Genomic DNA, 72,089 nt, shown 5'->3' on the forward strand with positions numbered 1-72,089 from the left:
AGCATATTGTGGTATATTATAGTGTGGTATAATATATATAATAATACACAACCCTGATTCCCTAAAGGTGGGATGTTGTGAAAAACGTAATACAGTAGTATAGTATTGTATAGTATAGTATAGTACAGTATAGTATAGTATAGTATGGTATCGTTTTAAAGTACGGTAGTATTGTCTAGTCTAGTATAGTTTTACAGTAGTATACCGTAGTATAGTATAGTATAGTATAGTATAGTCTAGCTTTAAAGTAGTAAAGTATAGTCTAGTCTAGCTATGCAGTAGTACAGTATAGTTTTCAGTAGTGTAGTAGTTCTACAGTAGTATAGCATAGTGTAGTCTTGCTATACAGTAGTATAGTCTAGCTTTATAGTAGTATAGTATAGTATTATTTAAGTGGAATTTTATGGTTCAGTATTGTATATTATACTTGTACAACATAGTATAATATACACAGTTACCCATAAAGTTGTGGTTTCATTTTCATAGAGATATGTTTGGAAGAGATTGATAAATAGAGAAGATATACACTTTATCTGTCAAGGATAAATCACACTGTAACAATCATTTGTGTAGTGGGCTGCAGTATAGTGCAGTACAGTAATCACAGTATTTTATGACTACAGGGCATGAACATGAAATCATGAGCTGCTGAGAACGCAAAGAGTCACCCCTGTTCAATCCTGAGGAAGCAGAGAAAATCATCACTATAACCACTCTGTCTCTGTGTCCTGCACACATAGAGTTTATTTATCACTCTTTGATTGCTTGCGATCACTACTCCAGACTCATAGCAGTTGCTAGGAGAAGAGAAACAACACTTCAGTAAACACTAATCTCCAAATAATTGCCAGTAAAACATCAATACTGTGCTGTAAGCTATTGATTTCACTATATATAATCTATAAAACGCTGTAGTAAGGGAATGAGACACGCACAACGATAACATTAAAGCAGATTGTTTGCTTTCACTGGTGTATCATTTCTTATATTTATAAATTGCTTCCTTCTATTTACTTGCTCAGGCATTGTTTAACCAATCTATTAGCAGTCTTCATGCTCTCAAATATGTTTCCCTTTTATAATAACATCTTATTTACAAAGCAGCTTTTCAATGCTTTCCTGCAGTCGTTTGGTAGCTTCTACCAGAATAACCACAGGTAACAGTCCAAGCTAATGAGCTGACTTGAGCTGTTTTTTTAAATCGGGAGAGACCATATTTTGACTGTGGAGGTGCGAGGACAGGTGTATCTTAAAATTAACTGTTACAATAAAACAAAATGTGTTACTTACTGGAAAAATTGAACAGTCGACTCCTTGGAGTGTCTTTTAGTACAACCAACGCTGAACAAGATATTTTCAAAGGTATCAAAGGTAGCCATGGCCCAAATCATAAGATTCCTTATCATCTTTTTTTTACTTCTTCTTTTTTTACACAGTTAACATCATATGTCTTGAAGAAGAATTTAAACTAGCGATTGAGATCATAATGTTGCCATGAGAATTTTTTTCTGAGGTAATAAATCAAGTGAGAAGTAGACTCATTTTGTATTGAGATAGATAGGACCGGAGCTCTTTTGCAACCGCCGTTAGCAACCCCTGTTTGATTTTTTTTTTTTTTTTTGAAAGATTGCAGGCTTAAGGCACTTTTGGGTTTTCCTCACAGCTCAGACTGAAGGATGCCATCTGGGATTGACTCACTTTTTGAGCCAGTCTCAAGTGGCAATTCTGCATAAACTTGACTTTTTAGGTGCTTGGTAATGTATTATCAAACTTAATACAGTTGAGTACAATTTTATGTGGTGAGATTATAAACTACTATATTACCAATGCATAAATATATAATTGTTTTATATAAAAGTACTGATTTACTACACGTTCATAATAACTAATTACTAATCCCAAGTAGCAGTAGACAAAATTAAAATCAAAACTACATATATTTCCTTAATTGTAGTTATATTTATCATTCTAGGTTGTTTAGGTATGAGTTGCAGAGTGTTGGAGAAAACAGCCATTTTACGAAATGTAATAACACAACAACAAAAGTTGACATTGTATAAAACGTAAATTAAACAGAATGAAAAAGATACGTATTTTTTTTATTTTAGGGGTGACTGCAAAGAGAATATTGCAGTGATATTATATGGGCTTACCTAGTTGTAGTAGTAAACACAAAATGCTAATAATTGGTGTAATTACATGCAGTACGCTAAAGACCACTTAAAGTATGACCTAAAAAGCTCTGTAATGGCCTTAGACGTGTCATCGCGTTGTTAAATTCCCAGTTTTACAGAAATAGCTCTTTTGTTGTCCCTGTGATCCTGAATAATTTATCTCGACTCATCGTTCGGTTGTGACATTTGCTCACACCGTCCCCGGGTAAGCACGGACAGGAGCATGAATCCCTCATCAGAGCCTGAAAAAGGTCAAGTCATATTGATCTCACTATGCAAACGCGCTCTATATTGTCAGAACAAAACGTCCAAAGTTGGAATCAGGTCGAACATTTTCACATCAGGGCTCATTATCTGATCCGGCTCTTATGGTGCCTTTTATGAGCCGAAATGAGGAAATTAACACTGGCATTTAGCCGATGTGACAATGCAGAATTCCATATAGTGATGAATGGACAGAGGGTGTAAGTTTATCCGTGTATTAGTGGTCAATCCGCGGTGCGTAAAACGCGCGCTCAGGGGAGGGGACTACTTTGGAGAGGCAGGACTAGAGAGCACATCAGGACCACTCTGTGTATCCACAGGTTGCTGCGCGGCTCTCTCCTCCTCTCTGAGCATCTTGGCAACCCAGACTTCAGAGTGCAACCGGTGGAGATGAAGTGGAGGGTTGCGTTTTGGCTCAAGGGTTTGGAGCAAAATGTCAAATCCACAGCCTTGGGACAACTCCGTTATAACCTGCCTGGATAAAAATGTAATTGCATTGCGCAGGACTTTTCTGTCGTAAGAAAAGATATCTTTTCCCGAGGACTGTGCGTTTTATCCGACACCACCATGCCACAGGTCCTTCACTGCACCATAGCAACATAATGGCATGTAGGAGCGGCTGCTGCTGCGGCTCCGGACCAATAAACGATGATAACGCGAGGTTCCTGCTGCTGGCTTTGTTCATCATTATATATCTCCTCTGTGGAGCTGCAGTGTTTTCCGCGCTGGAGCAACCAAAGGAGCGGGAGGCGAAAGAGCGCTGGGCGCAGAGGTTCGAGCTGTTCAGCCAGAAGTACAACCTGAGTAAGAAAGAGCTGAATAACTTCCTCAGGAACTACGAAGAGGCGAACGTAGCGGGTATCCGTGTGGACACGATCAGACCTCGATGGGACTTCACCGGCGCTTTTTACTTCGTGGGAACTGTGGTGTCAACCATTGGTGAGATGGAGAAACAGCTTAAAGTGTTATTTTCTCCGTCTGCTTTATCAAATTTTTTCTCAAAATAATACATTATTTAATATCCCTATAAGGTAGCTCACTGTCACGAATCCATATCCTTCTTTTCCAAACACCAACAGAATCTTTGGTACTTTCAATGTCTCCCATGTCTATAATGCATGATGAATATATTAGGCTACTATATATTTCTTTATAATCTACTTATTGCTGTAGTCATAAGCATTCATACATATTCATAGACATATTCAATAGTACACATTCTAAAACATTTTAAAACGACATATAAGATCAAGTATCATAATAATACATAATTACATGTTGGTCACTCTCATTTTGCATGTGTATTGTCATAGCTGTAATACATTTTTTTAATCATGCATTATAATCACTGTTATAATGCATTATAATGTGATTATAGGGTTAGGGTAAGGGTAACCCCTATAACACATTATAAGTATGATTATAATGCATTATAGACAGACTTGTAAAAACAATGTAAGCGAGTGACCAGCAGTTATGAAGTATTATGAGACAACCTTGTAAATCATTATATAATGCTTTATAATGTGTTATAAAGCATTATGAATGTTTGAGTGCTTATAACAATAATTACAATGTGCATTAAGCAAATTATAATGCATTATAAGCACGTTTATATAATGAATTATAGACATGGGTTTGCAAAAAAACAATGTCACTAAGTGACCAGCAGTTATAAAGTATTAAAAAAGCTTTACAATGTGTTATAATACTGTTATAAAGCGTTATGAACAAAAAGTGCAATAAGCAGATTATAAGCATGTTTATAATGCATTATAGATTTTGGCTTGTAAAAGCAATGCCTGCAAGTTACCAGCAATTTTGAAATATTATGATACCTCCGTGGATGTCATTTTGAAAAAAATTATAATGTGTTCTAATATTGTTATAAAGCAGTATGAATATTTGAGGGCTTATCGTGCTATAACCAGATATTAACACATTATAAGTGTTACCGACTCTCCCATATCAAGGCTATTAACTAGCCACTTTCCATGAGAAGAAATGAAAAACATTAAATAAAAAACATACACCCTCACTGTATTCTGTGTTGTGAGGATTTAGGAGCCAGCTTTCATGTGTTTGATGTTTGGCTTGTGAGAGCCGCATTAATGATGGCTCTGCTACTGGAAAGTCATGCAGTGTGCCAGCATTAACACTAGCCCTGGAACTAGCACACCTGAATGAAATGAAGCCATAATTAAAGCTGTTAGTTACGCCAAATTCTGTTTTTTATTCCTCTTTTCTCATATATGTTCATGTATGTTTATTAACCATGCAACATGTCTTAGTCGTGACTTGAGTCAGTTCATCCAAAGTACAGGGGGAAAAATACCAATTTAATTGTCTGCATCAGAGCTAGATCTGTCCTTGACGATTTTTCATTTCAGCGCTGAGAACACCAAAGGCAAAATTGGTGTCAGTATGTCAGACAGAGCAGAGAAACAGAGCCCTCCCTCTCACCAACAGCACTGTTATAAAATGACAATAAACCTGTTATTATCTTTTGGTACAGTTAGCTCTGAATCGTACCTCTCAGACCAGTCTCCACATTCCTATAAAACTAAACTGCATCGTCAATTACATTTCAAGGGAAATGTATTTTATCCTGGATTCTTTTTGTTTTTGAACGTATGACATTTACGTTTGCTATTACAGTCTGCATGTGCATGTAAGGAGAAGGTTGGGCTGGGGGATGGGCCGGACAAATATAGGCCTTTCACCCAGGAATCAGAGACTGCTCTCCCCTCAAAAACGACAATATAGGGCATTTAAACATGCAACAAAATACGACTCATATTTACGCGTTGGACCGTCCTTCGCCGCCATCTTGCTGACATAGTAGTAGTAGTGATTGACGTTGATGTTGTTGAAATGGCGGATGTCACTCAAGGAGGTGGATGGATCAAACAAACGGTGGACTTTCAACCAGGAGAACAGGGTTTGTGTCCTGTGTGAAAATAAAAGTAAACGTCGTTACAATGCATTTACATACATTTATTTAATTTAAGTTATTGAAGTTTTTTGCCCTAAACCTAGGTCAGTGGTTTTGTAGCAAAAATTCAGTCAAAAATGCAGCCATTTACAACTCTAAACCACATGTGCTTGCATAATAATGTGTGTGCTATATTCAGAACGATCTGCTGTACCACGAGCCGCGGGAACGCTCATATGGGTCGTTTTGACGAACGCTCATATGAGTCGTTATGGGTGGTATTGACAAGCGGCCTCTTCTGTCGTTTAGGTTGGAGATCTTGTTGAAAATTCAGCAATGACTTATTTAACCATGTGTACTTTAGACAACTAATAATCAGTTATAAAATACTGAAAGCAGTTTCATTGCATGGGAACAGAATTTTGTTGGAAACAGGTTTAACCATTTAACGTCTATGATATGATGACGGTTTGACAAGCTTCACATCTGCCTAGATGGACTTCGGCCATCATGATTTAAATGACAGTTTTGTTGATGAAGCAGCACGCTATCAAGTTCTTTACCGAACACATTGTGATTGATAGTTGCATAAAAAGAGACGTGATCGCAGTGTTGATCCAGGGATTTTCCCATGATTCCTAAAGCCACTGACAAGAAATCATTTCTTCTGCTCTACCTGCAGCCTTTCTGCACTTTTCTCAGACCTCTGACAGAGTAGTAAAGACCACATGCTGTTTGTTAACCACCAACTACATCACATTGCAACAAGAAATAAAGAACTACTATTGTTGACTGCACTGCTATAAGGTCCTTCTGCAGAGATGCAGGAACATCCTGTTTCTTTCTCTGAATCCAGATGCTTGAAGTCAGCATTCAGTGAGATTTTTAATTATTTAATTTGTCAACTCTCACCAAACTAAGCAAGCTGATCTTCTTTTTTAAGCTACACAGTAATCTCTCAGCTTTTGGAGTATGTATATAATTTAACACTGACAAGAAAGGATGTATACATGGAAGATTAGACAAGAGTATTTTTTATGTGTATGCATGGACGGTACATGTGCACATGTCAATCCTCGTGTATAGAGTTCCATAGACATAGATACTTGAATGGTAAGAAGACTGCATTTATGTAGCACCATTATATCTTCCAGGAAAAAACACTTCACAATTTGTTCATTCACTCCTTTAGCCTACACACTTACCAAGGAGTCCTCCAAACAGCACAACCACATATGTTGTTTGCTCCAACCCTTCAAAGGGACCCACAGGAGATCAACACATCCTCATACTTAAAGGTAATGGCAGAACACATGGTAGGTTTGGTGAAACGATCATAGTTTGGTAAGGTTTAGGGACCAAAAATACTTGGTTTAGTTTAGGAAACAAAACTACACAGATAGGCTTATGAGCTGGTCTCCCCTCGACAATTTAGCGCGTTTGTACGACAGATATTTCATATTTAAGTTTTAGACTGTTCTGCGTCGCCATCTTGCTGACACAGTAGTAGTGATTGATGGCAATGCAGAGTTTAAATGGCAGATATCAGGGAGGGGAGAACAGAGTTTGTGTCCCATGTGGAAAAAAAATTACGGTAACACTTTCTATGAAGACTACATCTATAGTGCATTATGAGCGCATTCATAGTGAATTATAATGCTCATTATAATCAATCATAATGCATTATGACTGCATTCATAAACACATATAAAGCTTCATGATGCACTATATCAACAGTTATAAATATAGCTTATAATGACTTATAAAGTAAAGACTTTAAGTAAAGTGAGGTTCATATAGACGCATCTATAGTGCAGTATAGCTAATCATGATGTTTCATTGTTGGCATTAAGTAAAGTGTAACACATTTTCATTAGCTATACTGCATTATAGATGCGTCTATATGAACCTCACTTTACTTAAAGCATACATTGATCATTTATTTATACTTATGGCATCCTATGAGTCCTTATAACAATTGATTGTTGAGGTGTGTGTATAGAGGGGTATGAGTAGTTGTAATGTATTATAAGCCTCATCAGTCAGCCTGTAGTTTATAACCAGTCAAGAGCACTCATAAGACACTTGGATTTATAAGTCATTATAAGCTATATTTATAACTGTTGATATAGTGCATCATGAAGCTTTATATGTGTTCATGAATGCAGTCATAATGCATTATGATTGATTATAATGAGCATTATAATTCACTATGAATGCGCTCATAATGCACTATAGATGTAGTCTTCATAGAAAGTGTTACCAAAATTACTTATTTACTTATATTTATGTACATTTATTTACTTTTTAAACGGTCTTATATAACGCCTAACCAGGAAGTTTTTCGCCCTAAGCCTAGGTCAGTGGTTTTGTAGCCTTAATTCACAGAAACTGCAGCCTTTTTTCAACCGCAAACTGTACCTGTATGTATAATGACATATGTGACGTAAAATAACTAATGCTGGAAGTAAGGTTGTTATGTACATGATATAAAACATTTAGTAAAACGTGATGTAGAATTTGACATAGCTACATTAATGTAATTATGGGTTGTACAAACGAAATATGGGGTTGTTTTTTAGGAAAGGACAGTCACACATTCTTACGCCGATGGTGGTAGAGCTGCCATGCCTCCTCTTGGGAAGTAATTTAGGGTTTAGTGTCTCTGCAGGGACACTTCAACATGTGGACAGAAGGAGCTGGTTTTTTTTTTGCTAAGCCAAGCTAACCAGCTACTAGCTATAGCCGTACATTTAACAGACAGGTAGCGTGGTATCAATCTTTTAATCTAACTCTCAGCAAGAAAGCTTCAAAGCATACTTCCCTAAAAGACAAACCATTGCCTTAAATGTTTTTCTTGAGTAATTGAGGTTTAATTTAGGGGTGAAGAGTTAGCACTGTGTCGCACAACCCAGCAACCCCATTTACACCAACCATGCTCAGAGCTTTTATATCAGACAGATATCTCACTGATATGGTGGTAAACTATTTTCTCTTTCTTTCATGTACTATGTATTTCATTAAACAGGTCAAATGACTCATCAACATCACATTTAAGCAAGCTCAAGAAACAAGGAGGAAAGAAAACACATCCATTAAATCCATCCCATTTGGCTTTATTGTTGAAAGAAAACTGCAGCCCAATTAACACCTTGAGAACAAATCTGAATGTGGAGGCAATCAAATCCTCAGAATAGATTTTTCATTACACAGTAACATTTATCTTTCTTTTTTAAGTGAAAAGAGCTCTCATGTTGTAAGAACTCACAGCTGTAGCCGCACCACAAAGGTGCATGTAACTGTGTAAATTGCGCAATTGCAAAATAAATTACGGCATGCGCTCATGTTATGAAATGAACAGGGAGAGCAGAATGACACAGGCAGTGCTTCATGAGCATTCATGTCAAATGAGGGATGAAAGGAGACATCAATGAGAAATTGGTGCAGGCTATGGAAAGACCTCTCAGTTTGACTACCATTTTTATCTGTCAGTTCACAAAAGAAAAAGGAGGAGTCACAAACAACAGCATCTCAATTTTTGTCAGAGCAAAACCAGTTTAATGGGCTCTTACCTCTAAGAATATGAGAAAACGAGAAAATTGGGATGCGAAGTGGCCCCAGTGGGTCTTTTACTTTACAAATGACTGTAGGGAATACACTAAAATGTTGGACTGATTGCCGGGATGTGCTTGGAATGAAAACACCTAAGCTCTTAAAGTGAGTGATTGACAAGCAATACACAGAGAGGAGAGTGTGTCACCAATGGCAACCCAGCAGATTGAGGTTTTGTGTATAATTTGCCCTTAGAAAAAGAGGAGTTCCGTTATTAGCCATCTTTGTTAATGACAGAGAGAACGAGAGTTTGGTTTAAAGGGTAAGTCAAAGCAGTTAGAGGCAATGGATACACTCCTCTGAAATACCAGTGATCCACTCATTTATTTATTTGGAAATTCTGTGTGTGTGTGTGTGTGTGTGTGTGTGTGTGTGTGTGTGTGTGAGTGAAATACAATACGGTATTGAGTAAGACTTTTTATTGAGTAAGAATTTTCCAGTGATGGTATTGCTTTTATGTAAATTGTTTTCTTCAATCCTTTTATTCAGACCCACTCTTGTGCACAATGCACAAGAGAAGCAATTGCATTGATTGCCTGGGAGCTTTTGGTCACTTATAACATATATTCAGGGGTTGTTTTTGTGTGTTTTTACTCCATTCTCTCTTTCCAACCTATAGACTATGACACGCCCACTTCATTTCGGCCTTCAGGTCAAGAAAAAAAAACCTGCTATGTTTTGGTTACAGTTGGTAACCAACTTTTCAGGTTTGGAAGCAATGAATCTTTGTTGGATCTTTCCGAACTGTTCAAAATGATGTCCATTAACTAAGGTTGCACAATTTACCATTTCATCATGCTAGATACAACAGTAGAGTTTGCTCAGCTGTCATTGTCAATGACTAATCAAGGGGTTTCCATTAATTATCTTTAGTCAAGATTAATATGCCACAGTTTAATAATGAACTGAAAATATTTTACACTCTGAACAGTTGAGGTCTGTGCAGTCTTCCAGGGGGATTTACCTCAGCATGTCAGAACCTCAGCATGTGCTGGAGTTCCCTTTATGGAACCTCTCCACCATTCATATATACAGTATATATAGATACATGAACAGCCAATGTGTTTAAAGTGTTGATGAGAGACAAAGGTCTTCATAGATCTATCCTCTTAATTTAGCTCTAGATTGATACATTTGTCTTTAAAAGCTGCCATCATGACCCTCCTAGAGGTCCCTTTTTTCATATCACAATAAATACCGTAGAAAGTCAGTCTTTTTATATCTTCTACAGTCCTACCACGAGCTAAAACAGAACCCATTCAGTGTTGGTGGGAAAGGGGTATCGTTCACGTATCTTGTCATATTACCATTTGAACTGTGGATTTCTACTTACTACATAATATTGTTTCATATATTCCAGGGTTTGGGATGACCACCCCTGCCACCATTGGAGGAAAAGTCTTCCTGATGTTCTATGGCCTGCTTGGCTGCGCAGCAACGATCCTCTTCTTCAACCTCTTTTTGGAGCGTGTCATCACCGTCATCGCCGTTGTCCTAAGGTCCTGTCACAAAAGACGCCACAACAAAGTTGTGCTCCCACCAAATGGCCGGCAGGTCTCTGAGGGAAACAGAGCAGGGGGAAGTGCAGGAAAAGGAGATGAGCTGGCTGGCTGGAAGCCTTCGGTCTACTGTGTCATGCTCATTCTAGGAGCAGCAGCTATCTTGGTGTCCTGCTGTGCCTCATTCATGTATTCGGCAGCTGAGGGCTGGGGCTACCTTGACTCGCTCTACTTCTGCTTTGTGGCCTTCAGCACCATTGGTTTTGGAGACATGGTGAGCAGCCAGAGGGTCGTTTACGAGGGTCACGCCACGGCCGCATATCGGCTGGGCAACTTCTTCTTTATCCTGACTGGCGTTTGTTGTATCTACTCCCTCTTTAACGTCATCTCCATCGTCATCAAACAAGTCCTCAACTGGCTGCTGAGGAGGCTTGAAGCCCCCTGCCGCTGCTGTTTCCCCAGGAGGGGTCACCATCCGCATCGGCATCCCCGACGGAACGTGGTGGCCCCGGGTCACATGCGTGCCCGCAGGGACCTCTCCATCGAGACGGACGCCATTAACGAAAGCGAGACTGACACCGGGCGCAGGATGTCTGGGGAGATGATTTCCATGAGGGACTTCCTGGCAGCCAACAAGGTGAGAGCTTCAGGGCGGGAGCAGGTTGTGACTGTCAGCCTGTGTGACATGTCACACATGTATAATATAATTACACGTGTTATTATGTGGAAGCTATTCAGTTATCTTCCAAAGTTATTTGATTAAACCACTCACATGAGCAGCAGCAAGAACATTAAGTCAATCATTTCTTCCCTGTAGTCATGCATACTGTAGTCATTAACTCCTGTTTCAACCTGCTTTCAGTCATCTTCCTCACTGTGAGCTGTATTGAATTTTGAATGCTCAATTGCAGCTTTACTGCATGATTATCAATGCAGACACTCACGAACCACAATACACATGTTCCCTGTCATGGACATGTAACACATTAAAGCCTTTGCATACTTCCTATCATTGGAATCAACAACAGATCATCTAAGGGCAGTTTCACAAATAATGTCCATTTGGTTAGTCCGAATTTATTTAGCGTCGGACTGGTTGGCTTTTGAGCGTTCACAAGCGGCCAAATGAACTGTAACAAGGATTTACCTGCACCAGCGTTTGATTGAAATTGACTAATCTCTGGGTTGTGAAAGCTTCTTTTCATATATCGTCATACGTGCACTCTCCAGATGAAGGGCAAGCAGCCGGAGGCAGGTTCTGAGACCACAACTGCCAACGCTGCACAGATACAGATAGGTTTGCGTCATCAACAGCTGTTTCAATTGGCCAAATCAAAACAAGGGCTACTTTTTGAATCCTTTGAAATAGAATTACAAAAAGGGGAGATATTTTTGTAAATTTATTTTTATTGTTTTCATAACAGAAAAATATATACAAATTATATATAGGAATTAGAGATAATTGGTGGAGCTACACAGAACAATACATGTTTTGGTTTTTTTGACAGAGTTTTTGACATTAGACAAACAAAACAAGGGTATAACATAAATGGCACAGCAACAGAATAGCACTAATTCAGTTTTTAGACATTAAATCAAGAAAAGGTTGCCATATTTTAGAAAAGATATCCTCTTTAGTAGATATGATGTACCTGATTTTCTCCAAATGTAATACATTTCCCAGCTCTCTCAACCACATTTCAAATGTAGGAGCCCTTTCAGGTTTCCAAGACTGTAGAATTAACTTTCTGGCGAACAATGTTGAAAGGGAGATAGCCTTAGCTTCATAACTACTTTTTACACTATCTGGATTAGCCACTCCAAACAACACGGTGAAGTGGAGATATTTTTAATTAAAATAAAAAAAGTAAGAAGAAAAAAAACCTAGAAAACAATCCCATCAGCCAACAACTGATGGCTGATGGGATCAAAACCTTTGTGTTAACGTCTATGAGTCAATTAATGTAAATCAAAAGCATTACATTAAACCATAGACTGTATAAAATACATGGGTATTGCCATTGGATGACAGTGTGAGAGAAAATAATAATACGTCAGTTACTGAAGTTAGTAGCCTGACACGAGTGGTGCATTTGTGTAAATATTTGAGTTAAACAGCAGTATTTAAAAAGACAAAATAAAAAAAAAAGACAAAGTCATTCTCAAGCATATTTAATCAATTGGCTATAAACAAGATGGCAGTTTTAATCAAATCAAAAAACTACTTTATTTATAATTACTACTTTGCTTCAAATGTCATGGACCCAACCCCACACAAGATAGTTAAAAACCTCTAGACAGCCAAGGACGTCTAGAGGAAGAGGTATTTTATCATGATGATCACATCCACAGTGGGAAAATCTGTCAGGTTGTGGGGACAACTCACTTTTCTTAATTTTACATGGATCACATCCATTTGTCATTATAATGACATAATAGTGGAAATATGCAAGTCAAGTCATAGTCAACAGTTGAACAAAGGTCATATAGTGTGATTAATATTTTTATAAGAACTTCTTGTTCACCAGCAATCAGCAGTTTATTTTTGCTGTTGTTTTCCAGGCCACATTCATATTATGTGAATAATGTATTTGAATATCAATGGCTTTACTCCATTGCTATCACCCTTTCAACAGCTCTTAAAGCCACTCAGAGATGTCAGTTGTCAATACATTTGCATAACTGCAACCTTACTTTTCAGTCAAGACATATAAGCAGTGTGAGCTGTTGAATGTCAAGGCTAAGCCCATGAAGACTTTCCACTGAAAAAAGACAGACATTTTCACACCTGATGATTATTGTCATAAAAGCGGTTTTGAATGGAAAATTAGAGGACTAAATGGTGTGATGCTAAAAGGCACAATTCCAGGTCTCTAAATCAAAACAACTCTTAAAGTCAATTTCCAGTCTGTTGTTGCTACGCTAAAATGGCATGGGGCCCATGCCGGCATGCCATTCATTTGAAGGAAACATTTTCTGGTAGCCTACCAGGGCAGGCAGTCTGTCACACAAGTATTATCTAACATTAGTTTATATTTGACTCGGACATCTCATCCCTATTGTATTGACTTTTGGCCATTTCGGTTGCTACATTTCCTACTGAAGTTAGCATGTTGCTGTTTACTAGTTAATAGACCCCTTTTCACAGAATGTCACTCTAGCATCACACCGTTTGCACATTCATGTTGGTTGCAGAAGTAGGTTTAAATACAAGAGAAAAATTTAATCACAGGAAGAGTTTTAATTACACAGTTATCCTGAATGATGCATGTATGGTTAATATAGATAGTAATAAACAGTTTGTTAGAGTTTGAGCAGTCCAGAAAAATTGCCTGAAAAGACCATTTACTTCATGACATTAACATGCTATGCTGTGTGATTGCTTGTACTAATAACAAGACCAAAAATCCAAGTCTGTACCATATCGAGTACCATGTTCAGGCATTATAATGTACCATATTACACCTGTATGGGCATGAAACATGTTGATAAGGGCAACTCTTCTCTCATATCTTGACCTAAAATCACCAGTAAGAGCTTCAAAGTAGTCAACATGTTAGCCTTGTTAAACAGCCACTTTTGTAGATGAAAATCTAACTGACACAACTCAGGCATAAATAATGTTAGCAGACAACATTATGTATTAAAGTATTCTTCATGTTACATTTAGTCACGTTTCGTGATTCATGTTATGTCATTTTGTTCTCATGAAATAGCCATAGTAACATTATGCTAACGTAATGTTAACTTACTAAATGACCCTAAGATGAATCGACTACCCAGGCAACAAGTGTAGGTAACACTGTGCCTAAGTAAACTGTTACTAAAACAGTCATACAAAAGTGTGTTAAACGTTGATGTAAAAATAAAAAGCTACAATATGCATTAGCCAGGTTAGCAACCTGTCATAGTAAGAGGCCTAGGCTCCTTGAATTAGAGTTGTTACAAAGTTACTTTGAAAACATTATAGACTTCTGTGTATTTGAACATTGTTGAAAATATTCTGTATAATGTAAGTTTGCAACACAACAAAATATATAACAACGGTCTAGACTGTTTTAGTCATTTCAACGTGGAAATGTTATATATCATACCCTCAAATAACTTCCCCCAGCTAATAGCTAATGCTAATTTGCTAAACAAAGATGACTTACACCTACGAAACATCAGCATATTAACCTTGGTACTTTGAGCATGTTAGCATGCTGACATTTGCATTTAGCCCAAAGCAAAGCTCAGTGCCTCGAAACAGCCTCAAACAGCCGTTAGAATGTTTGTTGACTCTGCAGAATACACATAATGCTGATTAAAAGATTTGACATTGACAATATGTACAAAAGTTAACACAATGTAGGCTAGTTGTCCCTGTTTGAATAAAAGAACAACTTGTCCAAAGTTTGATTCAGCTTCAGAACTGGCTGATAACATCAGAGGCCAAGATGAATAGCAGCTTCGTACATATTGTAGTTGTAGAGAGAGGAATAAGAAAGAGGAAAGGGTGGGGTGGAGGAAGAGAGATGGAGAATAGACATTTCTTATGAGTTAGAATATGTCTGCTGAACAATGTGACATGCTGACCTTTTCATTTTCAACCAGGAACAGCTGGGCATTGATGATCCATTAGCCTCAATATGAATAATCTGTTTAAAAGCACAAGGTGGAAGAATTCTTCAGAAGCACTTGAACAAAGACACTGAGTCATCTTTACAGATCATGGTCATTGCTCAAGACACTGAAGAGGAAGTCAAGCTTTTAGGGTCGTCCCCATCACAATTTTGTAGCATCTTTATTCAATGACAATACTTTCTGATAATTTAAGGTTTAAGATTAATATAATTTAAAAAGAGGGTAAGGAGAATTACGCTGCAATGAAGTATGTCCTTCAATTCTCTTGATATTCACTGGGTAGGAGACATCTTGGTAAATTATTTTTTTTAAATAGCACTCTAACACTTATTAGAGTCAGCAATGCAGCCCATTTAAACACGGCAACTCATGAACAAATGTGGTTATTTCAACATATTTAAAGGACTAGTCAGCAGTGTTGGGGAAAGTTAGTTTTATGACTAACTAGTTACGTTACTAAGTTAATATTTATTGAAAGTAACTTATAAAGTACTTTCAAAGTTACCTATTTAAATGCTCTTTGGTGTGTTTTCACTTCAGTTGTAAAGAAATACCCACACTACCAACTCTTACCAAAAGAAACACGGAAAACATCTTCAGTTTAATGTGTTTATGTCTCTATTGATCATACCAACCATGACCATGACATACATTTCTTATCTGCCACATTCTAAAGTGTACATGTGATTCAGAAAAAGACGAGGTCAAAACCTCCAATATATGTCTGACCGCGCTTTGTGCATTAATATGCATTTTATGTTATTCAGTTCTGTTAGCTTCTTAGCTTAGCAGCAAGCGATAGCTCCTCTCTCCTGCTTGGTGTCAAAGGTTTAGCTACTCCTCAGTCTCCTTTACCAATGAACAAAATTAATGAAAATGGCCTTAACATAGTAACCTTAACTACCATGTTATGTTAATCGTTACAACAAAAAAGTAGTCTGAGTACTCTAATAAAATAGATTATTCTGGCACCACATGAATGCAGCACAGGCCCTCTCTCCCAATGTCAACGTCCAGAAAGTAACAGTTTTTTTTCTTGGCCCATGTTTCACCTTTCCACCAAGAAAACATGACTTCCTTGATAGAGGACAATGCCAACATGTTGATTCTAAGCATGTGTAATGTTTACTAGTGCAACATTAGTTTGGTGTGTTAGCAAGCTAACATTTACTTATTAGCACCAAACACCATGTATAGGCTGATGGGAATGTCATTAGTTTCTATGGTATTTGTTCAAAAACCATTTGTGCTACACTAGATGAAATATCAGGTGGATCTGTTCTACAACAGATTTCAATGGCAATCCAGCCAATATTATTTGAGACATTTTGCTAAAAATGAAACATGTCTCTCTGTAAGTAATGCCAAAGTAAAAGTCAGGAAATCATGTCATCAAGTAATCATGCTTCACCAACTGGGTGCTTTGTTTGTCTAAATTTAATGGAAATCCAAAAAAAGTACACATGATTGTATAAAACAGATTCATTCCATTTGATTTAATGTTGACTGAAGACATATAAAGCAGCATTACACATGAGTTGTGTGCATACTCTCCACATTGCTTTGTTGGGTGAAAAATGAAATGAAATGTTGGTGTGTGGGAGAGAAAATATCTGCTTTCTGTCAGTCGCACTTGTTTAGCATTTGTCGTCTTTGTTCACATAAATCGACACAGCAAATAAGAGGAACAACACCATCTGGTCGCCTTATATCACACCTGTGAAATCAGATGTGCCTTCTGCCAACACATTGTATTAATCCTTGTTTCACAAGACTTCACATGTTGCACGTACCACTTCTAAACACAGAGAGCAAATATTTCCTCATCTGTTGCTTTCATTATCTCTTCCCCTTTTCTGCAGGTGAATCTGGCTATTATGCAGAAGCAGCTTTCGGAGATGGCCATCGGGCACCCGCGCCAGTCTAGCTCCAGTTCACGTCAGAATGGATTCTCAGGAGGGGTGGGTGCCCTTGGCATCATGAACAATCGACTGGCAGAGACTAGCGTGGACAGATAGGGGAAACAGTGTGAATCCTTTTCAAAGGATACAAAAGGCTGAGAGGATGAGACGACAAACTGACGCTGAGGACTGTCTTCCTGGAAAAGATTTGGCTGAAGATTTGAGTGGTTTACAAAACTGAATTTATGACTAAGTAATTCATCTTTTCCATTGACAAGCAACCTGACCCCCAGCAGTTACCTTTTTTCCTGTCGAGACTGAACATGAATGATGCATGCTAGTTTGCTGGAGTCTCACATCTGGACCAGGCTCAGCGTGCAGGAATGTTACCCTGTGAGGAATTCAGTTTCCATGGTGATAAAAAGCCTGCCTAGAGCCTTGTATCTAAGCCTTAAAACATGATGCACTACATGCTACTTCACACCTGACCGCAACTTCCACTCATCCATCATACTTATCACTATGACTCTACCCACGTCCATGCTGTGTCTAACATAAAAATAGCTTTAATAAAATGGGTGTGATTTTGATTTGTGTCTAACAGTAGTTATTACATAAGACTTGGTGTCATATAGAAGCCTAATTATAATTATTTCATGGTTTATTGAATGTTTATCTTAAATGCAGAATGCAAGATTCTGTAATTAGACTCTCAAATGGCACTCGTTTCTATTATTTGTAACTCAGACAAATGGTCCACGGCCTTATTATTGCCCATTCAATAGCCTCCATCTTGGCACCGCTTTCATTGATTATCTCTTCGACAAATAGAAGACAAAACCCCAAAGGGACCTCAATACAGAACAAACAGACCTATCTCTAGCTGGATGGGTGGTGTTCGGAGCCTGAGATGACGCACATTGTGTGAGACTGCTGTTTACTTTGGGTTTTGTTGCACATTATCCAAGCACAGATGCAGAATTGAGTAATTTTCACACCTGATGTCGACCTACAGTCCCTGTAGGCGATTAGTATGGATAAAAATGCAGTGAAACAAGTTGCTCCAGGGCTTATTTTATGATTTCATCTCATAGGATTATGTTTTCCTGTAGTCTTGATTCACTGCAGGTGCAGTAAACAAAAACACAGAAACTGTCAATAAAATGCGTGTGGAGTGAAACCTACAAGTGGCCAATCAAGATGACTACTTATGGACACTATATTAGGCTTGAAATATTGTATGGAGATCTTCATGTTCTTTGTAAATGCATCTGTGAGTAAATTACAGGGTGACAATTCCCCACGTTCCACTTCTGACGTCGCCAGCTGAGCTGAGGTATATCTCAGTTAAGTGTGTCTGATTTCCAGAGATCAGTAGCCAAGAGATAACCTTCTTTGGTGTTGTCTTGATGAAACAATATCCTAGCAAACCTGCAAAGAAAGAATCCGATGAAATATTTTTGTTACTGATTTTTTTAGAAATGCTTTCCAGTGGTTGTATGAATACTATATCTGTGAGTCATCTGATGTAAAATCCTTTTCAGTTCACAGCACAAACTGAGAAGAAGGAGATGAGATCCAGATAGCCCACAGCATTAATAAAACATATGCAGAGTGAAGAATATATTTGTATGAATAGAAAGAAATTACTTTTTATGGAGCCTGTGGCAACAATGCATTATAAACATAGTTACAAAACATCATAAGCTGCTTATAGCACTGTAAAATAAATGCAATAAGCACTCTTTATAATAATAATCTTACACTTCATAAAACATTTTATAATTACTTATAAGGTCACTTACAGAAATTATTTATGCAAGGGTCGTAGTGTATTATAACTCATAGTTTTAATACATTCTAAAAAATTTCCAATGCAGTATAATCACAGTTAAAATGCATTGTAATGTGATTTTAGGACTAGGAAAATGATCCACTAATCTGTTTTTAAAGACAGTAACTGTTTTCACAATACCACCAATTTTAATGGAAAACAGTTACTCATATTTTGTATTTTGAATATGTTTATAATATTACTTGTAAGTTTATAATACATTGTAGACATGAGCTTCATAAAAAGTGTTACCGAATTAGCTTCACTCCTCTCCCAAAAAGCAATTTTCCAATCAGGATTGGAATCATAACAACAGCATACCTGTCAAACTTTGGATTTATACAGTTTTGATGATTGTGTCTTTTTGTAGCTTTTCCAAACCAAAAACACACAACCAAAACTGTAAAGAGCATAGACCACTGGGCCTAAAAAGTGAAGCCAATACGGAAGTGCCTTGAAGCTTTTAAATGCAGTATTTTAATGGCCAGCAGGGGGCTACACCACCAGTTCCAAAAAGAATCTCAGTTGTATGTAAGCCAATAGGAAAATTACCCTACTTGTCACTTGATTTACTGCCTCATTAAACACTCTCATTAAGAGTATATGGACACAATTGTTAGTTTCAAGTTTTTAACACAGCATGATGTTTGTGTTGTATGTGGATGTTTCCATTCAGAATAAAATAGACACTAAAGCAGAGGATGCTTTAGAGCAGGGGTGTCAAACTCAAATACACAATGGGCCAAAATTTAAAACTTGAATAAAATCGCAGGCCAACATTGAACAAATAAACCTTTTAATATATACCATACATTTTTTGCTTTAACATTAAATATGGAACCAGCAACCCTTATAAACATACAATATATAACTAAATAGTGCAGACATGTAAAATCTAATTTCAAATAAAAAACACATCAATGTCATTAATTTACAATAATAATATAATAATTTGGTATTGCCTCACGGGCCAAATGAAATTACACTGCGGGCCAAATTTGGCCCGCGGGCCAGAGTTTGACACCCCTGCTTTAGAGTGTGACTACCTAATGACTGAAAGATCACTATCACAGCAGCCTGCATGTTCTCTGCTGAGAACTTTTCAGTTCATCAAACTTTATTGTTACATTTTGGTCTTATTGAATGTTCCATTGGGCTAAAAGACGCTCTAAGGAGTTGGCTGTTCATCTTGAATGCAAACCACTTACAAAAAGTTTTGATAAAGTTGCCAATCAAACTGTAAATAATCATCAGCAAACAGAAGAGGAAGTCTTGGCCCAGAAGCATTTATTTTCCTACTATGGCGATGGCATGATCGGTCGCTCTGCCCTACTTAGCCCTGACGTTTTTCCTGAACCCTGACCATGTCACTCCATATGCTAAGGCTAACAAAGACAATAAGTCAATAAGAGGCAGAGGAGAGCTGGCCTTGCCTTCGCCATAGTAGAATTTAAAAAATGATTGTGCTCCAGATATCTGCTAGCTACACCGAAACCCTAGAAATACCAGCATTTGCCCCTAGAGGTTAAATTGCCATAACACTGCAATTTGATGGGTTTAAAGATTGACTGTGCTGTATTTTCCTAATGTGTAGAAGCCGGATGCTATCAGAGTTTAGGGAACCTCTGCTTTTCATTGGCTTTGAGTATGTCTACACTCCAGCCATGCATGCAGCGTTAACCTCAGTTTTTGAGCACAGTTTTTTTTAGCAGTGAAGGGAAATCTTATACAAGACTTGTTTTTTTTAAAGTCAACAACTCATTCAGCTAATGATAGCTTAGTTAGCTAGCTAATGGAAAACATATCCTTGAACACTGAAATCCAATATTGTGTACAGGAAAATAAATGACAAAAATAACTTGAATCTAGCAGCCTCCACTCTTTGCTATGGAGACAATCTCACCCTCAGACAGAATAATCGGACACACAAACCAATGCTCATGGATGCTTTCACACAATACACATACACTCAAGTACACACACGAAAAAGCCTAATAAGGAATCAGAATATCAGAGAAGCTGTGCCTACACAGATAATAATATCTTTGAACAAATGCCTGTGTGTTCCTGCCTGTTTGTTTGTGTGTGCACAAATGCATATGTGTGTGTGCCACAGCCGATACTTGGACAGATGCAGACGTACAAAGACTCTTTGTTAAAGCTGTTTTCTGAGTCACAGCAACTCCCAGAGAATTACTGACACCGCTGTCGTACCCACTGCGTTGAAACACACTCTAATGGAACAGCCGAGTGGGATTTGGTTTTATTCTGCTGTGCTGCAGAGGTGGTCTCAGTGTTATACCACCATTCACGTTCAATGGGAATAAAACTTCATAGGTGGATATTTTATTATTCTATCCACAAAAGGTGTGAAAACTCTGTGTACGTGAGTAATAACAGATCTGTGACCACACTGTGAGAAATGTTGAAAGGGAAAGATATATTTTCATGATTGTGACTATGAATTTTTTTGGGGGGGGAAGCAGTTATATCTACATTACACATATTAAATTATATGCAATATTGTACAAGTTAAGCCCATTCCATTTAAGGTCGGTGCCTATCAAGCAATGGTTTGCACATATAGACGTGTGACTAAAGGAAGCAACCACATTAATAGTGACAGCCCTTCACAATAAGCTAATTACCCTAATGACTTAATTAAGATGGGTGGAATGCATTGTCAATGTTGTGAGCATAATTATTGATAGATCATGTGCATGAGTGTGAAAAGGGAGGGTAAATAGCAAGCAAACTAATTAAATGAATGCTGGATGTGAGATCCAGGTGGCATGTGATGCCAAATAATCAAGGATCTGCACAGTGGACGGTGCACTTGTTCAGAAGCAAAATTGAGATATTACTTACTTTATTAATTACTTTACTGCAGCTTTAGTCCATCCTCTTCACTGTTGAGTATGAAGGTCAACATGTTGTGCAGAACTGAGGATACTGTCATTAAAATCCCACATGAAAGTCTCTTTTGTTTGTTTGGTTTGTGTCTTTCAACAGAGCTGCGGGGGTGGACTGCCCTTCAAGTACAGTGAGCCTGAACCATAAGGCTGACTGTGTGTTTTAACAAGTTAGCTTAGATAGATAGATTAATGGTCATGACATATGATAACTAAAAGTCAAACAGATAATAAAAGTGAAAAATAATAAGCATAGCCACCCTGTGATTCAGATGACCTTTAAGTTTTAATGAGTTCTTCCATGGCCCATCACACACTCTTTGACCAAGTTACACGAAAATCAGGTCAGTAGTTTTTCCGTTGTCCTGCTGACAGGAGGTGATAATGTGCAATTTGACAATGATGAATTTTTACCTTTCGACACATGACAATTGATGTTCATTAAAATAATAAAATAATAATAATAATAATAATAATAATAATAATAATAATAATAATAATAATAATAATAATAAAACCTAAAAGGGGGACATTTTTTTAAATTTGCTATTTAAAGGAGTTTAGACCAAGAAGTTTGGACAAACACAGACAACTCTGTTATCTAAACTGTAAAATCGTAGACTTGAAGATATGCTGTCCCCAAATTAAACTTTATAGATTTAATTGTCATTTACAGGAAATATACAATTAAAATCTACAATGACCACTATCATGTCTAAGAGGAAACTTCAACAGTTTTTCCATTATTCTTCATTGGCTCTCCTACTGTTCAGCAAAGTACAATCCATATAAAAATATATATGTTTAAAGGAAATGTATAAAAAATAATTGTATCGAAATAAAAAATGTAAGAAGAAGGTTGAATAATAATAATAATAATAATAATAATAATAATAATAATAATAATAATAATAATAATAATTTAAAAACAATAAACAACATTATTTGTATAGCACTTTTCTTAACAAAGTTACAAAGTGCTTTACAGACAAGAGATAAAAACACAGTGGATGACAGATAAAAATTATAATAAAACAACAAAGTAAAGTAAAGTACATGCAAACAAGTTGGAATTACAAATGAATGAATAACTGTGTGAGCATCAAAAACTCGTGGTTTGGACTGTAAAACAATGTTGTCTGAAATAATTGGATCGAAACAATACATTATTGTATAAAAGGGCATGGTGTTGGATTTTTAACAATAGACTGTTCCAGCCAGATGTGATTATTTTTTGCCCTGTTATATGCTTTTTGTCCCTTAGTGCTGCCGTACACTCTGACGTCACTTCAGAGCGACAAGCAACAATGGTAAGTGAGCAAGCAATTTTCTTTGCGGCTCCTATATTTATTTTACTAAAACGTTGTTTTCGCTAATAAGGCATAACGAATAGTTCTTGAAACATTGGTATTCACACTGTCTTTTAGTCTATCTCGGCTGTGTGGCTTATTTGTAAAGTAACAACATAATTAAAAGTAGATAAGAGCCCTTTAGCCGAAAGCTAGCTGCATTAGCTTTTCTCTTCGTGATGCTAGCTCTTTTTAGCACAGTCATTCATATTGTAGATGTGTCATTTTACCTGGTTTCATCGGCTTTGTAAAGGTTTATGGTGTATGACATTGCAAATACTCTCCGGTCATCCAAGCAAACGTGTTAAATGTAGCTATCCTGCCGTTGAATGTCGCCGTAAGCTAACTGTATGATCGTGTAAACAGCTCCGCTAATGAGAGAGTTAGCAGAGGAAACCGCTCTATAAAGGTCAGAAAGCACCGCTAGATGCCTTTCTTCTCATTTTTATTCACATATTTCTGTTACACTTCCAGGGTCAAAGCCAGAGTGGAGGCCACGGTCCGGGGGGAGGCAAAAAGGATGACAAGGTGAGAATGACACAGCTAGTGTCTGAACTTGTTGTTATGGTAGCAAAATGTTTTTCTTTTGTGTGCCCTCTAATTAACACTCATTGCTAATAATGAACAATTTAGTTTAAAAAAATGTGTGTATATATATATGTATATGTATATATATATATATATGTATATATATATATATATATATATATATATATATATGTGTGTGTGTATATATATATATATATATATATATCATATTAATATAATGTTATGTGTCGAAAATGTGTGGTGATTTAACTGATAGTTAGTATGGCAATCAATGTCAATTAGAGCTACAATATCGTTACCCTGTTAAAATAATAAGTTTTACAGGAAACGCAAAAAAAACTTGACCAAAAGTGTAACATGTGACATTTATTGATCATTTCACTCAAAAGGGATGTAACAAAGGATGGGTTTTGGCATAGTAATAACACTGTGTGTTAATTATGTATCTTAAGAGAAATAAATGACTTAGGCAATTTTTTGAACATGCCTTTGTGACTTAAGCAAGATATGGTAACACTTTATTTTGAAGGTGTCTACATAAGAGTCACACAAGCCTGTCAGAAACATGACATGACAAGTATCATGAGCATTAATGTTACTTCAAAGTGTCATTAATGTTCATGACACATCCCATGTCATGTTTATGACACGCTCATGTCACTCTATGTAGACACCTTCAAAATAAAGTTTTACCATATCTTGCTTAAGTCACAAAGGCATGTTCAAAAAATTGCCGAAGTCACATTTTATTTTGACTTAGGCATAATAAATCCGCTTAAGTCACACACTTGACATAGGCCATTATCTTAAAGGGGTAAAATCACATGATCTGATCAACTGAGAATGTAGGCGATTTTACCAAAGGAGATAATCTAGGCAAAAAAAAACAATTTTGACAAAAATGACGTAGGTGATTATTTTAACAGTGTGACGATATGTGATATAATTGATTTATTTATTATGTATCGTAGTGTTTTAAGATATGTTTGACATATGGTATATGTTTTGCTTAAGCTCTTTTTTCTCTCTCTTTTTTTACATTTTGTCTTTATTTAGGATCACATGATATCAGTTATGATAATTGGCATTGTGATCCATATTTTTAGATTTTTATCAAGTAATAAACAAACGAACAGAACTTTCGTACATACTTTTCAGCAAGTAGTAAAACAGATTAAAAAATAATAAAAAAGAAAGTTACATAATATTAAACAATAGAAGGGCTCTTTTGGGCCCAGATTTCCTCAAAATTGGCTTTTTAAAGCCTCACACAGAAAGTGATTCTTTCCATTACAAAAATCTCATAGATGATGTCATGCCACTCGTCTATAGATGGGCTGTATGGCTTAAGCCATTTCCTTGTTATAGCTTTTTTAGCAGCTACACTCAGTATGCCAAAATGGTATTTTGTGTTTTTATTTGAGGATGTAGAGTGCAGAAGCCCAAAAAGAAATGAATCCCAATTGAAAGCAATGTTAAGCTCCTTTTTTCATTGTCTGACAACACTGGTCTACCACTGGCATTACTATATGGAGTACTATATGTTGGCAAATATCAAGTAGGGTTGTTTGTGCCAAGCTAACAAATGTATTTAAACCTTGTCATAGATGTGTTTCTGGCTGTTACCTTCTCTGACATCTTTCATTCCATCTCGTCCTTATTGAAGGACAAGAAAAAGAAGTATGAGCCTCCAATTCCCACCAGAGTTGGCAAGAGGAAGAAGAAGACCAAGGGACCAGATGCTGCCAGTAAACTACCATTAGGTAAGAAAGTAAAAAAAAACAACTAAAATGAAGAGTTGTGACAACAAGGTCCGTGAAACAAAGTGTTTGGATCAAATTGGTGTTTGTATAATTTTTTTTATATATTTTTTTTTATAACATTTTAAATATGCTGGCCTGCGTTTGTCTTTCAGTAACCCCTCACACTCAATGCCGTCTGAAGCTGCTGAAGCAGGAGCGGATCAAAGACTACCTGTTGATGGAGGAGGAGTTCATTAGAAACCAGGAGCAGATGAAGCCTCTGGAAGAGAAACAGGAGGTCAGCTCTTGTTACACATTTGCCTCAATTGCTTTTGGGCTGTATTTTCAGGGAGAATATACAATAACTGTTATTTTCTTAAATCAATAATCCTTGTCTTAACTATTTTACAGGAGGAAAGGTCAAAGGTGGACGACCTGCGGGGGACCCCCATGTCCGTGGGCACTCTGGAGGAAATCATCGATGACAACCATGCCATTGTTTCCACCTCTGTAGGATCAGAGCACTACGTTAGCATCCTGTCCTTTGTTGACAAAGATCTGCTAGAGCCTGGCTGCTCTGTCCTTCTCAACCACAAGGTAATATTCAGTGAGAAACCTTTTTTTAGATTTAATTTGCGTTCAAGATGCCTTTTTAAAGAGTACAATTCAAGACTATAAAATATAAATAATTATAATTACTTTTTATAGTTTTTCGATTCAGCAATCTGGAGTCATCAATTATCCGACAGTTCCCTGAAACACTTTAAAGAACGGTTAAAAAGTTTCTGCCACCCGCTTAACTGTAATACAATTTACAAGTTGTCCTGTCTTTTGTGTGTCACTTGTAGGTTCACGCTGTGATCGGCGTGCTGATGGATGACACTGATCCCTTGGTGACGGTGATGAAGGTGGAGAAGGCCCCACAAGAGACCTATGCTGACATCGGAGGACTGGACAGTCAGATCCAGGAGATCAAGGTACACTACGTAACGTATGCACATCAAACAGTCCTGGGCCCTGAGTGGGCAGCTGTTAAGCAAAAATTACAAAAGTAATTAGTAAGCTTTAAAGTTAAATCATACGCAAAATCTTTGGATTTTAAAGGTAGCCTTTGGAAGTTGATGGCTTTGTTTGTGTATCTACACAGATTATGGTTTTTACACTGGTCTGCTAAACTAGCTTCAGGTTGAACTGTGTATGTAGACATGAAGTACCAGATGTTAACAAATCGGCATAACTGCAGTGGCATCTCCACTCTTAAATGCAAGCTTATTATCTACTCCCAATATTTACCTAAATAACTATGAGCTACTATGGATTCATCCAGCTAAAAGTGTGACCAGTGACCAGTTTATACAATTACTTTTACTCAGCAGCCCTATGTTTATTAGGATTGTTTGATAATTTTTTTTAGTAGTAATAGTGCTGCTGCTGGATGTCAACGCCTTACTTGTATATGCAACATGTTTTCCTTGGTTGCTGAGGTTGACGATTCAGTTTTCTGTTTGTTTTATAGGAATCAGTGGAGCTTCCTCTCACACATCCAGAGTATTACGAAGAGATGGGCATTAAGCCTCCTAAAGGTGTCATCCTGTATGGACCACCTGGCACAGGTGAGTACTTTTTATAACCATGCTAAATTGTCTCTCAAACTCTCAAAACATTTTGGATGGCATTGGCGATGTGCGCACATCCCAGTTGCAAAAAAAAAAAAGACCACCAACAAGAACCCTCATCACAAAGAACAACTAGATGGCAAAACAGGCTACTTTCTCACTGGACTTTTTCTTTTTTGACTGTTGAAATGCTGTCTCGATAAAATAACAACTTGTCACTCTGGGTTAGGCAAGTATAAAGACTGTAAATGTATATAATAATAATAATAATAATGTAATGTATACAAATTAACTTTCATTAGTACCATTTTGGTTTTGGCAGCCTACTGCGCAATACGACTTGTTCAAAGCAGATTGCAGCTCCTCCTGTGATTAAAGCCTAATTCTGATTCCTTCTGCAACTGACGTATGTGGGCATTCATGTATGATGCTATAGTGACGTGTTCTGATTAGGGGTCTATAGACTCTCTCTAAGGCGAAGAGAATGAGAAATATGACCGCATTGTATCATTAGCAGTCAGACATGAAGACAGAACAAACATAACTAGTTCTTGTAGTCCACTTAAATACTCAATCAGACAATGATCATAAAAAGGATTATAATAGCCAAAATTACTCTACATGATAAAATAGTGTGTGTGTGTGTGTGTGTGTGTGTGTGTGTGTGTGTGTATATAATGTGCACATATACAGCCTGACATTATGTTTCTGGTTCCAGCACATAAGAATTTAGTCTTTTTTTAGGTGAAATCCGTAGATAAAGGTGTATTTAACCCAGAATGACATCACTGGCCAATTAGATATGGTCATTAGGGACCTTTTTTAAAGGGCACCCCAGCAGGCAAGGTGGGAGATTGTCGTCACCCTCCTGCACCCTCAGTACTGCCACGGATATAAAGTGCTCTACAGCCGGTGTTACACACTTTTAGTGAGACAATGCACCTTCAGCAGCTGTAAAAATGGGTATTATTATACTGTATAATTAGCCAAGGACCACTGAGATCGTCTTTGTGAATAGCTATTAAAAAAAAGTAACTTTTACAAATGGACAAATCAAATCTGTCCTTCACTAAACAAGATCTCATTCACAAAGGAAATCAGAGTTAGGTGAAGTGCACTTCACTTCAGCTTGGCTGATTTCAATAAAATCTTTTTTTTTAATTCCTGCACAAAGACATGGGGAAACATTATTTCTGTTGCTGCATCTTTATCGATGTCATTCATTGTATATATTTACTGTCCTTGAGATCAATATGCACAAAGCTAAAGAGGCATTATATGTGTCAGTAGTAATTCTAGAAGAGCCAGAATCTGAGTGCTGGTTGTAAAGTCTACCACAATATTATGAACCTGGTTTATGAAATAATTAAATATAAAGTATGGGTTATTGTTGTCAAGGGTGACACAATAAATACACTGACAAACTTTTATTGTCCCTGATATTAACAGAAACCATTAGTGCTTTTTACAGGGCAATAATGCTGCAACAACAAAGATTGCCATCCTTATTTAATATCACCATCTATTACGACTACAATCATTTTGGACATTTTGTCTCTTGAAACTGGATAGAGAATTGTTTTCATACACCTCAGTCCAAAATAGTTGTGAAAACAGTTGCATATAAAACCAGACTGTATGGAAGAAATTAGTTTAGTTTATGAGATACTTCTGATCACTTATTTTTCTGAATGTAAGTCCTTAGATAAACTTGGCAAACCAAACATTGACGTGTGCATGAGGGCTGCCCTGTTTGGAGGCCGGGTGGTTGTGCATGTGTTCAAAAATGATTGCAACGTGTCCACAAGGTGTAACATGCATGTGTCTAAACTAAAAAACAACTAGACCGTTTTGTTCATAAGGTCTTCATTACATTGTAGTTAGTTCACACTGTACTTGACTTTTTCCCCTTTCTAATGGCGCTAAAGTGATGTAGTTAACCTATTTTTAAGCTAAAAGTACTTGAAAAGTAATGTATATTATATGTTATGCATTTACCAGGTAAGACGCTGCTCGCCAAAGCCGTAGCCAATCAGACATCAGCTACCTTCCTGCGCGTTGTGGGCTCAGAGCTGATCCAGAAGTACCTGGGAGACGGACCCAAGCTGGTCCGAGAGCTGTTCAGGGTGGCAGAGGAGCACGCGCCTTCCATCGTCTTCATAGATGAGATCGATGCCATTGGCACAAAGAGGTACACAGACATCTTCTCAAACTATTTTAGACCGAGAATGTGAGAGACTGACGGCAATGGAGGAGCGATAATTTAACACCTTTTAGTGTTAGAGAGCCAAAAATGGATGACAACGTGTTGGATTTGTAAGTGTGATACAGCTCTACATCTGGATTTATTACAGTTTTATTTTTACCCAGTGTTAAACAGCACATTAACGCTTCAGGTTTATTAACTTTCTTTCTCATCTAACTCGATGTGTGTTTCACTTGAGAAGCCCAGTGGAAATCAGTCAGCTGACTAGTTGGACATACTAAATATCTGTGGGCGCTGCATGCAAGATACTGTCTTCATTTCCTCTGATCTATATTATACGGCAGCACCCAAAACAAGGAGTTAAGTAATGCAGTCATTGTAATAAATAATGTGTAGATTCTCTCTTGCACATTATGATTGTATATTAAGGCGTGTTGGAGGGCTGTTGACCAGTAAAGTTGACATTAGCAATGACTAAATGTGCAGTGGGCATGTTGCATTGCAGTAGCTTCAGCTTTCTTTCTCTCATGTTGAAAAAGATGGCCAGTGCCAAGAACGTGTAAAATCAAAAGCTTTCCATGGTAAAAATTCAACAAAATGTTAAAAGACAGTAACATTGTTAGGTAGGATATTGGCTGGCTTAATGACTGCCTGGTTTTATAATGACATGAATTATAAATGAGCTTGTAGATGTAGCCAGATTGTTTACCTTAGATGGAAAAGACAGCAAACAACTCAGTTAAGTGGTCAGTGATAACAAAACTGCAGGATGGACAGGATTGAACTCCTCGAAGTCTGACGATGTGAAGTAGTGTGGTGTATTGTATATATTCTAAAGATAACTGTATACTTCCTGTGTGTGGTGTCTAGGTATGACTCGAACTCCGGCGGCGAGAGGGAGATCCAGAGGACCATGCTGGAGCTGCTCAATCAGTTGGACGGCTTCGACTCGCGGGGAGACGTCAAAGTTATCATGGCCACCAATCGAATAGAAACCCTGGATCCAGCCCTCATTAGACCTGGTCAGTGGGAGTCTGATTGGATCTGATTCTGCCTGTGTTTGTCACTGACTGATTGTCTGTCTGCCCGCACATCGACAGTGTGTCTGATAGACATTTGGGAAACGATTGTATTCTGCTGAGTCATGGCAGGAAATAGAAATCATGTCAGATTGTTTTTTCTGCATCAGAACTGTTAATTCTTTTTTTCCTTTAAGGCAACTGCTCTTTTAAAACACAGATCCTTGCTAAAGGTGGTCATAATCAGAAATCAATTTACTGACACTGAACAGAAAAAATCTTGCTCATTATTTTTCCGAAAAGACTTTTAATAATATATCCTCTTGATGAAAAACATGTTTTTGTCTAAAAATCTTGCTTAATTCTAAGTAATTTTTCATTCAGTTATTTATATACCCTCTGAACCCCAAGCAGTTTAAGGTTATTTTCAGCTCCTGTTCTTGGCTTCTGACTGTGGCCTTATACATTTTTAATTGAAATATGAAAATCCTGCACCTCTATTGAAACAGCAATTATGGCTAGTAAGTAAGAAGATGTCAGAATGTATTTTGTGCAGTCTAACACCGTTATAATGCCATAAATCATTAACAAAGAAAAGGCGTAAATTTGGATTACATTTCTTTTTGATAATTCCATAATTTTCAAACAATTTAAATTAAATATATATGTATGCCATTTAAATATATATTGAGCTATTTATATATTTGTAATTTGGCTTACATGCTCTCTGGTCCTCTTCTCTCTGCTCTGTGTAAACAGCCTGCAGTTTCGCTTCTTCACTTATATTTTTATCACCATTTTTCTCTACCAAGTCATTTATGCCTTTCCCAGGTGTGCTGAGGAGCGCAGAATTTAATGTTTACTGGGTGTGATTAGTGCGAAGGGTTTTTCTTGTTTATTTTTTTATGAAATATTAATATGTTAAGCTTTGATTCTCTTACTTTTTCTGATCATTACCCGTGATCCTTTCAAGGACTGTAGGAAAATTGATAATGCCTCTTTTTGTAGTTTCTGTTTATGATAGTCTGTGTTTATTCTTAAGAAAACATGCTTTTCAAATCCATAAGACGGTTCTGGGGTTCAGAGAGTTGATTCATTTTATTGTGCACTGACTGTTAGCAGTTGTGAACAGCTGATTATCAGTCAGATCTGGTTTTAAATGCTTTACGGTAAACTGAACTGTAAAGGCTTCATTGGGTGTGAGCAGAACCATTATAGGATAAGCTACCTAATTGATTTGTAAAATGATCATTATTTGATAAATTAACTAACATGATCAGTGTTTGGTCACTTACCCACCACTCTGCTATTTTTATAATTAAGTGAATCAGTTTTAGTGATGGTTATTGCCATAAGTCTACTGAATGAAACATTTAAAACAGACAAAACTAAGAAGCTCTTCACAGCAGCAGTTTGTGATGTTGTCGTTTCCTTCTCTCCTCCTCCTCAGGGAGAATCGACCGTAAGATCGAGTTTCCCCTGCCGGATGAAAAGACTAAAAGGAGGATCTTCCAGATCCACACCAGCCGTATGACAGTAGCAGATGATGTCACCCTCGATGACCTTATCTTAGCTAAGGACGACCTATCAGGAGCAGACATTAAGGTAAGGGCGAGACTGTCCACTCACAGCTGTAAACTGGCTCTCTGTAGGCCAATAAATCACAGCAGTGCATGATGGTTGGGACTAAACATCCCAGTGAGTTGTTTGCTTTTGTGCTCTTTGTTGACTCCCACACAGGTAAACGTGTCTTTGGGAGTCTTAACATCAGTAGAGATTAAGAAGCGTGGCAGGGTAGTGTCCAATCAAAGTGCATCCTGCCAATACACATGTATTCTGAGTTTTCTGAATTTGCTCCGTCCTGATTCTGTGACCTCAGCCGTTTATTGATTGTGAGTTCAACAGGTCTTGGCAGCGAGCCAGTTCAGACAGAAACAAGATGAAGGGAAGCAACAAGGGCAATATACAATTTATATTTACAATTTAATTGTATAACATCCTCCATTCAAAAATATTCAGACCAAAGTTTACTGGAAATTTAACTCTTTCCTTCTCTCTGACTCAGCTCTGCTGCCCTCATGTGGGATGTGACAGAGTTACACTTTCAGTGGGTTTCCAGGCCTCTGTTTGATCCTTAAAAAGCTGCTTTCTTTTGTAGATTTAAGTTCTTTAACATCATCATACCAATGATGTCCGTCATTTACAATAGCCTGTATTTCAATAGGTTTCCTGATATCTGATACCGTCAATTATCAGGAATTACATAGGAAGCAAAATGCCAGCTTTAAAGTGAGAACTCCACCCAGACATCATATCTTGATTATCAAACACGCCTTTGGTTCTGAGAGGAGGCTGAAGTTCATCCTGTGCATGAATTAGAATCAGTTTTAAAAGTGAAAAGTTGTCATACTGGATTAAAATAGTAGAAATATTTTGTCTTATTTGTTTTTCAGGGTTCCTATGGGTGCTAGAAATTCTTGAATACACCTTAATTATAGTGTGGTGTTATCAGGTTTTGAAAAGGGCTTAGGTTTTAAATAAAGTGCTTGAAACTGTGTTAAAAACCTGTACATTTCACAAAGTCTGAAATGTTTGGAAAATGCTTATTGTTTTCAAGATAAGCAATATGCTTGAATTTGAATAGACTCTTTGAAAAGTGTGTTTTGGGTGGGTTTTTTTCAACATAAACTGGTGTTTCATCAATCACTTATGCAAACCAAAACTCTTATACAACTTCGACTACGACATTTGAAATAAAAAGATCCCGTCATCATAATTGTTGATGGCATAATGCTGTAACAGCATCTTATTTAGTGTGAAGTGAAATAATCACTATACTGTTTGCTGTATTTACTATATATAAACCTTCCGGTGCTGTACGTGACGGCAGCCTCTCCAGTAGCTCGGCAACACTTGAAAGTTATTGCCAATTTCCTGAGGGAACCCTCCCAAGGGATTAATAAAGTTCCTATCTATACATATATACATACACACACACACACACACACACACACACAGCTGTAAGGTGTTGGAAAAGCTTAAAAATTCACCTGTAAAATGCTTGAATTTGACTTTTAAAAAAGGTAACCCTGGTTTTTTTTTTGTATCTATACTAGTGGGGTCCAAACATGGTGCTAAAGAACATTACATCACAATGTTAAACTAATAAATAGTTTAAAATCCAACCAAAAAAACATCAAGAAGCCAAAGGAAAATCAGTGCCCACTATATATCCAAAGTAGTCAGCAAAACATTTAAAGCAACATAGTTCAATAAAATAATAGTTTCTGTCATTCTGTAGTTATTTTGGTCTTGGTTTTTATTTTCCACAAGGTACGAGTTTACCCTGTTAAGCAGGAAAGTCAACTAAATTCCAACACAAAGCAGATCTTTGTTACCGCTACTTTTTTCTCCCCTGGTGTAAGAAAGAGTTTCCACAGCCTCTTGTCTTTTACAGAAACACAAGAAAATGAAGATGAAGTTCACTTTGTATTCATCTCCTGTCCCTCTCTCTGTGTCCTCCAGGCCATCTGCACAGAAGCCGGCCTCATGGCTTTGCGGGAGCGCCGTATGAAAGTCACCAACGAAGATTTCAAGAAGTCCAAGGAAAACGTCCTGTACAAGAAGCAGGAGGGCACACCGGAGGGGCTCTACCTCTAACCTTCAAACTTTTCTGTTTTCTCTCACTCTGACCCCCACCACTCCTCCCTTCTCTATCTATCGCTGTGTGAAAGAGAGGAGGCAGCAGCTGAGTTGTTTGTCTCCCTAGAGAGAGTTTTGATATATTTTGCGCATGTCATGTCTGGCTTATCCCACTCTCCTGTTACCGTTATGTGAATAAAAGAACAAAAAAATGAATTAATGGTCACAGTGTTAGTTTATTTCCTGCAGCGCCCTCTTAAATCTTGTTTGTCCAGATGCAGCATATGTTTACATCTGCTGCTTATTAGATTCCTGTTTATTGAGGTAATTGCCGTTCTGTAATATGCTGAGCTAATTAATTACATTAGTTATTTAATTAGTTCAGTCTCTCGTCGCCCTTCATGTCAAGAACGTAATCAATCGTGCAACCCTGATTCCAAAAAAGTTGGGATGCTGTGTAAAACTTTTAGACATATATTCAATTGAAAACTGTAAAAATACAACATTTAATGTTTTAACTCTACAAATTAATGGATTTTTGTAAATATATGCTTTTTTTCCAAATTGATTGCCAGCAACACATCTTAAAAGTTGCGACGGGCAATAAAAGACTGGAAAAGTTGTGGGATGCGCAAAGAACACCTGTTTGGAACACTTCACTGGTAAACTGGTAACAAGGGATAGTATCATGATTGGATCTGAAATGTGCATTCTAGAAAGGCTCGGTTATTTACAAGCAGGGATGTGGTGAGCTTAGCCATTGCATGGGCGAACAACATTTCTCAATGTAGCAAGGAATTTATGGATTGTAGAGGATGAAATCCATAAACTAATTAAAAGCTTAAGAGAATCTGAAGAAATCTGCACATAACGGGCAAGGCTGAAAACCAATATTGGATGCTCATGACCTTCGACCCCTCAGGCAGTACTGCATTACAAACTGACATGATTACTACATTGCCTCTGCAACACATAAGAAAACCATTCTTGCTATGCAAAGTTCGTCGCTGCATCTCAAGAGAACCATATATAATAACATCCAGAAACTTCTCCGGGCCCAAGCTTATCTGAGATGACAAAGTCAAAGTGTGTTGTGGTCTGATGAGTCCACATTTCAAATACCGTTTGGAAGTCATGGACGTCATGTCCTCTGGGCTCAAGACCAAAAAGACTGTACAGATCGTTACCAGCACAAAGTTCATTAGCATCTGTGGTGGTATGAGGGTGTGTTAGTGCCCATGGCGTCGTAGGTAACATGCGCAACTTTGAAGCCACCATTAATGCTGAAAGCCACATATGCTGCCATCCAGGCAACATCTTTTCCAGGGACGACCCTTCTTATTTCAGAAAGACGATGCAAAGCCAGTTTGACATGTTACAACAGCATGGCTGGCAAGAGTTCAGGTAAAAGACTGACCTGCCTGCAGTCCAGACCTGTCTCCAATTGAAAATGTGTAGCACATTATGAAACAAAAAATGCAACAGAGACCCTGTTGAACATCTGAAGTCTTACATCAAGTGAGAATGGGACATTGCACAGATGCACATAATTAAATCTCGGGGTTACAGAATGAGTTAAAACACCCTGACTGTAGCATTTTACTCAGACATTGCCTCCAGGAGCAACACAATGTCATTGCACTAACTCTTAAATGTTTAAAGGGACTGTTCTGAGCAATAGAGAGAAGTTAAAGTGAATTTTGGTTCTGGTTTGTGCACATGATATATCTGAGTGCAGCCTGTGATTCGATTTTGCTGTCTTCTCTTCAAACCAGCCTTTACGTTATTACAGTGCGGTTAAGTCAATCCAGCTAAGCTGCCCTTGCTGCAGTCTGACATGCGGAGAACAGCAGCGTTGATTTAATTCCTCTTGATGTGGAGCCATGTGTAACTCAGTGCTCAGCAGAAAGTGGCCCCATGCAGCAAGCACTGAACCACTTCGCAGGGCCATCTCTGGGCTGGAGTGAGAACGGAGCTCTTGCTGCAGCCCCCTCCTCGGAAACACTCTCCTTATTAAATCAGTCACGCATTTCAACTGCAGCTCATACATCGCAGCTTATTCGGCAAATGGAAGAAAAAAAACATTTAAATCAAGCGTGGCGTGTTGGGCCGGAGAGTCTGGGATTGTTACAAGAAGAGGGGTGTGCGTTCTAATGAGGCATTTGCCCTGTCAGCTCAAGGCAAACTGTGGGCTGGGTGTTTCTAAACCGCCCCCGTGAGCGCACAGACACTGATGGGGGATGATAACGGCAGGGCTGAACATGGTGTTGGCATTCTCTGAAAATGTCACATCCACATTATTGTTCATTCACGATGTGTACAGATTGCGATGTACTTCATAGCGCTCTAAAAGCAAATAAAAGCCTACTTTACAAGATTATACATTTCCAAACACATGAAGGGACAAGGAACTTCTGAAGTAATCCAAATGAAGAACTCTACAATGGAAAAGCTTGTTTTGTTTGAATAGGATGGAAGTATGACAAAGACAATCTTTTTGTATACTTTAAGAAAATGGTGTGCTGTGTAATCTTTAATAGGGCGCAACAAGGTTTAAGGTGGGGAAAAGGTGACCAAACTATTGCAAATCAAACATGTACAGGGAGTACATGTTTGATTTCTACATCTACAGTATGTTGCTGCCAGTGGTGGACTCAGGCTGAGGTGCAGATGCAAAAGGAAACAAAATTAGCACCAGCACAAATAATATTTTCTAGCATGTATGGCAGCCTAAATGGCACTGCATGTTTTCTCCATTTAACAATGCAATGAATCTCAGTTTTCTCCACTGGAAGGACACTTTCTCACATTTTCTCCACTAGAAGGACACCCTAGAGGGCACTTCATCATGTTTTCTCCATCAGAAAGGAACCCTTAATGGTACTTTTTTATGTTTTCTCCACTGGGAAAAGAGGTTACTTCCTCACTTTTTCTCCTCCAGAAGAACATTCTAGAGGGCACTTCTTCACATTTTCTTTGTTTAAAGGGCATCAAAGAGGGCACTTTATCATGTTTTATCTATCATAGGTTCATCTACGAGGGCAGCTCTGCAGCATTTGATCCACTGGTGCTGCCAAGAGTAAAACAACAAATATGTGTATGCTTATGTGGGTGAGATAGTGATTGGAAGACACAAAGCAGCAAAAAAGCATCTGCTTATGCAATAGCTATGTCTCCTGTTAAACAGAGCAAAACACTGAACAAATTCAGTAAGAAGTGCTGATTAGTTCCAGCAGATTAACAAATGAAACAGCTCAACTTGAGTTAGAGTTACATGACCTGATGAGAGAACTGCTCACAGCCTGGACTCACACTGAACTGCAAAGATTTGCTAAAATGGTCATGGAGATCTTAAACGAGTTATTGTGGAAAATCAAGAAGTTTGTTTTTCTTAAGTGGAACCACATGAGCTGTAACTAATGCAACAGCTACTCTTCTTGGGGTCAACAGGAAAAAAAATAAGTTGATGTTATACATATGCATATACACAAACACACAAGACAGACAAAATAAATAAAACTATTTACAGCACTATAGCACTAGTCTATAATATAATCAGCAGTACTGGAGCATACACACTATAATACTTTATGATAAAGCAGCTGTAGGGGCTATATAAGTATCAAAACATTCAATCCACATAGAATCCAGAAAGCCTGTATTCACAAACTGTACCTTTAAAAGAGGTCTCTGTAAGGTTGTGATGTCATAACAGCCATATGTCCAGGTTGAAAGCGCTGCAGTGCCATCACAGTCATTCCCCTGCTGTAATGATGGTGCAGACACCCAAAAGTACAGATGAAGAAGACCGGAAAACACTGACCAATCAGAGCAGACTTGGCTTTTTCGGGAGGGAAGCTTAAACAAACAGGTGCTTTAACGGAGCGTTTCACACAGATGGTGAAAACAGAAAAAATAATGTGTTTTTCGAGAATTAAGGCACGTTAAAATGTAGTCGAACCCAAAAGTATGAACTTGAAAATGAACATTATATGTCCCCTTTAAATATATCTATGGCTCATTAGAAATCCCTAATGTTATTCAAGGTTTTCCTGATAAATAACGGTGAATTATTCCAATGAATGGTGGCCTTGTACAAAACAGTTCTCTATGAATCATTAGTTTGGGACTGTGGGGCAGTTATCTTATTATCTAGCCACGTGTCTAGACTTAGTTTTTAGGACAGTGATGCAAGCAGACCTTCTAAATCCTTAAATGCATGTGGAGAAAAAAACATTGTGAGGTCTTATAACTGTTTAGAGTAGACGGTACAGGGTTGAAGGCTTCTCTCTTTTGATTAAAAGCAGAAACAAATACTGTTACACACCCATTGTAGTGAAGTAATGATCTGTGTAGATAGATAAGCCTGTATAGGGCCCACACTCTTCATATAAAACACCTGTGCCTGTAATGTGTGTGTGGCATTTCTTCCGTTCATGATTTCTGCACTTCATCCACTGGGTGGTGCTTGTGTCAGGTACACTCAAACAGGCTGGAGGATTTATATATACGTGTGTGTAGATTATGACAACACTGCTATACTATCTGCTCGGCTCAATTCTGCGTCGTCATTCTACCTACCGACGTTTAACGCGTTTTATTAAGCAGGCAGACATGTTCGCTTTAGTAAATGACAAAACAATTTCATCGTTGTCGTGAAATGAAACGCACCCCAGTTGTGTACCGCTTAAATAAGTAGGCACCAACCCTGCCATGCCTCATTGTTAATTTCACGTAGGCCTACCACACTTTGTAGTAGCCAATAGTAAGTCTGCGCACTTCCCATATCGAGCCTATCAAACATTTACCCCGCACCAATGAAAACCTGTCGCATTTTCCTTCCGTCTCGACCAAACCAATTTAAATAATTACAGACACTAATAAATCGTCGCAAACGCGGCGCTGAGAGGTGCGTTGGTTTTTAAGTTTCCTGTATTTATATTTATTATATTTACATCAAGTGCCACTGCCTGGTGCAATGCAGGTCCCGTGTAGCCAATCGATGCGGCCGACACATGGAGTATAATATTGCAGGTCTGCAGCGGCCAATCAGAAACGCTATCACACACCGGCACAGCAAATTCTCCAGTGTCAACCAGGCTGCTTCCTACACTAGAGGTATCCTTCCGCAGCTGAAAACTAGTACCCTGTGTTGGGAGAATCTAACTCTCTTTCTGGAATAATAAGAGGCCAGATGGATGGATTGGAAGCTAATGCACCATTGCGGATTTGTATTTTTTATATGAAGTTCATCATCAGATATATTCAGTGAAATTGAGGGATCTAACAGTGATATGCCCCGATTTAAAGGCACAGTCCACATTTTTTATGAGTTTGAAGGTAGTATTAAAAATGGTTTCATATGGCAAAACAACTATAGATAAAATAATAAAGTGGTATTTTGTGGGTTAAGCTAAGGTAACTAGACTTTAGTTTTGAGTCAAAAGCATATTTTGTCTTAAACATATTTGTGGTTATATATTTTTTATCAGTTTGATTTATTTTGACATGATAGGGACTATACTTGTATTAAAATGACTTGTGGTAGTTACCAGGCAGTGAGAATTGGGAGAAAATACAGGCTTTCTTGATAAGTAACAATTACTACAAATCCAGACACATTAGTGAACCCTGTCCATTTAAATAGGGGTAGTTTTTTGGCCCATTAGATGTTAATTCCTATTTTTATGTAAACCTTAAGGCCTGAATAACTATTTGGGTTTAACTGTAATTTGCAGCTTTATTGCTCCTAATCCAACTTGGTGTAAAACCTAAAAAAAACCTAAAAACTAAAAGTCTACTAAATGAACATAAAACACTGCTTCTTGTAAGTTATGCTTTCCTGCTAGTAAATGTGTGGGAATCTGGCCTCCAGTTGAATAAAAGTAATAGCATGTATTCAGTTTTTCCTTACAGGACCTTATCCTCACATGACTCTGGTGTTGTTTCCTGTGATGGAGGCCAATGGTTTAATAAGCAAAACATGACATCAACATATTAACCTTTGGAGGTTTGACCCCCATGTGTGTTATGTGCTTTTATAACATGCATTGACGTTACATACAGGGCCAGATTAACACTTTGCTGTACCCTGGGCAACAATATCCAAGGGCCCCATCATCACGACCCCAGAATCACCATAATCTGGCAAAATATAGAATAAATTACAGTAATATACAGTTAATAGACTAAATACTTCAATAACTAACTGTACAGATGTGCAAACGCTCATAGAACTACAAATGCACTACGATGTCCTCTTGTCAAGGCCACTCACTCACATATGGTGTAATGAAAACAAAACACATCAGCATCAGTATAATCTGGCAAAATTGACCCACTACATAGATGATAATAATAATAATAATAATAATAATAATAATAATAATATATTTTATTTGGAAGGCGCCTTTTTTGGCACTCAAGGACACTGTACAAAAAGATAGAAAAAAAAGGGAAGGAAGTGTCCTCAATTTTCGCAAAAAAATAAATAAATAAGCAACCACTTTTAAAGCATCCAATATTTATTTAACAACACCTATTCCCAGCAGCAGAAATGTATTGAATTGATAGAGGCATCACAGAGGAAGACAAGAATCAAGAATCTAGAATCGAGTAGCACTTTGGTCGTCAGCTCATTTTAAACAGAAATCATCCTGTCACCTTAAAATTCATTGTTAAGCAACGACTCCGATGGACAGTTTAACTAATAAGCGAGAGATAACCAGATATTTTGCTTGTGCCCACACTGCCCTGGGCCCTTTAGAGGTCGTGGGCCCCTGGGCAATTGCCCAGTTGCCCATATGGTTAATCTGGCCTTGGTTACATAGGCAACAATTGTAATGTACATCTAAAACATAATAATACAAAGATGTGTTCAGCAATAATAAATCAAATATCCACTGCATTCCCAGTCATGTACCTCAATATGACAGAAGGGATGCACTCAATGCACTGCAGGCGTTTAGCCCCGGTGATTGGCAGCTCTTCTCTGCTACAGGCCTGTGCCGCTGCAGCAACCCTGAATTGAAATAAGGAAGTGAGTGATCAGTGCTAGTGTGGCGGAGGGATACACAGGCAATCCCCATTCTGGCCACGGCCAATATACACACTCCTAACCCGCCAGTGGAACTCCATCTAAGGAACGAGCACACTCCTAGTCTGCCTCCACAGACCAACAAGCACACAACCCATCAGACATGGTATGTATTGTCATTCATTCTTTGCAGTAGGGGAATTGTTTTTAATCCCAGTAAACCCTGGTTGCTACGAGTGTAAACCTGGTTGAGCGTATTGCTTTTCCGTTCTTTAGGCAATTTACGCACTCATTGATTCCGCGTATGAACATTCGTATGCGTAGAAGAGGCGGAAAACGCCCGCAAACTGCTATTTTTATGTTCTAGCAACTGCATGGGATAATGTGAAGCTCTGTTATGGACTGTCTTTGTTCGCTTTTGTGGTTTATACGTGAAATTGTGTTCACCTTCAAAACGGGGCTGTATTTCCTCATAACTGCGCAATTCATACAGCATTATTGGGTATTCGGCTATATCAGGGCAAGTAGCTGGTTCACAGCTGCATGGTGGAGCTCGAATTAAATCTTGGACTAGATTTTGTGGTATCGGAATAACTAACAAAGCTATTCTGGGTCATAACAGCATAATTCTGCAGCCATAAATGCATTAGGGTGCATTTGAGAATCCGCCTTAGCAGCGCAGGCGTGTTGGGAAGCCTTCCTGTCGCTGTTAGAGGCATAACACAGTCATACGCTGACATTTTCATATCATAGCCGACATGTTTTAACATGTGTTTTATTCTGTGTTTACGGTTTGAACGCGGTAAACCCACGGACGACGACGCTCCTCTAGTTATGAGGAACACGAGCTGGCTTCCCCTTTTCTATGTTGCACCATCTTGCTGCTCGAGCCGAGCCATGATGGGGGAATGGCACTATTTTATCTCGTCAGTTTTCCGCAACGGAAACGGACCATATTCTGTAATTACAAGGTTATAGCTGCATTGAATCGTCTGGCTACCAAATAAAGAGCTACTAAAAAACGATATGAGACGCAGTTCCGCCTTCACTGCAGGCTCTGAGGGTTTATCTTAGGTTGTGTTATCTATTTGTGTTATGTCGGCTGATTTGGTTGCCCCTTTGCAAATTTTCGATGTTATGCAAATGTGGTGCCGGTGAGTTGTCTGAGATCTTTCTGCCACTGGAAACCACTAAACATCAACAGCTGTTAAGTTTTCCAAACCAACTCAATAGTACCTATTGTTTTTTATGAACACTTCAGGGCCACCATGTTACTCCACAGCTCATACATTTGTAAAAGGTTTATTATTCTGTAGCATTAAATGCTGAGAAACCACATAGGCCTCAGTGACTTGCAAAATACATTACCGCACCATTCTATCCATTTCCACCAGGTGTTGGAGACACTTTCACACTGACATCTGCAACCAGCTCATAAAACGAAGCCCCTCGGTTGGCTACGTCACATATCAAGAAGTGATCTGGATGTGTAAAAAAAAAAAAAAAAAAAAAAAAAAGGCCATCATTAATGGCCTGAGAGAGTCAAGAAGCTGTAGACCTCTTTTCCCCCCTCTGCTGCGATCAAATATCCCATGTATGGTATCGAGCTGCGATGCAGTTTCACGTTGCAACGCGGCGCAGTAATTGGAGTGTAAAGTGGAATTGTTATGGCCTGCGTATCAGCATCTCTGAAAAGTTTACTCCACAGGCGTAAGCCCCTTGTCTGCATCAATACGGCCATTGAAGTGGAAACAGCCTCCCCTATTGAGGTGGAAGTATCGAATAAGTAGTCGGACCATGCTAAGGCCCTATCCTATTCCTGTTACGCTCTTGTTTGCTGATGCATGTTTAGTAACTTGAAGGACATCTGATCTGTCGCAATGAATAATTTATCTGCTTGGCGGCAACACCTAGCCATGTTCCATGTTCCTGGTGTCTAGGAGTGATAAAGTGGTGCGGAGGAGTACCCAGCCACCTATCAGCACCAGGCCATATGGTGGACCAGCCTTGTCCGCAGGGTGTGGGGATGCTGGTGTCGTTTACACCCATTCCCCCCCACCACTACCACCCCCCCCCCCTCCCTTCCAGACACGGGCCCCGGCCCCTGAGGCCTCACTGTCTTTTGTCCAGCCTCAAAGAGAAGAGGCGTTCAGCGCTCTGTGGAGCTATAGAAAGGAAGTGTGTGTGCCACACTGGCTCTTTGTGTTTGTGCTTGTGTTAGGAATGAATGGAAGTGTGTATGCTAGTGTGTGTCACGCCCATCTGTCGGAGTGACAGCTGGTTACGCGTCTTTCACTTGGTGAATATAGAAAAGCTACTTCAGGTTTGGGCACCTGACAGATCAGCAGTTTGAAAAGTGCCCACAGAGTTGATAAAGAAGAAGATAATCGTTGGCATTCTCTTACACCATTTTGCATCCCGTATCAAATTAAAGCTAGTGTGAACAGTGAGCGATGCAGTAAGTTTGTACAAGGGTAATTTGACATCAACTGAGAGCACAAGATATTCCTTGCTGGCCCGGTGAACTGCCTCCTGCCTCCTACAGTCCTGTTTGGAGCGCATTGCTCGGGCCGGCTGCCCGGGCAACAGTGGGAGTGGTTGACCCACTCATGCCAGCGAACTGATGCCAGCAGAGCCCCCCCATCCCCAAACACTAACACACTCCTGTTCCTCTGCAAGCTGGAAGCCTGGCAGTGAACAACCCTGCCCGTAGAACACTGTGTATGGTGAATCACAGGGAGTTTCCTCTGGAACAGTATGTCACATATATATACCGTGGAGAGAAAATGACACAAAGAGAGGAAAGGTCTGGAGGAGGAGAAGTTGGTATTGGCTGAAGTCCAAGTGCAAAGGAAAGAAGGAAGAAAAAGGAGAAAAGGAAGGGATGGGCCGGTAGTGGGCCTGGTGGTGCAGCAGCACCATGAGGCCCCAACAGCTTGGGCCTAAGCCAGGGGAGGATCCATAGCACTGAGTCACCAAACCCCACACCCAGTCCACTTAGAGGGACAGCAGGGGACAGAAAGAGACAGCAAAGTTACAGCAGGAGCAACACAGCGTGACAAAGAGGGTGACTAAGGGGAAGATGGAAAACGAGAATTAACACAAGGATAAAAGACATGAGCACCAGACGATGGTGGCACCTGAAAATGAGAAAGAGAATAGTGGTCAAGCTGGGTGCCATGTTTTCGTTGGCATGGCTGTTTTGTCTCTTGACATTTCAGATTCTCACAACTGGAAATGGAGACAGGAAGAGGGTGCAGGCAGGGCATTGAATCATGTCAGCTAATTGTATGAGCTCTGCTGATGTTATCCATGAAAGCCCTCGCTGGCTGGATCAATCCATCCCATGGCTGCTGCTACTCAAAGCACTGGGAGAGGCCTTTTGTTTTAAAAAAGCTAAAGGTCAGCTTGCAGTGTTTCATCTCCTTAATCTTATCCAGTCTAACTGAATCTAGTCGTTGTGCAACAAATTTAATTTACTGGCATGCTTTACAAAATAAAATACCCTCACCTCCAAACATGGACTTTTACGAGGCTCAGATTTCCACAGCCATGGGGTTTCAGGATGACTTGTTATTGGATGTTTTCTGTGCAGTATCCACAGCTAGATTGCTTGTACAAACACGTAAACACACAATTGGCTTGAGGAATTTGCTTTGAGGCAGAACTGGCTACTCTGACTAACTCACAGGAAACACGGGGATGGAAAGTATTGGTGTTGAGGAAGAATGCCATTAAGAAAGACTGTGTGTGCAAGAGTACACGTATGTAAGTGTGCACATCTGTGACTGCTCATGTTTATTTGTGTGTTCCTTTTTGCCAAGCACAATGATGTCAGTGTGATCTGTTAACTAATTATTAAAGAGAAAAAACTAAAGCAGTGAAGGGAGGGTACCTGTGGGAGTTTTTTGCGCCTCAAGCTTTGTATTCACACTTCACTGCTGAGGGTTTTTGTTTGAAAACAGAAGCTCCTTCACAAAGAAGCGTGATCCTTCTATGTAAAAGGCCTGGCAGTGAATGCTCGCCTGCAAACCATTTAAAGCATGTGTGAGTCACTATCAGCCATCACAGAGCCTCAGCAAGCTAAAGGGAACAGGGTGGGAGGGGAACCAATCCTGCGCCAACCCAGCAGGCCTTTTTTCCTGTTGGTATGACCATGGAAAACACTCTCATGCTGATATGTCCTGAAACAACCCCGCCTAAACATTTTCTCCTGGTCTGGAGACAGTACTTCATCCGTTTTATTACAGCGTCTCATGGCCCAGCAGTCCCTGATGTGCGGACCGCCATGGTGTAGCCTACTTTTTTGAACATGGTGTGAGTCAATCCCATGGAGCCTCTCATCAGCTGGAAATTTAATTCTGTGAAGTGTCTTTGTAGAGCTCTCTATGTGGAAGCTTTCTAGCAGTCTATCACACAAACACAAAAGAAGTCTTCACAAAGTCTGCTATTAGCATGAGCCAAGTCTGATAACCGATGTTCAGCAACAGTATCAATTTCAAACTCAGACTGGAGTCAAGGAGGACTGCAACCGGGGCTAAACTATTACACGGACCGAATCTGTTTAGCGTGCTATGATCATAGATTGTATAAAATAGTGTACGTCTTCACAGTGATATCACCCATTGGTTTGTGGATTCCCATTTTGAAGCTTTGAAATAAGTGTTTCTGCTGTCACCATCTTGGTTTTTGGCCTTCACCATCATGCACCCAAAATGTTAGACTTAACTCTGATTGAAAATACACTGTGAGAGGGTCAAAGTTTTAAGACAAAACAGTGGCTTGTCAAGCACAAGGTAGCCCGGCAAGAAAGCACACCCTTTTACTGTAAATCACACTATAATTTACAAAATGAGTCTTATGCTGTATTTAAGAAGACTTGTAACTATGATTAAGAACAAAAAGTCAGGAGGACAGTGTTTAATAAATTTAGTGAGAAAAAGGATCATTTTCCCATAGACTTCTACAATGAGACTTTGTTTTGCAACCAGTGGAATCATCCCCTGCTGGCCAGTAGGAGGAATGCAAGATTAAAGCACATTGGCTTCACCTTTTAGGCCCGGAGGTTGCCACTATGAGTCTGCAAAGAGAAGACACAGGCCATTTAGATAAGAAATGTAGATTCTTGGGTTATGAATATTGTAATGAGTCCTCTAACTGACCAGCACTCCCATCCCCAGCGTACTGGGTGCTAGCTAATGGGCCTGTTAGTTAATTTGGAGTAGTTTCATTGGTAAACTTTGGCAGCCCTGTGAGCAGATTCCAGCTAAGGCCTCTGCTGATGGCCTAGCACTGTGGCCAGCAGACCCCTGAACACTGTGGCCAGTGTTAAGCCATGTGGTGGTTGGTGGATTGGGACGATGAGGAATGTCATGACGCAACACTCTGGGATTTGAAATAGTTGCCTTGTTGAGAAACTTCATTGTTTGTAACCCTCTCCCTCTTTTTTTTCCAACCACAGGCTGACCAACTAACAGAGGAGCAGATTGCAGGTAGGAACAGAGAGATTTTTCTGCTTTACTCCCCCTCATAACCAAGACCTTTTTTTCACATGTTTACTGGTGGATCTCTTCCACGCTATGTTATTCAATAACGTTCCTCCATCACATGAGCAAGGTGATGTCTTTCATTAGCTGCACTGGTTGCCTTCACACCACTAATGGCGAGCATGAAAAGAAACAGAACTCTGAATGATTTGGCAGCTGCCCTCCCTTGGTAGATCATTAGCTTTTCAAAATGAACAGGAAATAAGGGGAAGAAGCTTTTACAGCATGTCATGAGTCAGGAGTAAAGCTCATGAAGCCACAGTGAATAGACAGTTTTCCAAGCGAGCTTATGAGTAGTTTCAATCACTGAGGCACCTTGATATTCTTGATAAATAAATGATGTGTTCTTTGTACTAAAACTGGAGGCTGCACAGTTTCTACTCACTCAGACCCCCTCTGTGGCTAATTAGCTTGTGCTAAGACTCCAAGGCTAATGCTCACTATTGCCTGCACCTCCCTGGATGGCTTTTTATGGCCCATAGTTAAGAAGCCTGCTCATACAAGCTGCTGCACACATTGAAGTTCTTCCAGTAAAATCTGTCCTCTTTTTCAGCCTCCAATACTCTGCCTCATTCTTTTTGTTTTCACGGTATGAGATAAGATCCCTGAGTGGTTTTAGAGCTCAGCACATTTACAACTTCACTTCTGTCCATGATTACGTGGGCCAATTTACAGAGAAGAATGAACTTAGTTAACACGGTTGCTTTAGTCACAAGGGACCGGTGAACCTTATCGACCTGATTGCAGTGTCCTAACTTAACCCATTTCTGAAACTGCATGGCAACGGTAATCTAACCTGTAACTCTTACCTCCACTCCTGCAGAGTTCAAGGAGGCTTTCTCCTTATTCGACAAGGATGGTGACGGTACCATCACCACCAAAGAGCTCGGCACCGTCATGAGGTCGCTGGGCCAGAACCCCACAGAGGCAGAACTGCAGGACATGATCAATGAGGTGGACGCTGACGGTCAGTATACATGCTTGATTTAGCCATGATAATAACACCTGTGAGTTGAGCCAGAGCGATATAGGATTTTTAAGACCAACACAATACAGATATCAAAGGGGAAAATTCACCGATTACCAATATGGCATCTGATTTGTGTCTCTGGAAGGGTCCTCAGAAGGCAGCTTTATTAAACAAATAGCTTATTGAAGGATACATAACATTATAATATATAATATCAACTAATGCTAGAAATGAAAAGTTAGAAAATAAAGAACAAATACAAAGATGTCAGTGATTGGCCAGTAATATCTGTAGCTGTGAGTTACTCATTACAGATAGGTCAGTAATAAATTAATCTGTACCAATCATGTTTGAGTCCATGAGTCAGTCCATGTGGAGAGGAAAAGAAGCAGAACACATTGACCTCAAAACCCTTCAGTTCAGTCTTGTGATTGGATTTATATACAGTGCTAATAGACAACATGGTCAGAATATCTGCTAAATCCTAAACAGAAGAGTGGACTAAATCATCATGGGTATTTGAAATGTCTTGCATTACAAAGACAGGAAGGATTTACATCAATGTTATGAATCATTTTCAAGTGAAATATGTCACTGGATATAAAGTGAGTGCACACTTCTGGCCTAAATTACTTGGGAATGTATGTAAAAGATGGATAATCAGCAGTTAAATTGTTAATTGTGCTTCCATTTTACTATCATAAGTGAGTAGGAAGGCTTTTGATATTCAGGTTAATAAGGTGAGGCCATTCTGTTCCCATCAGCAGTTCAACTGATCCTTTCCTACTCACATCCCCATTTTTAATCAGTGAAATGACTTGCAGAACAATTTTAGTTCATACTAGGTGGTACAGTTCTTTGGGAGATTTATCCATTAATTTCAGTCATTTTGGGTGAATAGAATCATAATTCCACATCATAACCATTTTGTTGCATGCCTTCAGTGATAAAACCTCTGTAACAAATGCTTGAGGGATTAAATAGAGCATCCATTACAGCCCCATCTCCCAACACATCAGTCGTGTGGTTGCCCACCTCCCTCCCTTTTCTACCAACTGTCAACCAACTGTCCAGGCCAACTGACCGGCCAGCTATATTTTCACATGACGTGTCGGCCCGTGTCAGCAGTTTAGTCACTGTGTGTTCAGCTCCATCATAGTTGACAACGTCAGAGATATGGATGCGCGGGAGGTGCTCACAGTGCTGGTGAGTAGAGCAGGATAAGTGTCACAAGAGTGTCAGTGTTGGCACCCCATGCTGAGTGCCATAACACAGGCACATTCTTCTTTTTTCACCTCATGAACAGCAGCTCACCTTTATCATCCACTGCAGTGACTCCCAAAGGTGATGTATAGAGAAGAAAGAGAGACTGTAGGGTGTAAACCTTTTCAAACCGATTTGATATTAAGCCAAGCACTGGACAGACCAGTCTACCAAATTGAACATTAGGTGTCACACTTGACTGAGAGTGTAGTGACTCCAGTCCACTTGGTAGCTGGTTTGCCAGAAAGTGAACTTTATAGGAAACAAACACAATGTGCTCGTTGCCCCTCCTCCACCTGTACTGATCTCCTTTATGTTGCAGGTCTCGGCTCTGCAGTAAATTGGGCAAAGTGTGTCAGCTCCATTAATCCGTTTATCAACAATCATAATGTTAATTTTTAAAAATGCCATATTGCACTGTGTCTGCGGTCTCTAATGATACTTTATTATCAGAGTGGAAGCGATAGAAAAGGAGGTAATCAATCATGGATAGCATCGTTCTCCCGGATGGATTAAACAAATAAAAAGCTAAATTGTTGAAATAGGTGGTGGGATACTTGGCCGTAAATATACCTTGGTGCCCTGCCCAGGTAAAGTCAATTTGCAGGAAAACACTGTAAATACAAGTTGGATTTAGTGCTCAGGTAGCTTTACATTCATTTATAACTTGTCATAAAGACAACCAGCTCAACCAGTTGGCATTCAATCAAACAAGTTTAAGCTTGTACACTGGCATGGACCTGCTAAACCAGAAATCGACCCAACTCTCAGAGACAGAAAAATAGAGACAGAGAGGAGTCGGAGGAGTTGGCTCGTAGCTCCCGAGCTGCCCGTCCTTGGGCAGTGGAGTGGAGGATGTTCGCTGTCAGTGGGCCTTTCCCCCCAGTGGTGCTCTGTCAGCTTATAGGATTTTGTAAATGGGACCGCATTGATCAGGAGAAATCAATTGCACTGCAGCTTGGCTGCCCCTTTATTGAAACGTCCTCCCACCATCCTCAGCACTCTCCCCCTCCCCCTCAGTTACACCCAAGAGCAAGCATACACACACACACACACACACACACACACACACACACACCATCACTAACATCCCCTTGTTCTGCCTCTGCCTCCCTTGGCTGATGCAATCTAGGTCAGACAGCAATGAAGCTAGTAATGGAAAATAAAAGTGGTTACATAAGGCCTCTCTGCGCTTTGCACATCCAGTACCCACATCGGCAGCCATGGGATGTTAGCTGGCCCATTGAAAATCAGCTTTATTTACCAAACAAGGAGGCCGTGGTAAAGAATTACAATGAATGGAAGACAGGATGGAAGGTTTTAGCTAAACAGAGCCGTTAAAAGAAAGAGTCTCTTGGCTATTTGTAAAAGCCAAGCCACAATTTATGAACAGTGGGTTACAGTATCTAATGGAACTGCTGCTGTGTATCTATCATCCACACAGAAACAAGCTAACCACAATTGCTCGAAAGGATACAGATGTTTCCATATTCCTGGAGAAATGTGCCGTCATAAAATATGTAAAAGCCAAGAAAAAGAACATTTCAATGGATTGAATAAGTGTATGACAAAAATATTAGCTTTAGTCACAGCACATCACTCGTCATCATTACACAACCCGACATCTCATTCCTATCTCTGGGATGGAAGTTGGCTTTATGATGCAGGAAAAAAACGATGACCACACATACAAGTGCGCCGAGATGCCTCAGCCTTCTATAGTTTGCGTCAGCACCTCTTATGTGTAATCGCACCATCTCCCACTCGGTTCACTCCTTATATTCTCTCCTCTTCACAGCTCCCTCATCTCTATCTCCCTCTCTACCGCCCACTCCCTCCCTCCCTCCCTCTCTTTTTTTCTCTCTCTCTCCCTCCCACCATTTTCTCTCTCTTCCTCCCTATCTTCATCCCTCCTTGCTTCCCTCCGTCCTCCACTGCAGCAGCTGGCTCGAGGTGCAGTTGAGCAGATATCACTGGAGGGCTGCTTTGCTTCTCTTCTCATTGCCCCCCCCCCTCCCCTCAGATGATGGTTTTCCAGTTGCAGTCCTGCCTTTTTCTCCAAGACTGGGACAACCCCCCCCTCAGCCTCCCTCCCAACCCCCCAGTGGCAGCATGTGTTCCCTCTGTGCTGCTGGCTGTCTCTGTGTGTTAGATAACAGGTCCTTAGATTGTTACCCCGGGCTATGAGATCACCATCTGCCCCATCACATTACTGCATCCCTTTTTCGTTACACACACACACACACACACACATCCATTCTCGCTCTCCATTCTCTTGTTGGCTCTCTGAGGCGTGCTCTGTCATTGGTTAATCTGCGTACAATCCCTCCGCCCCCATCCGTCCCACCCCAGGGCTAATCCTCCCGGGTACTTTGCCCTCGGTGTCCCTGACCTTCTCTCCAATCCCCTGACTTTTTTTGTGACATTTTTCAATTATAATACATTGCTAACACTTCTACCTCCCAACATCCCCAGGTCTACAAAAACCATTAGATTCACCTCCAAACATGCTGTCCTCCCCCCTGTGGTTGCAGCCGGTGAGCTGCTGAGTTCCTCATAGATCCTTTCCTCTGTCAAGAGGGTCTGATCCCCTGGTAATCCCGTCTTGACAACAGTAACATGGATATTGATCCAATCGCACGCATACATGCGCCACCAGGACAGCTGCTGCCATTAGCACCACCAAAACACAGTGTCAGAATGTTAAAGGAGAAAAAAAGGGACTTAAGGGTGGATAAAAGACATGAGGGACGAGCATCTCCATAGAAGCTCCCCACCTCCTTCCTGGCCTTCTCTCCTCCCCTCAGGCCGGGGTTTCCAACCAGGAGAGATGAGCCTTTGATTTATCCCAGCTCCTTGAAGGCCAAGCTGCACAGTATACTATATGTCTACATTATGGATGACTGGCCGTGGGTCCCCCTGCAATCCTGCTGCGCTGTGTATAACATATGCAACATCTTCCCAGGGCTTCCCTGAGGAAGAAAGGGAAACACACACCCTCCACCCCCTCCTCCTCCTCCTCCTCCTCCTCCCAGCCTGCAGTAGCTGTGTTTATCACAGGAAGGAAGGTGTACATGAAAATGATTTTAGATCAGCTCCCTTCTCTGCCATTACTCGTGTCCCAAGTCGCAGCATTGCTGTCAGGCACGCCCCCGGAGAGAAGTTATGGCACCTATGATGATGTAAACACTAGTGTCATACACTGTGAGAACCAACCAATACTGCCTACATTCATTTAGAGCCCATGACAGGCTAGGGCTGGACGATATGGCCCAATTTTTCTATCAATATATACAAAAGTTTATGTTGCGGTAATGGTATATATATCACATAACAATGACTGTAAATCCAATTCATAAATGGTTAAAAATAACATATCATACACATGTGATTTTCTTCTTTTATTTTGAACTTCCAAAGCCAAAAAACAAATACAACCGCCTCACATGAGCCAGCACTTAAGATGAAAGCAAAAGACTCAAAACAGTGAAACTAAAAAAATTGTTACCACATGAGACAGAAGCTCCTGCGGTTGAAACAGTATGGAAGTCATTTCTGCTGCACATAGGGGTGTCAATTTCAAACTGAAAATCAATCGAAATTAGCTTTCAATTTCAGTTATCAAAATCAAAACCAGGACTGGCTAAATCCAAAACTTCATATGGCCTTAGTGTGCTAAATTCAAGAAAAATATCACCATGTAGCTTTGGAAGAATTTAAAAAGGTGAATGACAGTTGTCAGGAAATAAAACAAATCAGCTGTTGATCTTTACCAATCAAGACTTGATCAAAATCTTCAGTGTTTGTATGATGTTAAACAATCAACTGATATTGAACATACATCACTGATGTTCATTTAGCTACTTATTTTATTTTATTGTATTTTCTATTTCCAGAATTGGTTTACAATGGAATACATTGTGCATGTAATGTTAAATATTCCTTAATGTGTTTTTTTGTTTTAAGAAACAGCCATCTGAGTACATTTACAGACTAATATTGGTGCACAATCCACATAAAAAAGGTCTATTTTCATTAGTCACTATACCACCGTATCAGTCATCATAGCAGTGATCAGTGATTTTTTCCCCTCTAAAATCAGTATCGTTCCCAAAAATCGAGCTCTATAAATGAATATTAAGTCCTCCAGTCCTCTGAATATGTTGCTTTTCATCAGCTAAATGCTGGCTTACATTATCTCTACTTACCCCAGTTTGCTTTTAAGCAATTGCAATTTTTTTGGTGATTAAATGTGCCTCATTGATCACCCATTCCAGGTAATGGAACCATCGACTTCCCGGAGTTCCTGACCATGATGGCCAGAAAAATGAAGGACACAGACAGCGAGGAGGAGATCCGTGAGGCTTTCCGGGTATTTGACAAGGTAAATAAAAGTTTTTAAGAGCATAATGAGGAAATTATAGAACAGTTTCCATGTTAAGTACTCCCTTTTTGTGTAGCAAGAAGTCATCTTGGAATCTTTTTAAATAAGCGTGATGATGACGTAACTAAAGTTTCGGCTGGTGGTAAATCCGTTTCCAACTTCCCATCTGCTTAACACCTGACAGCATGTCTCCTCAGTTATCAGCCTGGTGGGGATTCTTTTCCCTCACCAGTTCTTAGCCTGTGGGAATTTACTGTTTCACACATTCGATCCCATGCTTCCAGGACGGAAATGGCTACATCAGCGCTGCAGAGCTCCGTCACGTCATGACGAACCTGGGTGAGAAGCTAACGGACGAGGAGGTGGACGAGATGATCAGAGAAGCAGACATTGATGGAGATGGACAGGTCAACTACGAAGGTAAAAAAAAAAAAAGCAAAAACTAAAATGTCACGGTGCACAAATAGCTTTAGTTTCTAGGCCAGGGTGTGAGCTTTTATTAAGCAGCGCTGTGTATTTCTCTGAGGGCGACTGCAAGACAAGCCAGCCACACATAATATTAGTTATTAAATAGGAGCTATAGATGGAGCCTGCTGAAACAGAGATGGGAGAAAACCATCCTTCTGAATTATCATCAGTGTGCCAGGAGCCTTTTCACTCTTTCTTTCCTTCTCCTCCTTTCTCCCTCCCCCTCTACTGTCGCTCCCTTGGCACATTACACGAGAGACTGCACTCATTTTCTAGAAGACTGTTGATATATTATGAACAGTCCATAAGTCTTGGCTGAAAAGTGCCCTACTTCTATACTCCCATTGTGCCACGGAAAGAATATGTACTCAACATACAATGAAAGCCTTTTTTATTTATTTATTTTCATTTTACTTGTGCACCTGGACAACTGTAAGCACAAGGCAGGAGCTTTTTAATCAAATGGGTTTAACGAGATGAACACGGAATCCGTTTGGAAAGCAGACACTAATTAGGATGTGTGTTCTGAACCTGCTCAAGTTGATTAAAAAATTAATAAAGCATTTAACAATTTAGCAGGTGACTGCTCTTAACTGGCACCGACCTGATGTCCTCATTGTCTTCTCTTTTCTCTCTCTCTCTCTTGCAGAATTTGTACAGATGATGACTGCAAAGTGAAGCTTGCCCACCCCTTCCTGTCCCCTCTTAGAAGAAAAAAAAAAGGAAAAAAAAATCAAAATGTTTTACTTACCTCTTGGAAAAAAAATGTTCATTTATTCATACTGTTTCTGTATAGAAAATAATTGAATGTTGAAATAAAATATCCTTCTGTCCACACAGGAAAAATATAAAAATATACAAAAAATATCTGCATGAAAATGATGGTTAGTGATCCTGTCCCCTCCCCCCGGAGATCAGTTTAGCATCAGTACTTAACAAGTAAAAATAATAATAACAACAAACCCTGTAACTACTACCTTCAGACTAAAGCTAAAGCATTTGGCGAACTCCTTACAGTTCCATTTGCTAGTGGTAAATGTCTGGGCTGGCCATCTCTTCTTTCTCTCTCTGTTTTCTGTTCTTCATGCATGCAGCTTGAGACCGGAGCACTAACCCCGCCCCCTCCATCCCTCCTCCGGGCTACCAGAGCGTGCTGATTCCACTATAAGCTGTCCTCTTGTTGGTTTGGTACAGTTTTTTTGTATTTGGAGAGGAACCCTGTACTGTTAAGATGAGAGAGTATACCAGGTTCTAACTCAAGCGTTAAAGTGGAATGGGACTTAATTGTATGCTAGATAAAAAGAGAAAAAAACGATGTACAAAAAATACATTTTCAAATGTTTGGCATGTTCTTTTTTGTTTTTGTTATGTTATTTGGACGGCCATCTTAGTAGTTGTGCGTCCTGCCCTTTTTAAAGGAGGGGGGACTTAAAGAGTCTTACGGTGAGCTTTCTATTTTTTTTCTTTTCTTTTTTTTTCGCTGAGATGGAGTGTCTGTCCTCTTTTCTCGCAAGAGAGAATCACTGGCCTTCACTTTTTCTTTTTCTTCTTCTGTTTCTCGACTCAGACGAGAGCATAGTGAGGGGTGCGCTGTGTTTCGCAGCGCATGCTGTTAGGAGTGTCGGCGCACCGGTTTTCGCAACTGTTCATCTGAGTTCAGTTTACATTCATTCCAAGTTGTACATGCTAGTCTTTTTTTTTTTTTTTCAAATAAAAGACCATGAACTTTATTATGTCTTATGTCATTTTTCTTATGCTTGATTGTGAAAATGATCTATAAAGACGGCAGTCTGTACCAGGCAAATGTCAATAATAATAAATGATATAAGCATGGTGCAGTGTCATTGGCTGATGTTCTGGACTCAGTGTGTAATACTGTGCTCCATTACATGGCAGTGAGGCTGTGGAGAGAGTGAGCTGCTCACAGGGGAGGGAGAGGCAGCACAGAGTGTTTGCTCTCGCGCTCAGCAGTGGATATACATACACATCTATGACGCCTCTCTTCTCTCTCAAGACCCAGCCGGTTGCTAGGCAACAGGAGCATGCTGTAACTGGGATGTTGGGGGTTTTTGAAAAAGGCAAGTGGGAGTTTGAATAAACCCTCCTGCTTCTGCTGATGACTCCATGTTGGCTTGTCCTAGTAAGGCAAACCAGGCCACAACGCTACTGCCGTGTGCACTTTTTTTCTTCAGAGCACACGGAGTACAGGACAGGAAGGCCTCCGCCATGCCTTTGACACCACCTAAATCTCTTAAAAGTCAAGAATTGTTTTACTATATTTGGAGTGTAATTTGACCATGTTTGGAAAAGAGCAAAGATAGCCTGAGACAGCTCTCCACCCACCTACAGCATGGAGCTCTGTTAATCACAGCCCTATACATAGGCACACACACACACACACACCTTATTGTTTTTTTTTTTACAGAGAGAAAGGGCGAGGTTCTGCTTTCAGGGGAAAAACCCAGAACATTCTCTGCATTCCTGATACACTCATTATCTCTGTAGATCTGTTTTAAATTACCATTTACCAAGCGTGGAATGAGCCTTACTGGCATTAATCAGATAAACTGAAGCTGAGTGAAGGATAGAGAGGGCAACAAGAAGCAGAAGGGGAAACCCTGCCCAAACACTGCCAGTAACTGGGAAGGATGTCTGTCATCCCTTAATTACAGCCATGTTGTTTTATTCTTGAAGAAAACCAGGCAAACTAATGCAGCCAGCTCTCCTCTCCCCTCCCTGCAGCACCAGCTGAGCCAATAGGAAGTACAGTGAGCTTGATTGACAGCTGGGACTGAAGCGCTGCTGTTAAAGGCTTCCTGAAGCAGTCAGGTGTAAATAAAGAAGTAATGGAGTAAATTCTATAATTCTATAAATCAACCAATAAATTGCAAATGAATTCAGTAAGTTATTTAAACTACATCAATTTTTATGAAGTATTACTTCATTCATATTTTAGGTTTAATTTAGTTTTATACAACTTCATTTTTATTTCATTATAGATTTTTTATTATTATTTCAGAATTTCCTTTTTTTCAAAGCTTGTTTTATACTTTTAATGACAGTGGTCCACCAAAGTGTAGCCAGCCTCATGCCTCTGCCAGTTGAGCTGTCTAGACTGCTGCAGGGATGAAATATTGGGGTTTTATTTGTAGGCCATCCCAGTAGTTAGCATCGCCCTGGTTCCCTTGACAAAAAGGCCAATGGGCTTTTTCCATTGGGGTTTAGATTATTGCAGAAAATAAGCTGTGTGGCCACATGATAATGTTCACTTATTATTACAATTGTCCTGATTCGGGTGGAGAATCCACTGTCTTATTGCAATATGTTCATTTTTATCAGCAGTCAGTTGGTTTATTTAGAAAAATTGCTGTAAAAAGGGCTAGCAAGCTGGTCAAAATGTGGTTGCAGTTGTTGAACCCGGCTTACCCAGCTGATGAGCTGAGGGGATGGGCACAGGTGACACTTGGCATGAAAGGGTAAGGGTTAGGGTTAGACATTTTCAAATACCAACTTCTATCATTAAAATAGGAAAATACAAACCTGTTAAACTCAAAATGCTTAATGACATTTCATCCTTATTTCCATAATAATTTGCAGAACAGAAATCAATTTGTCCATCGTAAATGATGGGTAAAAAGGCTATTTTTTGAACAAGCTTGTAGTTTTTTTTTTTCAGATCTGTTTCACATGACTCCACAAATACAGCATTAACTCACTCACATTACATACAGGCATACAGTAGAAGCATATATCAACCCTACAAACACACATCCAGAGAACAGGTGGGCCACTAAACAGAGGACAAACCCACGAGGATCCGAGTCTGCTGGTAGGCTTGTGCTGCCGCTCTATGCAGCAACCAACGAGGTAAAACCAAACACAGCCGGTTAGCCAATCCCCAGACAGAAAGGGTGTGGTTTAGTCGAGGCTCCAGGATCCCTGAAAGAGGCCTCCCCTCCTCTCAGGGGAGGAAGGGACACTTGAGCACCCTGGGGGTTAAATTAAGAACATCAATATTTCACGTGTAAATGAAGCAGCACACTGTGGAGGCAGTAATGCGAGAAGGATTGACTGGGCAGAGGTATCGCGTATCAGCGCCCCTGGAAAGAACAGGCACACTTATGAGACAGGCCGTGACATATAGCGGGAGTGCGTATGACTGTGTGTGTGAGGGTGTGTATGATGTATGCGTGTGTGTGGGCAGGTGCAGACAGGGCATGTGTGCAGGGACATGGAGCCCTGTTTGTTGGTGTAGTGTCCAGCTGTATTAGCAAGTTAAGGAAGTGGATGAGGTGAGCTGAGCCAGGCACAACATCAATATGGGGAAGCTTCTGGCACTTTCTAATACACACAACCACGTACGCTAGCAGAAGCCCATTAGCACATGCTTAACATGTTTTGGCTGTTGTTATTTTTTTTAGCAAAACAAGAATAGTGTTCTCTCTGGTTGCTGTAAAGGTGGCATTATTTGTAAGGAATGGACCAATAAAGAGTATAATTTTTTTTTTTTTTTTACGATTTCTAAGAAGTCCATAATACGTCTATCATGCATCCTAAACATACATACATGGTCGCACATAAAGTTGGAATAATTTTATTTCCAGACACAATCCTCTGTTAATTGTGGTTTCACTTTCATTGTGATGTGTTTGGAAGACATTGATTAATAAAGTTTTGAGAAGATATACACTTTACCTGTCAAGAATATGTGAAAATCACATTATCACAATCATTTCATTCTGCTTATAGCAGTGTATAGCACGTATAGTTAAAAGCACTCATAAATTCTCATAATGCCTTATAACAATGATCATAGCACATTATAGAGCAGTTTATAATGCCTTATTAGGTCAAGTATCATAATACTTGATAATTGCTGGCCAGACCTATGTCTATAATGCATTATAAAACATATTTAAAATGCATTAGTTCAATTCCTTAATCCTATAATCACATTATATTGCATTATAACTGATTATAAAGTATTATAAAATAAAAGGATTTTGGTGTATTACAACTATGAGAATACACGGTGATACTTGTAAAAAAAAAAATGTGGTAACACTTTCTGTGACATCCATGTCTGTAATGCATTAAAAACATACTTACAATTAATTGTCTTACAGTACTAAACCATTACAAGCACTCATGAATATTCACAATGATTTATAATTATAAACACTGCAAATGATAAAGCATGTTATAATGACTTATAATAACAGGTCACTTTGACTTTTTTGTGCATTATAGTATTTCCATAATGCATTATAATCGCTGTTATAGTGCATTATAGTGTGACTGTATTTATAGGGTAGGGGGTTAGACTAGTCCTAACGCTACAGGGCATCAAAAGTATGTTTTAATGTATTATAGACGTATGTATGATTAAAAAGTGTTTCAAGTGCGTTGCAATGTACTATGTATGTTTATAATGCATTACAGACATGGGCTTCATAGAAAATGTAACCAAAAGGGAATGACCAAAAATGAATTATAGATATATATATTAATATATATATATATATTTATATATATATATATATATATATATACATATACATATATAGTATTTTAATACTTGATATAAAGCATTATGAGTATTTATGAGTTTATAACTATGATTATAAAGTTCTATATGCAGATTATAAAGCGTTATGAGTGTGTCCATAATGCATTATAGACATGAGCTTCATAGAAAGTTATCACAATTCTTCTCTGCTGTTTTTTATTGCAGTGCTGGAATAATGACACTATACCCTTAATTAGATTGGTCCAATTCTTTCATGTTGCCTTACGCTGTGCATGCACACACACACACACACACACACACACACACACACACACACACACACACACACCTGAGCACACACATACAAACTAATCTATTTAAAAATTTGAGGTCCGTGGTTGTGCAGAGCTCATCTGGGGTGAAAAAGGGAACTTTCCTCCCACTTCATTATTATATTTCCTGTTTTTCCTTTAAAGCTGTCCTTTCGGATACTTCATTTCATTATATTATTCATGCCGAAAAGCAGAGACACCTACAGTAATTAGCCTGTATGGATTTAGCCATAATGTTTTTGCAGCCTCACTGCTTATTATGGGCCTTGGAGGGTCGTTTTCACCGTGTTGCGCTAATGACGACTACAGAGGTGGTGGAGCAAAGCACTGCAGGGGGTTTGGCTGTTCTTGCTCCTCACACTCTGCAATGCAGCTTGTCACTCCCCAGCACCACCAACACCCACCTTCCCAACAAACCCAGCTAAGCTCCCCCTAAATCAGTCCTGGTGCCTTTTCAATTACTGGGAGCAGCGTGGGTCTCTCACTAACTCTTTCTCTCAACCTCTAATAGCCCCATCTCTCGCTTTTTTATCCTCCTCACTCTGTCATTCCCTCCGTCTTGATTTCTCGCTCTGTCTGCCTCCCTTGTCCTCACCCTCTCTCTTTCCCCCTCATTTACCCTGCTCTCTCATCTCTGCCTGCTCCATTTGTCTTACAGTGCATTTTCATTTTTATGGACTCCAATCACTCTTCTAGTTTTTTTTCCCTTCCTTCTCTTCTTCCTTCAGCTTTAACGGTGCGTCAGTGTCGCCGTCACCGTCTTTGGGCTTTTCCTCACCGGCGCCAGGCCTCCCTCTGTTTACCTAGAAGAATAGGCTCATCCATCTTTGATTGTTGTGAAATATTACGGTGGTGTCACGACAACCAAGCCTCCCTGAACCTCATGCAATATTCAGAGGCGATGATATAAGATTCCTGCTAATGAAAAAAACAGCAGGCAATACAAACAGCCCTTTAATAACGGCCTGGCAGAACAGCCTGCTCCCTATTGAGCTTCAGGAGTGCAGTCAGCTAGTTGTGGTCAAAGGCTGAGAGACCCTGTAAATCAACACAGGGCCCCTTGGGTGAAGGTACCAGCACATGGACCTGTTTGCTCCCAGGGGCCCACCTGAACCATGAAGCTTTGCAATATAGCACTTGCTATGATGCCCATTTATATAATTAAGCATTGTAATCAACTTAAAACCCCATATAATTATAGTTAAAAGCACTCCAACCCTAACCATATTTAAATGTGTTATACGGTCAAGTGTTGTAATACTTCATAGTGTACTATAATCCTCATAGTTGTAATGATTTATAACACACTGGTATAATTCATTATAGTGTGATTATAAGTTGCTCTGAGTGATCATTGGGTGATTTAAGTGAAGAAAGACATTCCTGAGGTATAGGAAGATATAATACATTTCAATCTGTTGTTAAGAACTCAGTTTTCCCTAAAAAATGACATTTTTGACCAATTTCTACTCTTCTTCTCGAAGTTTATGGAGGCCAAATTCATTTTCATTCCTTGAAATAATGTTTGAATGTGTGTCATATATTGTGCTCACCAAATCCAGCACAATGTATTTATACACCATAGGATTAATGTATTTGTTTTATGACCATTCTTGTTCAAATGACTAATCTGTTGAGTGCATAGATCGATGGACTTTACTGAGTAAAATTTAGAAGCACACAATATATAAAGCTGACTTAAAGCGAAAAAATATTATATCTATATGTAAAAACAACGACAGAAGAGGATTGGGGCCAGGTAAGAGAAGAAAGTAATGGGAGGCAGAATTTTCTTTTTCATTAGGCCATTCGAGAAAAAAGTCGAAATGGCGAGAATAACTTTTTGTGTTCGGTAAAGTTGGAAAGATATTCAAAGATGGTTGTTCCTGTGTCAATAAGTCATCAGAGGAACATTGTTTCAGAGAACCGATATGTCTATCCGAACAATTAGGTAGAATGCAAGCTACAACCTGATTTTCATCAATGTCATAAAATGAGCAATAACCACGATATTTAAGGGTGTAGTGGTACTAAAATCCCCCGACACATAAATGAGCTGTTCTTGGTAGTAGCTACTAGGGATGGGAGTTTGGAAGAAACCTGCTAACTCGATTATCTATAACATTAGCGATCAATTAATCGATTAATGGCTGCATGCATACGTGGGCAAAATAAAATATATATACAGTACTATGCAAAAGCCTGTTTTGATAACGGACGCTTTTATTTTGTAAGGACGAAAAGAGACTTGATCCTGTCAATCGTGATACTTTATTTTCATTTTTGACTTTTTTCTCAAAGTGCATAATTATTCATTTTTTCCCCTTCTTTTCTCCTACCTGAGCCTAATCCTCTTCCATAAGAACAGACCAAACATAAATTTCTTTAAAAATGTAATACTTAAACACTTTCTATGAAGCCCATGCCTATAATGCATTATAATCTACTTATAACACTTCCTAATTATAGTAATAAGCAATCATAAATATTCATAATATTCATTCATAAAGTTGAGGATTAAAATATTTCATAAAGTATGAATGTGAATTAATCACTCATTGACATTGTTTTTGTAAGTCCATGTCCATAATGAATCATAAACATACTTTACAACATGATGATTACAGTGAAAGGATTACCCTTACCCCCTACTCTTACCTTATAATCACATTATAATGCATTATAGCAGTGAATATAATGCATTACAAAAACATGTAATGTGTAACAACTATGAGAATTTTAATGCACGATGATCCTTCAAAAAAAGCTTTTAAATGACCAGCAATTATTAAGTATTATGATACTTGACCTTATCATTCATTATAAAAGTCTTTGTAATATGTTACAGCTATTGTAAAACATTATGAATATGTATAACTGCATATAACTATAATTATACAGTGCTATAAGCAGAATATAATGCATTATAGACATGGCCATCATATAAAGTGCTAGCACTCAAATTATAGATAATACCAAAAATTAATTTCTACATAACCTGTGTAATTATACAGTGCCATAAACAGGTTTTAGACCGTTATAAGTATATTAAAGTGCAAAAGACATTAGACATTGGCTTCCAAAAATGATCAGTTAGTAATAAGTAATTATTAAATTCCTTATAATGTGTCATTATTATTGTTATAAAGCATTATAAAGATGTATTATTATCCTATAATGATAGTCATACAATGCTATAAGCACATTACATATATGTTTTTAACAATATAGACATGGGTGTCATAGAAGTGTTACTCAGCCACCATTATCAGGTTCATGCTATAGGGACAATCTATAGCAATAAGATGGTGATGGTGAGAGGGCCTGTAAAGCTTAATATTCCCCCTGCCTGTGCTCCGGATATCCCTCGCCTTCTGATGCACTCATCACAACTGCATACACATGCAAAAAGCAAATACATCCACTCACATGTATGCACACACATACTGCATACACACATGAGTAGTGGCAGTGGATTGCATCAGCAGCTCTTCCAGTGGGGATAAAAAACCCGAACTGGTTAAAAAAAAAAAAAAAACAGAGAGAGAGAGAGAAATAGAGAGAAAGATCAATGCAGAGAGAGAAATCCAAAGAGACAGGAAAGAGATGCAGAAGGGGGGATGAGAGAAAAGGGGGAGGGAAGGAAAAACGAAGCAGAGGGATGGAAGGAGGAGAAGGAGGGGTCGGGGGGTGTCAGAGAGAAAGCGCTGAGCTGGGATCCTCCTGCTAGGGATTTCCTCCCTCTGATGTATCCCCCCCCCCCCCCCCTTTTTTTTTCTTTACCGCAACGTAATCTTTCCTGTGCTCATTGCATATTCCCTGCCAATACCCAAGTGCTGCTCACCGCTACCTTCACTTTAAATACTACTGCTGCTGCTGCTGCAAACCCACCGAGTCATGCCCTGCCCCGTCCTGCCCTGTCTGCACAACAGCTCCCTGCCAAGCCCCTGCAGATTGGCACCAACCTGACACTGGAGAGAGGGATGACGAGGGGGAAAAGGGAAGGAGATATAAAAGGGCAAGAGGAGAAAGGGGGGCCAGCCTTGCAGAGGCAATGCAGAGGCAATACGATGCAAATGCAACATAATGCAGTGGTGCTGGGGGAGGCATTGCAGATGAGACAGGGCAAGGACGTCCAAGGGAAGCCGGTAACTCCGAGCCCCAATGGGCACGAGGGATGACGCTTTCAACGCACCCTCGACCTTGATGGACGTATACTATGAATTACATATTACTACGCAATGGAAATGTGCAACAGTAGCTGCAAATGAAAGTGAGATTGGCCAGAGCTCATCCAGCAGATTGGTTTGACACGGCATCCAAGACCAACTTCTAGCCCTCCTGCCCTGCAGCTCGCACATAAACATTCATCAACATGCACACTCTATAACAATCTGCACACACATGCTGAACCGTTCAATTATTCATGACCAATATACGCACCGTCTGAACAAAACACAAACGGCTCAAATGTACCTTGACACAAAAGAAGTCATTACTGCAAATAGGCCGGGGTTTAGGTAATGAAGACATGGCAATCTATGCTGACGCAGTTCGGAGTAATACAATTTTCAGTAATCTTGTTTCCAGTCTTGTTAGACAGCGTACAGTCAGAGAGTCAAAACACCATTCCCCTCCTCCCTCAGAGAACAAGTCTGCAGAATGTTCCCTTAAATGTTAACGTCCTCCTTTTCTGATTTAATAATTCAATAAAGCTAAACTTAAAATGGTCTGCGCTCTCTCAGGGCTGCCAGGAACAATTCAATTAGCCAGACAACGTGTTGTGACAGCCTGGTTTATGCTTAGATCCTTTATTTGTTTGCCGTGTTTGTATAACCCCCTGGCCCAAACCACCCCTCCATCTTCCTCTCCCTCCCTCTTTCTGTCAGTTCACCCTGCATTGACAGTATATTAGAGTGCCAAGAAAGCTGAGGCAACTAGCCGACTCAGACTTTTCCTGTCCTGCTGTGACGGGCCGCGGGCCACATTTTGTGCTGTGGGGGTAAAAAGAGAAAAAAAACCTGCTGTCAAGGGGTAGTTGGAAGAGACAGCGGGGAGAATTGTGATGGGAATGGAGAGGCTCTGCATTTGTATAATATTGTATGTGAAAGGTGCTGACAGGCGACAGTGTGGGAAGGGCAGAGCATTCGTTCCCAGGATGGGTCGGTCAGCCAGCCGTCAGCACGGGCTAATCCAGAGCTGTGTTGATTGACAGGAGGCCAACTGTCAGCAAGTGAAAAAGCCTTGTTCTCAACACCACGCTGAGGCTTTTCTGCACAATAGCATCGCCCTGCAGGAACACGTGTCACATATGAAACCTCAAGCCTGAAGCAGAGATGGGAGGTGACTATTTTTTTGCAGGTTAGGATACGGCCAAGACCTCGAATAACCCAGTACAGTAATCTGGCTTCAAGTCCAAATCCAAAGATACAGGCCTAATTAATAAATGGAACATCATCTATTGTATAGATTATGGATCCAAAAATATAGCAGACATCACCATCACATGAAAGGAGCTAATCATCTGCATTTACTTTGCATTGTTCATCAGCACTGACATGTATGTATCAGGTGGCAGTGAAGCAACCCAGAAGTGCCTTCGGCCTGCTTACTTTTAAAAATCCAACAGGGGTCACCAACGGTGGTTGCAGAAGAACTCCGGTCCTATCTATCTCAATACAAAATGAGATTACTTCTCACTTGATGTATTACCTCAGAGAAAGATTTTGTGGTAAGATTATGATCGTAATTCCTAGTTTCAAGTCTTCTTCAACACAATCTGATGTTAACTGTGTAAATAATGGTCCCATTTAGAAGTAAATAGATAATAAAGAAGCTTATTATTTGTTGTGTGGCTATCTTTGCTTGACAGGTCGCTAACACAATCAGGAGAGAAGCGAAGCATTGTGTGTCAGGGCCTTCACACATAATGTAAATATTTAAAGAAAGAAAAAAAGTGGAGCATTTAACAAAAGCCTGATATTTCTCTTAGGAGTTGGTGGAGACCAAAACAGAGCTCAAAGGATAGTGAACATAGTGTGTTACATGTGTTGTGTTAACAGCTTTACCACTATTCCCAAGTAGCCAAGAAAACAATTAATACTGCTGTCAGGCCACATGGTTGTTTAGTGGTTTTGCATGTTCTTCCCATGTCAGCGTCTCCGGGTCCAACAACTTCCTCCAACAGTCCAAAGACATGCAGCTTAAACTGGAGTCGACCAAACCTCTCGCCAAATGTCAGCTGGGATTGGCTCAAGCCCCACGTGACCTGAGTTTGGAAAATCGGTTAAGGATAATGGATGGATGGAAAATATATGTAAAAGATAAAAAGATTGATCTTAATCTTTTTGAAAAAAAACGTGTTATTCTGTAATAGGAAGATGCAATAAGAATGATCAAAAACTGATTCTGATACTGAATCTGAATAAACAGACACCTACTAAAAATCTTGGTAACGCTTTATATTAAGGTCCTTGTAATAACCATTAATTAACAAGTAATAAGGCCCTTGTAAGTCCTTACAAGATGTTTATAAACATTATTGTGTGTTTATAAGCTTATATAAGTGTAAATAATGGCATTACAAACACCCATGACCCACCCATTATGTCTTTGCCATGCCTTTATTAATCTTATTTTGTTTGCTTATTGATATTAAAATATACTTTATTGCTCATCTATTATACGTTAACTATAAGTTAACTATGCTTTTTGCAACTACCGGATCTAAAGCGAGAACAATGCCTTATTACTTGTTAATTAATGGTTATTAAGGACCTTATTATAAAGCGTCACCAAAATCTTTCATTATTTTGTCAAATTGAACTTAAAACGTCAAAACATCACATTTCAAATGTGTTACAATAACTTAAGAGGATCAGCAAACACAGAGTTTTGCTTTAAATAGCACAGAATTGTATTAAGGCCTTATGCATATGAAAGTGAATGTGTCTGTAAAAGCAACCACAGAGACAAGGCTGGAAAGCAGCAGTGTCCTCTCCGCCGTGTCCTCCCACACAGAGGCCTAGTCACCAGGTGGGCGGCTGGCAGTCCACTCTCATTGGCCAGCTGAGGCCGACTGTCCACTGGAAACAGCGAGAGTATGGTTTTCCCAAAAGAAGATGATTTCCATCTCTTCATCTCCCCACACAAATGTACCCCTGCTGCAGTGATGAACATGGGCTGATTCAGAACAGAGAATTACCTTGATATAAATAGTTATGCCATCATCCTCCTTTGATGAGCCTTCGCCGAGGATTTAAAGCGATGGTTAAGAATTTCGAGAAATGCATGTGAGTCATTGTGAGCTTGGAAGGCCTGTCAGACCTTGGCTCATTCTAACATCGTTCAAGCAAATGGAAACACACGCAGTAAATGTAAATGGAAGTCAATGGGGTTAAAAACAATAACACAAGGCAGCATTAAAACACCTCCCTAAGTGCTTCACGTCATATTTAACAAGTGCCTTTGCTTGGATAGAAAGTGATTAATCAGACTTTTTACCACCCTGAACACTCCTTTGAAAACTTCAAAAGCATTAGTGAAGAGCTGAAAATGAGAGAGGCGTTCTTGTTCATATGCTTATGTAACCACACATTTTCTATACAGCTCTATATTGTAACATTATCCTCAAACACATAGTAGAGCTTGTTGTTTGCATTACTATGGCATCTTTTTTTTAAATTATTTCTCTCCCATATAATTATGGGCTATAATCATTTGGCTGGTCCAAAACAAAAATGTTGTTAGCTGTTATATACAACACACATCATTGGGGCTGGAACATGTATCTGCAGATTCTGAGACGGAGACAGCCATACAGCCATTATCCATAACCGCTTATCCAAACTCGGGACAGGTCACAAGATCACCAGACTATCACAGGGCTGACACATAGAGACAGACAACCAATCAGGGTCTCATTCACACTTATGGACAATTAAACGTAAGCTGCATGTTTTTGGACTGTGGGAGGAAGCTGGACATGGGAAGAGCATGCAAACTCCACACAGAAGAGCCACAGGCCAGAGTCGAACCGGCAACCCTCATGATTTACTTTTTGCAAAAGTAATGCTGACCACTTACTGCTGCAAAATGTAGCTGTGATCAGCTAATGTAGCTTAGTTAGGGGTGTTGGTGTTTGGACTTTAGGGAAGAGGAGGAGGTTCTTGGGGCTGGAGCAGGGGGGATACTGCAGATGATGAAGACGCTGCTGGTCAAGTGGGCAACAGAACCAGGTTCAGCAACTTTGACATCATGGCAAGAGGCTGCCAGACAGACAGGAGTAAATGTCAGGCTAACTTTTGAAGAGACTGGCAAATAAACAAAACTATGCATGACAGACATTGAGATGGTCTTCTCACTGTTGTACTAGTGGGTAATATTAGCCGGCTTGCTATGTCCTGTGTTGTTGCACTTGCTTGATGTTTGCCTGTGTTTGCAAAGTTGTTGCCTCACTATTTTTTTCATAAGAATTGTAATTATTAGTATGTGTCCAGCTGTTCATATTTACTATAGTGGTGTAGAAGGGAATTACACTGTGAAAAGATGACTCATAGCACACACAAGTAACTCCACAAAAGACGTCTCTCCTCTACTGCTTGTTTAATTGTCAGCGCTGTAAAACCTCACCTCAGTGTGTTTGGACTTGCAAATGGTTGCAAGTCATTTTATATGCAAGTTAGCCGCGACAAAGGTCAACATTCTGCGATGTAATATGAAAGAAAATGCCCCTTTTATCTATAATTCTAATTTTATGGCCTTTCCTTTTTCTGAAATAGTAAAATACCCATTTTACTGTCATTTATTTCTTTTCATTCATTGTAAAATACATCATGGTCTGCTGTGTGAGCAGCCGACTAAAGTCCTTGGGCTAAGTGCTTCTATCTGTTCAACTGTCTAGACAAAATGAAACCTCTTTAATCAGTTCAGGTCTTCCAATCTCTTAGTCTATATTCTTTTATATTCATGACTGAGGCACTTCATACACTCTCCTGTTTTGTTTTTTATTTATGCTCAAACAATATATATTTTTTATTCCTTGTCAAATAGAAATAATATCTTCGATCTAGTGAGACAAATGGCATTATGTATTTTACTCAACACATAACACCATTCTTTGGTCTTTAAACCCTTACTTGTGTACAGTACAATGCCGTGTGCTGAGCAGAATCAGTCATTCTTCATCTGTTTCCTCTCTCGCTCTCTCTCCTTTTCTCCCTCTCCGATTTCTCTGTAATTACTGCCTGGCAAACTAATGAGGAGGATTCTTTCGTTAAATACAAACAGCAGCCTGGCCCTTAATTAGCAGCCTCCCTGGCTTGTTTTTTGAAAACACGGTGGCAGACAGTAGAGCATCTAATAAAGGCCCAGTCCTCGCTGACACTGAGACAAATAAAGGCCTAGCCAGCAGACGCCAAAATGGTGGGCGAAATCATTGAATGCAGTCAGGCATTTATGTGAATATATAGTATAGTTTGGAAAAGAGACCTAATTTTGCTCGGAAGTCATTGTTAGCATCATTGTTAGCTGGAAACAGACAGGAAAACCATCAGAGAGACAAAGTTAATGTTACAAACTGGTTATCCAGATATGAGGGTCAAAACCAAGCACCAACCTCCGGGTCTGAAAAGTAAATCCAGTGTGGAAGAACTTTAAACCTGCATTCTTTCTAGTGGCCAGCAGGGGGCGACTCTACTGGCAAAAATAAGTCTGATTGCACTGAAGTCGATTAGAAAATTATCTGACTTCTCACTTGATTTATTAGCTCACTAAATATTATCAAAATGTGATTGTAGTCTCAATCTAGTTTTAAGTCTTCTTCAATACAGCATGATATCCATTTTGTAATCGTCCCATTTAGAGTAAAACAGATGATTAATAGGGTATGCATGGCGCACTGTGTGTTTTTGTTTTAGTAATTTGACCTATCACTGTATGCTTTCAATTCATAAAAGTGATACATTTTGGTTGTTCTAAAAGATGCTATTGAGCTGGCTGTTCATTTGAATTATGGATGCACCTTGTTAACCAAGCTAGCTAGCTAGCACTAGCATTAGCTGTCAACTCAGCATCCTCCTCTCATCCAAATATATTCACTAAAACCATTGTGCACAAACCTAATGGTGTCGTCAGAGTGGCTACCTCCACTTATTTTTTGTAGTCTCTGGTCCAAACTAAAACGATAATGCATGTAAGAATTGGGTCAAGTACTCTCGAAGCCTTTTCAAAGGCAGGGGATAACAAACAAAACAAAAAGAGGTCAGAATAATTTTTTTTCTTGGGATAGTTTCCATTTGTGTTGGATATATGAAGAGATTTTTGTTTCTTTCGGGATGGAAAATAAACTTTTTGGCATTTTCTTAACCAGTGGCAACTATGTAATTCTTCTACTTCTTTCTATGCACACTCACACACAAGAGGCTATACAAAAGCATCAAAGCATGCTTTATTAAAGTGCTCAGGGCAAACTGGAGCTGCTGCATTTAGTGTCGAGAGCCCAATCTAAGAGGACAAAGGTCTGTGCCAATGAAGCCAGTCCAGTGCTAATGGAGGGTCAAAGGCTAAACACACAGTGGCACAGCTTGTTGAGCTAAAAATATCCTTTTATTCTACATTACTCTGGGATAATAAAGAGTTGCATTCTTAGTACACATCTCACTCGTCTCTCAAGTCCACTTTGGTCCCTCCCCGCACAGCATGACATACTAAATGCCACTGAGCTGAGTGCCTGGCAAATGGAGGGGGGTTGAATGAAATGAAAGAAATGCACTTCATCAACGGTTACCGAGGAGGCCCATGGGGGACTTTGAAGATGAAAACCTGAGACGATGGCAATGGCCCGCTGAAACTCACCACCGGCCGAGGCGTCTTCAGTTTCCGCCACAGCACCTGTACTCAGCCTCTCTGACGAGGGCCAATCACAACGGCTCGGCGGCGCCGGCTGGCGAATGACAGACGGCCAAGGATCAACCGGTCAGGTGAGGGCAGCGGGGGCAAGCTGAAGTCACAAAAGCAATATTTGAGGAAGCTGAATGGACCACTAATGAGACATTGGATCCTAAATGATAACAGAATGTTTATGGAGGTCACCTGAGAAGGCTGATGAATAATAGAGGGGCTGTAGCCTGGTGAGGGCAGGTGGACTCACCTGGCTGTGCTTAGAGCTCAGCTCGGGGCTGGAGCAGCTACAGGCCAACATTTAGAGGCTCACGCTTCACCTCAGGAGAGGGGCATCAAGTGAGAGGGGCAAACAAAGGGCAACAGGCACAGAGCCCGGGCCAGCACCGGGCACCCAGCAGGACCGGGGTCAATGACACAGAACAGTGATAATGAGACCCAACAGTATAGTGAGCAGCAAACAACAGAAAATGACCGCAGTAGATTCACATACTGAAGCTTTATACTGATGAAAATGTGCTCATAGCACCAAGGATCAAAAAATGGTCATGTACAAAAAGCAAGTATTAAATGTCTTGTCTTTATCTTATTCATAAATCAAATTGTTTCTGATGTGTATTTAAAATTAGATTTTAAATAGAAAAAATATGTGTTTTTATTCCATTACTAGGATGTAGGAATTATTCATTCAATCATTATCCTTAACCGCTTATCCGCACTCGGGTCACGGGGTGCTGGAGCCGATCCCAGCTGACACTGGGTGAGAGGTGAGTTCACCCTGGACAGGTCGCCAGACTATCACAGGGCTGACACATAGAGACACAATCACACTCTCATTCATTCCTACGGGCAATTTAGAATCACCAATTTAAGTGCATGTTTTTGGACTGTGGGAGGAGGCCGGAGTACCGTAGAGCAGTAGTTCTCAACCTTTTTGAGTCGCAACCCCCAATTTAACATGCATGTTGTCCGTGACCCCCGCTCACTGAACACAATCTCACACGCACAGTTAAGAGTACCCAAAAAAGAAACAAAATGACAAAAAAAAGGAAACAAAATGACCAACAAAGACAAAAATTGACCACAAAATGATCAAAAAAGACAAAAATTAGCAAAAAAGACATAAAATGACCAAAAAAGACACAAAATGACCCAAAAAAAGACACAAAAGACCAGAAAAGACACAAAATGACCCAAAAAAAGACACAAAATGACATTAAGTGGCCAAAAAGACTAAAATACATGAACACTTTAACACAGTGGAGACAGAGCTGACTTCCAAAATGATTTGGCGACCCCCAGAAATCATCTCGCAACCCCAATTGGAGTCCAGACCCCCATGTTGAGAATAGCTGCCATAGAGAACCCAGGCTGGAGAACATGCAAAGTAGGCATAGAAGAGCTGCAGGCCGGAGTGGATCCGGCGACCCTCTTGCTGTGAGGCTAGAGTGCTAACCACTATTTCCTATTCATAGAAGCCCCAAAACTCAGGTATGATGTCGGCATAAGTATGGAAAAGGTTCAAATATTACCTTCAATTAGCCTGTTTTGTCCAACCAATAGTCTAAAAAGTTACATAAAACAGAGAAAACCTGTCAACTCTTAGAGTTGAGAAGCTGAAACCAGCTAACTTTTTGATTGATAGATGATTTACAAAATCATTTTGGCTATTAAATTGGTTCATTTTTCTGCCAGTGATTGAGGATTTTCAGCACCGCACAAACACTTTCGCAGTCACATTCACACCTATTTGAAATTTAGTTTCCAATTCAGCTCACCTGCTCTCTGTGCTGTTGTAGCAA

General features: G+C 39.5%; 3 protein-coding genes across 3 annotated transcripts; all 3 read left to right on the top strand.

The window, feature by feature from the left end:
* Positions 1–2,876: 2,876 nt before the first annotated feature.
* On the top strand, positions 2,877–18,659 carry kcnk13b (potassium channel, subfamily K, member 13b). The gene is made up of 3 exons (XM_059355736.1): positions 2,877–3,377; positions 10,346–11,121; positions 16,973–18,659. Exons 1-3 carry the CDS (start codon positions 3,041–3,043, stop codon positions 17,126–17,128), a joined length of 1,269 nt encoding a protein of 422 aa, XP_059211719.1. The 5' UTR covers positions 2,877–3,040; the 3' UTR covers positions 17,129–18,659.
* Positions 18,660–23,051: 4,392 nt separating this feature from the next.
* On the top strand, positions 23,052–34,096 carry LOC131991527 (26S proteasome regulatory subunit 4). Its single transcript, XM_059356982.1, has 11 exons — positions 23,052–23,067; positions 23,581–23,634; positions 25,322–25,418; positions 25,571–25,695; positions 25,809–25,994; positions 26,246–26,374; positions 26,914–27,010; positions 29,015–29,204; positions 30,090–30,241; positions 31,689–31,843; positions 33,764–34,096. The coding sequence occupies exons 1-11, from the start codon at positions 23,065–23,067 to the stop codon at positions 33,896–33,898; spliced, it is 1,323 nt and encodes a 440-aa protein (XP_059212965.1). The 5' UTR covers positions 23,052–23,064; the 3' UTR covers positions 33,899–34,096.
* Positions 34,097–40,947: 6,851 nt separating this feature from the next.
* Positions 40,948–55,277, top strand: calm1b (calmodulin 1b). The gene is made up of 6 exons (XM_059355986.1): positions 40,948–41,082; positions 46,378–46,408; positions 47,286–47,429; positions 52,973–53,079; positions 53,364–53,499; positions 54,197–55,277. The coding sequence occupies exons 1-6, from the start codon at positions 41,080–41,082 to the stop codon at positions 54,223–54,225; spliced, it is 450 nt and encodes a 149-aa protein (XP_059211969.1). The 5' UTR covers positions 40,948–41,079; the 3' UTR covers positions 54,226–55,277.
* Positions 55,278–72,089: the final 16,812 nt, after the last annotated feature.

This window comes from Centropristis striata, chromosome 18, assembly GCF_030273125.1.
Source record: "Centropristis striata isolate RG_2023a ecotype Rhode Island chromosome 18, C.striata_1.0, whole genome shotgun sequence".
Taxonomy (NCBI): Eukaryota; Metazoa; Chordata; class Actinopteri; order Perciformes; family Serranidae; genus Centropristis; species Centropristis striata.

Bases quoted from the DNA above. Each gene is read 5' to 3' on its own strand.
- kcnk13b (XM_059355736.1), top strand. From the start codon at position 3,041: ATGGCATGTAGGAGCGGCTGCTGCTGCGGCTCCGGACCAATAAACGAT. The intron at 3,378-10,345 runs GTGAGATGGAGA...CATATATTCCAG, and splicing joins AACTGTGGTGTCAACCATTG to GGTTTGGGATGACCACCCCT. The intron at 11,122-16,972 runs GTGAGAGCTTCA...CCTTTTCTGCAG, and splicing joins ACTTCCTGGCAGCCAACAAG to GTGAATCTGGCTATTATGCA.
- LOC131991527 (XM_059356982.1), top strand. The intron at 25,696-25,808 runs GTCAGCTCTTGT...ACTATTTTACAG, and splicing joins CTCTGGAAGAGAAACAGGAG to GAGGAAAGGTCAAAGGTGGA. The intron at 29,205-30,089 runs GTACACAGACAT...TGTGGTGTCTAG, and splicing joins GATGCCATTGGCACAAAGAG to GTATGACTCGAACTCCGGCG.
- calm1b (XM_059355986.1), top strand. The intron at 46,409-47,285 runs GTAGGAACAGAG...CCACTCCTGCAG, and splicing joins AACAGAGGAGCAGATTGCAG to AGTTCAAGGAGGCTTTCTCC. The intron at 47,430-52,972 runs GTCAGTATACAT...CACCCATTCCAG, and splicing joins CAATGAGGTGGACGCTGACG to GTAATGGAACCATCGACTTC.